This window comes from Sciurus vulgaris (genome assembly GCF_902686455.1).
Source record: "Sciurus vulgaris genome assembly, chromosome: 10".
In the NCBI taxonomy this organism is placed as follows: domain Eukaryota; kingdom Metazoa; phylum Chordata; class Mammalia; order Rodentia; family Sciuridae; genus Sciurus; species Sciurus vulgaris.
In genome coordinates, this window is record NC_136470.1 from 132246896 (window position 1) to 132318984 (window position 72089).

Below are 72089 nucleotides of genomic sequence, written 5' to 3' on the forward strand. Positions count from 1 at the left end.
AGCTCCAGTATCTAATAAGCCCTCAAAACTTTTGCCTTCTATCACTAATTTTGTCATAGGCCTATCTTTTAAACCCCATGTTAACATGACTATATTTTGGCCAGTAGAACCTAACCCTTTATTTCCCCTAATAATATTTTTTGATGGATATTGATAATAGCAACTGGGTAAGACCAACAATTGTGCTATGCGATCACCCTGAGCTATTATTGCTACACCTCTTGGTGAAGAAGCAAGAATTTTTATTTCTCCTGTAAAATCAGGGTCTATAACTCCAGGGACAATATTTAATCCTTTTAAAGCAGAAGAACTCTTCCCCAGAACTAGTCCCACTGTTCCTTTATGTAATGGGCCAACAACCGAAGTTGGTATTGGCTGTACTCCCATCTCTGGAGTTAATACTGCTCTGGCGGAGGCACAGAGGTCTGAACATCTACTTTCTCTTTCAGAAGCTTGACTTGATTGTTCTTTTTCTACAGTTTCTAATATCTTTTCCCCTTCTCTTAACTGTTTTTGAAATTTTGGTTTTTTGGAAGTCAGACAAAAACAAACTAATGTACACATCGCTATAACAACAACAAACAGAAACCAAACAAGAAAAGGTAACACAAACAGCAACTTACACATATTTGTTATGGGACGTCCTTTGCTGTCTCTCGGGACAGCCTTTCAATATATTCTCTCTCTAGGAGAATCTTCCGTTAATATTCCCTCTCTAGGGGAACCTTCTGTTAAAACCTTAAGGTAACCGTTTCCTCAAATAGGGAAACCTTCTCGTTAATTACGCTAGCGAAACTGTCTTTTATTTATCTGAGCGCTCACCCATTCCCAGTCCGATCCTCATCTGATCGTGGTCCGGGCCACCACTTAACGGAAAACCACCACTTCTTTGCCCGGCTGCTCCAAGTGGCTCCGCAGCCGCTTCTCGCTCTTACGGCCCAACCGGCAGGACGAAAGACACGTACGCTTCAGAGGTTCATGAAGCAGCTTCCTCTTTATTCAAATAAATACCCTCAATATATAAGCAGTCTCATGCATAAGCAATTGTAACCAGATATGTCCATACAATCCTGTTAAAGGTCAAGCGATCACTCGCTGGAGCATACATGTAAAGTATATCTGTCTATGTGCTAGGCGGCTGAACTGATTATCATGCAGCCAATGGTAAACGCTTTCTGCCCTTCTCCAGGCATAATCAGGATGCCGTTTGCTCTCTGCCAGTCGCCATCTTTAGATGCATGTGGCGTAACCCTGGGCCGCGAGTCTCACCCGCCACACACAGGTTTATTTGTGTTTATATACATATTCAAGTATGTGATACCACAGTTGTCATGGGGAGCCTTAATTAAGTTTTAATTCTTTTGTATTCAATTCTTGGTCTTGCTAATTTGCATAGCTGTATGCAACCTGGAGGGTTTAAGTATATGGTGAATGTTGAGTTAATTCAACCTATGTAAGTTTAAGTTGGCATGCTGAAATTGAGGAAGCAGCTGGGAGTTTGGCATGTATGAGGCCCTGTGTTTGGTTTGATGCCCAAAACCAAAGCCTGAGCTCTCAGCAATTTAGTGAAAACCTGTCTCTGAATAAAAAATGAAAATGTAAAAAAAAAAAAAGCTAATTCCATAAAAGCAATATACTTACAATAAATGGCACTAAGTAGACAATATATTTACAATAAATTGGGTAAAGATAAGTGTTTTCCTGAGTTCTAAAATATGTTCTAGCAAATTAATGGAACATAAGAAGAGAGTCGTGGGAACCTCTGGTTTATCACAGTTTGTCCTTAAGTGCAGGCTGCAGCCTGGGTTTTGCAGCAAACATCTGAGTAGAGGAAATCTTGAGGGACTGAGCCCCTGAACTGTACAATCTTGTGCTCTCTCCAGGTGGCATCAGAACAGAGTCACTTGACAGGACAGCCAGATGGAGTTGGGGAACAGTGCTTGCTGCCTGGGGAGGAAAGTCCACGCCTGTGTGACTAAGTGTTCTGGAAGTGCTAAGAGCAGTATTGCAGTGACAGTAGGGAAGACACTGCTTTTATTTCATACATTTTTTTTCTTCTCTCTTACAGAATAATATGCTTCAAATTTCTCTTGCAACCGCTTGGGACGGGACTGGTTTTCCATAGTCTCTCAGTGTCTTCCCACCATCAGCTTTAAGGTTTCTCTTCCTGGTGGGATGAGGGGGGCCAGTCTTCTGGTGCTAGCTCTATTCCTGATCTAGTTGTGGGGTCTGTTCTATTTGGCTTTGGTCAAGACACGGTCTTGGGAAAGGACTGTGTCTGCATCCTAGAGGTGTGGTCTTCTCAATGCCCCTCCTTCATCACCAGCTGCAGTTTGGGGCCAAATATGTATTCTGGTCTCCTCTCCAGAAATAACATGATTTTTAGTTGGTTTGGTTGTTATTTTGTCCTATCCTCTCCCATCTTCAGTATGAATATGTCCTCTCTATCTGTGACCATCAGGAACTCCATCATGGCAGGCCAGCCCACACTATTCTCCGCCATTTTTTTTTTTTCTATTCTGGTTGACTTATTCCACTGGTATCCTCTTACTATGTAAGTCACCAGTAAGCAAATGCTCAGGTCCTATCCATCCCTGTAGGAAACTGTCTCTTTTTACATTTTAGACTGCTTGGTTTCTCTGCAATATCAGCTCTCTAATGGATTCAAGAAAAGTTATGAACTTACAGTTTCTTCACTCTTTTTGTTGTAAGGATTCGTGTGACACCCTTTGAGCTCTCTTCATTTGGAAGCAGTTGGATTTTTAAAAGCATTATAGGTGACTTTGATGTGCATCCAAGTTGAAGACTACTGCCTTTTAGGAAAAATCTTCAATAGTAGCTTAATTCTTCCAGTCAGAATATGTGTGCCTTGATCTTTGCCGCTCATGCTGTACCACTCAAAATAGTACCTGGAAAATTCTTTTAAGCCCAAAGAGTGTTAATTAATGGCACTAATCAGTGTGTGTTTCCCAGGGTTCCTTCTCCATTTTACCTGGGTGAGCCAGGACTTTTTGTAAGTCTATTGACTTGATTCTATTCCATTGACTTCCTGGAGTTATTGCCAGATTGACAGATAGATTCATAGCTTAAAAAAAGAAAAAAAAAAAGAAAGAAAGAAAGAAAGAAAGAAAGAAAAAGAAAGAAAATAAAAAGAAATAAATATACATGCACATTTTTTTTAAAAAAGGAAAGATCAAAAAATGCTAACAACTCTGCAAAGAAATTTGCCTACACACTTTTCAAATCAGAGAATGACCAAACATGAAAAAGAATTCAGTGGAACATGAAAGAAAAATGGAGAAAGGAAAGAAGGAATGCCTAATTCCAGTAATCATCTTGGTATGTACATGATTGAGAAAGGAATATACCAGGTATGCACAGTTTTTCCAAGTCAAAATATTTGGGATAAAGTAAGAAATGATCAACAGGGTAAATTTACACATTTCTGTTGCATAAGCACCAAAACAAAAATTAAAAACTAGTCAGAATTATATTAATTGAGGAACAAAATCATGAACCTAAAAAAATAAATGTTGACGCATTCCTTACACTGTTGTGCAGGGTAACTCACGGAGAATTTCTGCTGTCCTCTCCCATCTTCAGCGTGAATGTGTTCTATTCAGCACATTATTTTGTAAGAGATAAGAAATAATGCTTTTGTTTCTTTTTTCCTTTAAAAGGAGAACTTTCATTTATTTTGTTAGGGAAGAATTTTTGAGGAATTTTTTAAATTTCCCTTACCTTTCTCCTTTCAGGATTCATATTACTGTATAATAGGTGCTATTTCCTAATATACTAATATTCTCCAGTTTCAGAAACTTCCCAGGTTCTCCAGTCTTTTAACAGGAGCTCAGAAGAGACAAATCTCTCACAATGTCTAACAGTTTTTTAGGAGCATCAAAAGGCACTTACAGAAGAATTACAGAATGAAGATCTTTAGGCCTAGTCTGATATTTTGGTCTGTTTTGCTTCTACCTGTACCTTTCTTCAGTATAGGTACACCAACACACACACACATACACACACACACACACACACATGCACACACACACACACACACCTACATCCATTTCTTTATAGATAATTGATTTATATCCCTGGGAATATTCCAAAGTGAAATAGGCCTTCCAATCTTAGATGGAGTGTACTTGCTGACTCTTTGAGATTATTGTATTTCACATTCCAGATGTATGCCCAATTATGCATTTTTGTGGCATATTTACAACAAAGTGAAAGTGGTGCATTCTAAAACACATTTTCTTTGGCTCCAGTCTCAACAAGTCTTATTTTCTCCTAGCCATCTAGTCACATGCTTGCTAGCCCATTATTTAAATTCAGTAATTACCCAAAATTTTAATCTAGGTCAGTTTAATATCAGGAGTCACTGATGTTGTAAACACAACTTAAAATAGCTTCCCAAATTAACAAAACAATATTTAAATTACATTTGTAAAAAAAAAAACAATAGCTTTGGAAGGTTCCTGTTTTAACTGATACCAACAATTGCCAGAGAACATGGGAATCAATGAACCAAAAAAAGAGCATTAGCAATTAGTGCTTTTACAATCTGTGAGCAATTTGGAAACAGGTTTCCAAACGTAGACAAGAACACTACAAACATTTAAGAAACTGCTGATGAACAAAATCCATAGTGTGTGGCTGCATTTGAGGATTTAATACTGTTTTCTCTTAACTTTAGGTCAGTCAGTCCATGGAGCAGAGAACTTTCATGTGAATAAGTGTTTTTTTTTTTTCATTTTTGTTGATCAAGATTTCAGTAGTTTGCATTAGGGGCAGTTTGTTAAGTAAGAATATATAAATATATTTACTCAATAGATGTTACACAAACACAAAAAGAGTTCCCTTTTCTTATGCCAGTCACCCAGTTGTGGCTGACACACAGGATCAGAGTATTTCCAAAGATCTCCTGGCCTTCACAGAAGTAGGGGTGAACCTTAGTCCAATCTAGCTTCAGGAGGTAGAGTCATGGGTTCAAATATTCTCAGAGAGCCACAGAGGAGAATAATTATCAAAATATTGGGCTTTGAAAAAAATACTAAGAATAGATGGAACGAAGTGACCAAATTATACTAGGTGGAGCTATGAAAATATCTCAAAGCATTCCACTCATAATATAATCATAATGCACTAAATAAAAATAAAGAAGTAAATAGGAGTAAAACCAGTCAAGTAAAGGAAGGGGAGAGAAGGAAAGGGAAAGGGGGAAGTTCTGGGCACTGAAATGGAGCACACTATGTTATGTGCATTTATGGATATGTCAAAATGAACCCCACTATAATGTATAAACAAAATTCACTAATGAAATATTTTTAAAGTTTATGAAAACATAAGAGAGTCGTGAAGCCCACCCATCGTGTTTCCAAACAACCCATCGGATAATTCTTGTCAACATGTGCAACAATAGCTTGAAACCCACTATCAAAGTTGACATATCAGATTTGTGGTTTGCTTTGTCCTAGAAAGCTAGATTACCAGCACACTTCTAGGATGTTTGCAATTAAAGATCACATGAATGTCAATAAAACTTTTATTGGACTGCCATGCATTTGTGGCAAACTTATGCAGAAATCTATACTATGGAAGACTTCATCTTATCCGTTAGGATGCTATCCATTAGAAGGTCTACTCACAACATCCAGACTTATTTGCACAGGATAACACAGTTCGGTGGATGTAGTTGCTGCATGAAAGAGTCATATTTGCTACTCAACAGGTTGGTAACCATTCAGAATGAGAACAGAAAAGTAAATGGTAACAGTCCATTTTAATTATTCTCTTTTTCCTACACCTTTGTAGCACATCTGTTCCTTTCAAAATAAATATGCTGCTCTTTGACTGGAAGTACTAAACTATAAATCTGAAAGCCAGAAAATTTTGTGGTTCAGATGAGAAAGTCTGGAAAAGCAACCTAAGTGAACACTGTGTATTTTCTTTGAATGCAATAATAGAAACTTCATGTTTACCCTCAGAGCTATTAGGCCAATACAAACTTTCGGCCTCTTTTTTTTTTTTTTTTTTTTTTCTTGAGGTTCTTGTCCTGAGCTGACCTCAGGTGACTAAAGGAATCTAAGGAAACTTTAATAGTAGAAGTTATATGTAATGTGAAGAGCTTGGAAATATCCTGGTACTATTTGAAATGTCACTTTGTGTTCAAGATTTCCAATAAAGAATCAGATGTAATCTAGAGAATCATCCAGCCATTGCAAAAACCTTCTGGAAAACAACCAACCATTATCTTAGAGCAATTCAAAAGTGTTTCAAACAAGCAGTAGTTGACATTTAAGTGCACTGGAAATGATACATTCCAGTTTTGTTTCTTCTCAAGAAGCCCGGAAAATTTTCTGAATTTTCAATATTTGGAATGCTTCAATGAATCAAGATTAAATTGGATGATTTCAGTTCACTAAGACTACAAACAAACAAAAATCGTTGAAAAAATCATACAATACTTTTGGAATTTCAAATATTTCCCTTGAAATATAATTAGCAACATTTAATTAACATCATGACACAATTTTTCAAATCAAATCACTCAGTATTATTTTACATATTCTAAATATTTGTCGCACTTGAAGTTGCTATACTAAAGTAACACTCTATAATACCATTGTTACATATGATCCATGTAGCATGTTTAGAAAAATCATAAAATGCTAAATTTTATTTTTTACTCCCACTGTCAAAATAGAAACATAGTTTAGACAAACTTCTAGAAAACTAAGTAAATTATCAACTCTTGAAGTTGCTGGTTTTCATAATGAAGAAAAAAATTAATATTTCAAATAAGTTAACCAGACTTGAGCATGCTAATAAATTGCAAAGGATTAGAGAGAGATAAAGGAGGGACCTATGTACACCAGAATGCATAACATACTGCATTTCTCATTCCTAAAGCTTCCTGCTTGTTGATGATGGAATTTGGAAAGAAATTATGCAAAAATTTATTTTAAAATTTAATGAATCTCACTAGTGGACCAAACTTCCTCTGGACTATCCTGTTGTAAGACCTGAGAAGGGGAATACTAGAAGCTGCAAGAATCCTAATCTAGACATGAATGAAGAAGAAACTGTAAAATAAATTGTGGATTCCTCCTAGAGAATGAAAGATTGATTTCTCTGAAAACACTATGAAAATACCATTCCCTAGAGCCAATATTTGGTGGCTTTAGCCACATACAAAGCCTTAGTTTCCTCTTTATGCTTTTCCAAAATGACTCCTATCCTGGGGCCAGTGAAAACTTATACGATCATAAAATTTATTTTACAGAAATGAAATCAGCAAAAATGATGACTAAAGCCTAAAAATTTTCTGTTCCACAAAAGCAATTAACAATTGGCAAAAACTAAGTTTGTCAGAAAGCTAGACATCATAGTGGTGCACACCTGTAATTCCAGTGAGTCAGGAGTTTGAGGCAAGAGGATCTCAAGTTTGAGGTCAGCTTCAGCAATTTGTCAAGACCCTACACAACTTAATGAGACCGTCTAAACATTAATAGTAAAAGGTATAAAATATGTGTCTCAGTAGTAAAGTGCTTCTGAGTTCAATCCTCTCCATACATGCACACCCCAATTAATAAATTTAAAAAAGAAAGAAATGTGAAAATTAACCAAAGGTTTGCAATAATCCATGGAGCATTCATTGAAGAAATATGACTGAATCTCCATAATTCAGAACAAGGTTTGTGGCATTTTAACTACCTCTAACCCCAGCCTGCTTTTCAGCTCCAAGATCTCCTTGAAAATGATCCCACAAGGCAGTGTAAACCAGCTGTCAGGCAGTCACAAGAAGAGGCAGAGTAGGGTGGGACCTCTTTCAAGTTCTCATTCACAGAAAGTTGTGGAACCCTGGAAGTTCCAATTTGCAAAGCTGTCTATATTTGACCTACCTCTGGTTCACAGAATAGCAAAAAGGCAAATACCATAAGATTCCAAATCTAACGGTCAAATTCATGCTACTGCAAATCAATCTGGTATAGTTCGAATAAGAGGTGTCACCCAAAATTTATGTGTGAGACAATGCAAGAAGGTTTGGAGGAGAAATGATTGGGTTATGAGAGCCTTAACCCAATCAGTGAATCAATCACCTGATGGGATTTACTGAGTGCTAACTGAAAGCAGTAGGGTGTGGCTGGAGGAGGTGGGGCACTGGGCATTGGGGGTGTGACTTTGGGGTATATATTTGTATCTGGCAAGTGGAGTCTTTGCTTCCTGATCACCATGCAAGTTGCTTCTTTCCACCACATTTTTCTGCCACCATGTTCAGCCTCACCTGAAGCTCCAAAGAATTGAACCAGCTGTCTATGGACAGAACCCTCTGAAACCATGAGCCCTCCGAGTGAACTTTTCCTCCTCTACCATTGTGCTGTTCAGTTCTTTTAGTTACTGCAGTGAAAAATCTACCCAAAACAATCCTTAACATTACTAACCTTTACTTAAGATCATTCTGATGGTAGTTTTTCCCTATATGTTCATTCATACCATGCAGAAATAGATAGAAAAAATATTCCAACTAGCTTTTGTGCAGAAATTGACAAGTGATCCTCAAGCAAATATGAAATTACATAGAACCCTATGAAACCGAAGAATCTTGATAAAGAAGAACCAAGTTAGAGAATGCATATTTCCTTATTTCAAAACTTACTACAAGCTTTAGTAACCAAGATGTTGTGATACTAACATAAAGATAGATATATAAAACAACAGGTTAGAAGTAAGGGTCTGTTAGCTCGGGGGCTTGGCTAGTGGCCAAATAAAATCAAACAGAAAGAAGCCAAAGCAAGCTTTATTGGAATTTGGCTCCCGGGCGAAATTCCCAGCCCCCTGGGGTAGAGGTCAGGGTAGGGAGCCAGAGAAAAATCACACGTGGCTCCAACTGCCTAGAGTCTTTATAGGCCGGAATGGGCGGGGGTTCTGTGAGTGACAGGTGGAGGTAAGGGTCAGTGGAGTTTTCCTGCCTGTTAGATTGGTCGCCATGTGGTGCCCTGCCCTTTGTCTCAGTTGTTCCACTCTCCGTCATATAGTCACCCAAATGCCAACCTAACAGGGTCCAGAAATAAAACCATACATTTAGTGGTGATTCGGTAACAGCACCAAAATAATTCAATACACAATGAACTGTCTTTTAATAAATACTGCTGGAACAGCTAGAAATGTATATTAGACTTCATCAAACCTAAAAACCTTAACAGATAAAAAGGCAGAGAGGAATAGAGGCACCCAGCATCTGCTCTCTCATGGGATGGAACAGAAGCAACAGCTGTGGAACTGTGTGAGGAGTGAGTAGATAGCAAGGGAAATCCACAAAGAGAAAGGGAACCTGGTGAAATTGAGTCTAGGCAGAAGCACAGCAAGAGAAGCAGGATACACACAGCAGCGTGCAGTTGGTGTCTTGACTGTAGAAAAGTGATTCTCCAAGGGGATGAAGGGGAAAAAGAGTCACAACGTAACACAGAAGATGCATCCTGCAGACTAACAGTTTAAATAAATAAGCAATCTGGAGTCTGCACAAAAAGCTATGTTGAGAGAAGAAATTCACTGCATCTCTGAGTTCTTTAACCAGCAGGCTTCTACTCTCTGAGACTGTAGTGCACTGGGGTTCATGGAATCTGGCAAAATCACATCTCAGGGTCCCCATAGACTTGCTGCTGCATGAACTGGGCAAGTGGCAGACACAAGAGAGTTTGGCTGGAGGCTGCGTCTATGACACAGGTTCACACAGTCTCATGGCGTGGGGAGGGTGAGATACACTGGCAGGGGCATGGGGAGGATGGCCCCCTGGGAAGCTGTTCAGCTAACCCGTCCTCTATGACTTAGAGGGATGCTGGTCACACATGGTTCCAAGCAGGGGCCAGATCTGAAGCTGCCAGGATCAGGATCAAGGGTAGAAAGTTGCTCCATTCCCACAACCCGCCTCCAGCAAAGAATTTGGCACGCAAATGCTTCCTAGACTCTTGGGAGCATCTGCAGATCTGTCCCAGCTTTGACATTTGTCAAACTCCTGGCACACAGACTGAAAACCTCCAGAGAGAATGACCCCCAGGCATGGGCTGCCTTCCACCAAAATCGGTTCTGGGGCAAATGCTTGGTACAGCAAGCCCTCTACCTTATGCCCTCTGGCAAGAGTTGAGAGGAATTTCAACAAGTTGCAGTGACCAACCACTGCCCGGCCCATACCTGGAAGATTCCAACATTAGAGAAGATTGGATCTGCCTGATCTCATCAGAGACCCTTCTTCCTCACTTACCTTTCCAAGCACCATGGGTAAGACAGATTTTACACACAAATTTTTCTACATCTATTCTTTTTTTTTTTTTAATTCAATCTTTTCTATTTTCCCATTTTTTTCTTTTCATTTCTATTTTATTCTATCAATGTGTGTGTGTGTGTGTGTGTGTGTGTGTTTCTTTTTTCTTTTTCTGATGTCTGGGATCAAGCCCATGGACTTGCACAAATTAGGTATATGCTTGGCCTCTGAGCTACAAGCTCAGATGAAAAAAATAAATAAATTGAGTTCTGGTCACAACCTAGTTCTGCTTAAGAAAAGGGGGAATATAAGCTCCTAGCTAATGACCCATCCACAGGCAGATTTAGACAGGGAGAGACTGATGTCTCATTCCTGAGCAGATAACCCCACAGGGAAAAGATACTGACACAGCATCTTTGCAGGTTCTCTGCACTGATCACAGTCACATGTGATCAGATCTCATAGGGTTGATAAGACCAAAGATAAGTCCCACTAAGTGTAAGTTGTGAATGCAGTCCCCACCCCTTCCCATGAAACTCCTAGATCTGTAGCAGTCTCCAAACAGAGGACAAAAGCTTTAGGCCCTTCAACATGACTAGAATAACCAGCCTCAGAATCTGTTTTCAAGTAACAGAGCTACAATGAACAGTACCTGTGGAAATCCTTAACATCTGATAGGGACTGTCGCTCTCATAGAGTAACCAAAGATCCCGCATACTCTACATGTGTACATCACATCTGCCTGAAGTACCAGTGTCTCCACTCATACAAGACTTGAGGAGATAGTGGATTTCTCTGACTCCAAAATGTGCGCTCCATGCCCCAATTCATGAATCACCACCAAAGATGCTACAGAGAGATAACACTGGAGTCCTGTTGATAATAACCTCAATATCACACAACAAACCAATACCCCAAAACATACTGACAGAAGAAAGTCCCCAAGAAGTCCATCACATAAAAGCAACATGGCTATACATACCAACAGTTACACAATTCTCAGCATAGAAACACAAAAAATAAGATAACATGAGGTAATATGCCACCTTCTGAAACTAATAACTACATAGTAGTCATATTCAGAGATATTGAAGTGAATAAAATGTTGGACAAAGAACTTAAAAAGAAATTTTTTTTAAGTTCAATAAAATGAAGGAGAACAGAAACAAACTGATTGAATTAAGGAAGACAATGCATGAGACCAGCCTGGACAAATTGGTGAGACCTTGTCAAAAGGGGTGGGGGGCTAGAGATGCTGCTCAGTGGTAAAAACACCCTTGGATTCAATACCAGTAAAGAAAGAAAGAAAGAAAGAGGAAGATAATGAAGGCAGGATATGAATGATCAGTTCAATAAAAAGTACCAAAGATAAACTTTGGAAATGAAGTGCTTAATAAGTCATAAAACTCAGTTGAAAATCTAAACAATATATTAGACCAAGGCAATGACAGAGTATCATAGCTTGGTGACAAGTCTGTGGAAATTCAGACAGGAATAAAGAAAAAAGTAAGAAAGAATGAAGAGAACATGCAAAATCTCTGGGACATCATTGAAAGATCAATATCCACATAATTGGTGTCCAAGAGGGAGAAAAGAAAAATGCAGAGGGCATAGAAAACCTACTTGGTGAAACAATGTTAGAAAAACTTCCAAATCTTGGTTCTTTGGAATCTCAAAGAGATATGACTGGAAAAGAACCTGTCCTTAACTTATTATAGTTATATTGACAAACGTGCAGAACAAAGAAAGAGTGTCAAAAGCTCTAAGACAAGTGCCAAGTTACCTTTAAAGTCAAACCCATTACACTAATAGAAGATCACTCAGCAGAAACTCTAAAGTCAAGGAAGCCAAGGAATGATAGATTTCAAGTCCTATAAGAAATGAACTGCCAACCAAGATTACTTAAAACCAGAAACGTCCCTCATAATCAAAGAAGAAATGAAGACCTTCCAAGATAAGCATAAACTTAAAGAATTTAATATCACCAGAATTTAAAAAAAAAAAAAAAAGATCAAGGGAAAACTACACCCAGAAGATAAAGATAGACACAATCAAGACAAGATGTGAAAGAATAAATCCCACTAGAAGACTGGACACACAAATGAGACACAGGAAAGAATCAAACATGACCAAGGCAGCAAGCCATCAAACTGTAAGATGAATAAAAGAAAAAACTAACAGAATAATCATAGCAATCAGAAAAATTGTCATTGAAATGGCAAGAACAATACAAAGTGACTCTACCTGTCCTGACTTTGACGTTCCACTTGAAAGACACAGACTGACTGAAAGGCTTAAAAATCAAGACCCAACAAACTGCTACATACAAGAAACTCACATAGCTGCAAAGACCTGCAAAGACTGGTGCGGAAAGGATGGAAAATATGTTCCAAATAAATGGAATCCAAGATCCAGTAGACAAAGTTATACTTTTATTTGACAAAATAGACTTCAAGACAAAATCAAAAGTGACAAAGAAAGTCACTGTATTTTGATCAAGGGAACAATATATCAAAATGACATAACAATTCTAAATATATTTGCACTGACTATCAGAGCACCATATTTTATAAAGCAAATATTCGTAGATATAAAAGGAGAGACAGGCTGCAATATGGTAAAAGTGGGTGTATTGAATATCCCATTCTCATCAAGAGCAAATCATCAAGACCCAATATCAACTAAGAAATTTCAGATTCAAATGATGTGACTGCTCAAATGGACTTAACTGACATCTACAGAACATTCCAAACAACACTGTAGAATTCACTTTCTTTTCATTAGTGCATGCAACTTCTCCCAAAATAGATCATATATTAGGCCACAAAGAAAGTCTTCACAAATTTAAAAAACTGAAATAAGTTTTGGTACCTCATCCGATCACTAAGGAATAAAACTAGAAATCAATAGCAAAAGAAACTGCAAAAATTGTCAAACACCAGGAGATTAAACAGCACACTGTAGAATGAACAGTGAGTCATTGAAGAAGTCAGAAGGAAAATAGAGAAAGGCCCATAATCAAATGAAAAGGGAAACACAATATACAAAACCCTGTAGGATACAGGAAAAGCAGTACTAAGAGAAACGTTTATAGTAATGAATGCTTACATTAAAAAAAAAATCCAAGTAAATTACCAAAGTCTTGGAAAATCAAGAACAAACCACAATAAAAATCAGTAGAAGGAAAGTAATAAGGATTGAAGCAGAAATAAATAAAATAAAGACTAAAAGAACAATACAAAGGATCAATGGAACTAATAGTTGAGTCTTTGAAAAGATAAACAAAATTGAGAAATGGATAGCCAAACTAATCAAAAGAAAGAGGAAAAAATAGCCTAATAAATAAGATTTAAGAAAATAAATAGGAAGCATTACAACAGATACCACTGAAATCTAAAGACCATTAGGAAATATTTTGAAAAATTATGCCAATACATTGAAAAATCTAGAAGAAATGGATAAATTTCTTGACAAATATGGCCTACCTAAATTGAACCAAGTAGACAAAAAATGGAATGGATCAATAACAAATAATGAAATTAAAGCAGTAATTAAAAGTTTTCTATTTAAAATAGCCTAGGGTCAGATGAATTTACTACTAAATTTTACTAGAATTTTTTTAAAATATTTTTTAGTTGTAGATGGACACAATATCTTTATTTTAATTATTTAGTTTTATGCGGTGCTGAAGATTGAACTCAGTGCCTTACACATGCTAGGGGGGGCACATTACCACTGAGTCACAACTCCAGCCCCTTAGTAGACTTTTGATAAAGAACTAACACCAACACTGCTTAAACTATTCCATAGAGTATAAAAAGAATAAAGCCTTCCAAATTCATTATACACAGGAAAAATTACTCTGCTACCAAAAGGTCATAAGAACAAAACAAAACAAAAATAAAACTATAGATCTATATCCCTGATGAACGTAGATGTAAATAGCACACTAAAAACATCATACACCTCGATCAAGTTTCTTTTATTTTATTGATGCAAGGGTGGTTTAAAATATGCAAATCAATAAGCATAATACAGCACATAAATAAAACAAAGGTGAGAGTCAATATTGATTGTCTCAATAAAAAAAAGTCAGAAAACACACCTTTCATGATAAGATTTTTGAATAAATTAGGTATAGAAGGATCATACCTCAACTTAAAATGCTGTATATGACAAACATATAGCCAGCATCATACTGAATGAGGGAAAACGAAAAGCATTTCCTCTAGGAACACAAAATAAGGCTACCCATTCTCATTACTCCTATTCAGTGTAGTGCTAGAAATTCTAGCCAGAGCAATCAGGCAAGAGAAAGAAAGAAATGGCATAAGTAGGAAAGGAGGCAGTCAAATTATTTCTACTTGTTGATGATATGATTCTATATATTAAAAATCTAAAGAATACATCAGAAGGCAATTCAGCAAAATAGCAGGATACAAAAATCAACATTTAAAAATCAAAGGTAGCTTTTCTATATACCAATAATGATCTCACTGAGAAAGAAACCAAGAAAGCAATCCCATTCATGATAGTTGCAGAAAAATAACACACCTGGGAATAAACCTAATTAAGGATATAAAAACCTCTACAATGAAAATTATAAAATATTGAAGATAGAAATTGAAGAAGATTCAATTGAATAGAAGTTGGGAAGACCTCCCACAATCATGAACTAGAAGAATTAATACTGTTAAAATGCAATACTGCCCAAAGACATTCTTATTCAATGAAATTCCCATCAAAATTCCAATGACATTTTTCACAGAGCTAGGGAAAAACTTTGTAGAAATTCATATGAAAGTACAAAAGACCCCAAAGAGTCAAAGCAATCCTGAGCAAAGGAACAATCACTATACCTGATTTCAAAATCTACTACAGAGCCATAGTAACAAAACCAGTATTGGCATAAAACAGACCTATAGACTGAAGCAACAGAATACAAGATCAAGAAATAAATCCATGCATCTTCAGTCAACTAATTCTTGACAAATGTGCTAAAAACATACATTAGAGAAAGGACAGCCTCTTCAACAAATGATGATTGAAAAACTGGGTTTTCACAAGTAGAAAACTGAAACTAGACCCATATCTCTCCCATCTCTGTATAAAAATCAACCCAAGATCAATTAAAGACCCTAATATAAGACCTAATACCTTGAAACTACTAGAGGAAAACCTAGAAGAAATGTTTCTAGATATTGGCAAGGCAATGATTGACTGAACAAAGCAGCAGAAGTTCAGGAAACCAAAGCAAGAAGTGACCAATGGGATTATATCAGATTAAAATGCTTCCTCACAGTAAATGAAACAATCCACAGAGAAACCAATAGAGTGGGAGAAAATTCTTGCCAGTCAATCATTTAACAGAGAATTAATATCCAGAATATATAAAGAACTCAATAATCAGAACATCAAAAATATTAATAATCTAGTCAACAAAGGGGCAAATGATATGAACTGATAGTTCTCAAGAGAAGGAAAAATGTCTGATAGATACATGAAAAAGTGCTCATGTCTTTAGCCATCAGGGAAATGCAAATCAAAATCCACATTGAGTTTCCAGCTTCCCCAAGTCAGAATGGCTATTATCAAGAAAGTGAAACTAATAAATGCTAGAGACATGGTGAGATAAAAGGAAACTTTATACACAATGGATGAGGATGTAAATTAGTGGAGTTATTAAGAAAAACAGTCTGGAAGTTCATCAAAAAGATAAAATAGAACTGCCGTAAAATGCAGCTATATGTTTATTCCTGGGTATACATCTGAAGGAAATGAAGTCGGCATACAGAAGAGGTAACTGTGTCCTAACATTTATTGTGGTACTGTTCAAACAGCCAAGAAATGGATCAGCCTAAGTGCAAGTTGACAGATGAATAAATAAAGAAAATATGGCATACATACACATTGGAGTATTATTCAGCCATGAGGAAGAATGAAATCCTGTCACTCGCTGGTAAATGGATGGAACAGGAAGACATCATGCTGAGCAAAATAAGCCGGGCACAGAAAGACAAGTATTGCATATTTTCTCTCCTAAGTGGAAACTGGAAAAATGAAGCAAAAACAAAAAGTGACCTGAAAGGAGAGGAGGGACTATGAGGAGCTGGGGAGGCAGTCCGGAGGAGGGGACAGAGTGTGCAAGGGCGAGACTGAGAGAGAGCAGAGGGTAGACAACAACAAAGCATAATACTTACATGAATGGAAAGGCCACAGGGAAAACCATTAATCTGTACAATTAATATACGTTATTGTATAATAATAAAAACTGAAAGTCTTTGAGCCTAAAAGAACACTATCAAGAAATGGAAAATATAATACACAGACTAGGACAAAATATCACAAATATGTATCTGATAAGCATCTAGAATTCAGGATGCACAAATGACTTTTGCCTTAATAGAAAAGAAAAATAATCCGATTTTATAATGAGCAAGGTATTTAAATAGATGCTGATACAAAGAAAAGAAATGAATGACTAATAAGTGTACAAAATACGTTCAACATCAGTAGTCATGAGGGAAAAATGCAAACCCAAACCATGCACACACAAAAATACTACTTCACACCCACTAGGATGACTCTTTTTCTTTAAAAAAAAAAAAAAGGAAAATAATAAATTTGGATGAGAATGTGAATAAATTGGCTTTTCGTTGTTGTGCAGACATACATCTGAGGAAAATAGCTGACAGAAGAATTTATTTTGGCTCAGTTTCAAAGGTTTCAGCCTAGGGTAGGCTGGCTCTACTGTTTTGCGCCTGAGGAGAAGCAGATCATCATGATGGAAGGGCATGGCTGCTCAGCACATAGCTGCTAGAAAGCAGAGAGAAAGAGAGACAGGGAGGAGAGGTGAAGTTAAAGGACCAGGGACAAGATACAGTCCTCAAGGGCACACTCCCAGTGACCTACTTCCTCCAGCCATGCCTCACCTGCATCCACCACCTCCCAGTAGTCCATTCAAATTTTAATCCATCAAGTGGATTAATCCACTAATGAGGTGAGAGTCCTCATGATCCCATCATTTGCTAAAAACCCCATCTCTGAACATTACTGCACTGGGGACCGAGTCTTCAAAATACAAGATTCTGGGGGACAATCCAGATCCAAACCATAATAGGGCACTTATATATTTAGGGGGAAATATCACACTCAACTGCTCTCCAAAACAGTTCGGTGTTTCTTAGAAGTAAAACAGTTACCATCTGATGTGAGCACTTAACCCCTTATGTATATACTCCAAAGAGTTGAAAACATAGGTCCATCCGAAAACAGGGCCATTCAAAAACATGTATACGCATGTTTGTAGCAGCTTTATTCATAATTAGCCAAGAAGTAGAAACAACCAAATGTCCATCCACTGACAGATGAATAAAGAAAATGCAATATATCCATACAGTGGAAATAAAATTCAGATATAGAAATAATGAAGTACTAATGCACAATACAACATGGATGAATCTTAAAAACATTATCCTACAGAAAAGAAGTCAGAATGAAAGCTCAAATTGCATGCTAGTCCATTTTGAAATGTCCAGAGTAGGCAAATCAGGAAAGTAGCAGAAAGTATAATAGCAGTTACTGGGTGAGCTTGGGGAAGCTTGGAGAGAGACTGATCACAGGCACAAGAGGTTTTGTGTGTGTGTGTGTGTGTGTGTGTGTGTGTGTGTGTGTAGGGGAGATTAAAATTGTCTATAATTTGGTTTAATTTATTGTGGTTGCACCATTGTATATAGTCTGAAAAAATTGATATATATTCTTAAAATGAATTAATTTTATACTATGCACTTTATATGCAAATAAAAATCAAAGCAATTAATAAAGTAAAATAATGTTTCTAAAGTGAGGAAGGAAAAGAAATCTGAATACCGGACACACACAAAGAATCTGGAAAAAGTTGCTGGACCTTGTCTTAGAAATAAGAATGAATCTTAACTGTTTCAGTGAACAGATTTTGTGAAGTGCCTTCTGTTTTAGCACTTTAAGTTTATCACATTTTGTTGACTTCTGACATTCCACTTTCCTAGAGTATAGGAAAGATCTGTTTATGTAGTTTGTTTTAAAAATGTGCCAATGCCTGTACATTAACAAGATTTCTAAAAATAAAGTTGTATAAAAAAAAAAAAGAAAGAAGAATGAAATCAAATAGATACATGTAATACTTAGGTTGAACAAGTTTACTGAAGTCATACAAACAACTCTATTTTCAAGAGATAATTTTAGCTTGCATAATCCATTTTCCTAAAATGAATTATGTGATCTACAAATTTTGATTTCCTTTGGCAGCCTGGATTCAAACACATGGACAACCAAGAAAGTTGCTCAGTTAAATACCAAAACATACCACAATACAAAGAACCCAATCAATAAATGGGTCAAGGAACTGGACAGGTACTTTACAGAAGAAGACACACAGGTAATCAATAAATATTTGAAAAAGTGTTCAACATCTCTAGTAATTAGAGAAATGCAAATTAAAACAACTTTAAGATTTCATCTTACTCCAATTAGAATGACTATTATCAAGAAAACAAACAATAACAGATGTTGGCGCGGATGTGGGGAAAAAGCCACACTTGTACCCTGTTGGTGGAGTTGCAAATTGGTGCAGACACTCTGGAAAGCAATGTGGAGAATCCTCAGAAAACTTGGAATGGATCCACATTTTGACGCAGTTATCCCAAAGGACTTAAAATTAGCATACTACAGTAATGCAGCCATATCAATGTTTATAGCAGCTCAATTCACAATAGCTAGATTGTGGAACCAACCTAAATGCCTTTCAACAGATGAATGGATAAAGAAACTGTAGTACATAAACACAATGGAATATTATTCAGCCACAAAGAAGAATAATATCATGGCATTTGCAGATAAATGGATGGAGTTGGAGAATATTGTGCTGAGTGAATTAAGCCAATCCCAAAACCAAAGGCCGAATGTTTTCCCCGATAAGTGAAGAACGATATATAATGGGGGTAGGGGCTGTGGAGAGTGAGAGAAGAATGGAGGAACTTTAGATTATGTAGAAGGAAATGAGAGGGAGGGGGGTATGAAAAATGGTGGAATGAGACAGACATCATTACCTATGTACATGTATGATTACACGAATGGTGTGAATCTACATTGTATACAACCATAGAAACAAAATAATGTACCCCATTCGTGTACAATGAATCAAAATGCAGTCTGTAAAAAATAAATAATAAATAAATAAATAAATAAATAAATAAATAAATAATTTTTTTAAAAAATGTCATAGTAATCAAAAGAATTGTGGTTTTGATAAATATATTAATTACAAAACTAATGAAACAATTATGGAGCTACCATCCTAGTCCACACCTTTTCCACAGGCTCCTGAAATACCCATGTATAGTGAATATTTGCATGAATGAATCTCATTCCTTGGGTTCCTTCAAACACAGTCCATGGAAGATTTTAGAATTTAAATATTAAGGCAAATAATATACTAGATGGAATGTTTCTTATAATACTCAGTATTGATAATAATATATGTTTTAGTCACAATAAATGCTCTTTAGACTTTTACAAGAAAATAAAGTCCTAGGGCAACTCATAATTCTGTCAAGTTTTCATATAAACATCAATCTCCATAGCCATTTTTTCATAAGTTTTCCAGTTTTTTAAATCTTAAGACAGGATCTCTCTAAGTTCCTCAGGGCATCATTAAATTGCTGAGGATAATCCCAATTTTCAATCCTACTGCCTCAGCCTCTCCAGACACTGGGATAGAGGCATGCACCACTGTGCCTGGTGCTGGGGTATTTTCAAAGGTGCTGATGAGTAGAGAACTATCTAGAAATCATATACCACCACAGTTTGCGAATGCTTATGTCTCAACAATAAAGGTGTTTTGTACAATCTTTTCTGTGTTTCTGTATTTGTTAAAATGAATACAAACATGTAACATCTAAGGTAAAAACAGGAAACTCTAAGTAGCTACATAGGAATCTCCAATTTCCAGGGTCAATTTCACAACGTCAAGAGCCTCACAAAGGTTTTATGGGTCATTTCCTAGACATGAAAGAAAATGATAGAAATTCCAATGTATTCACCATGTAAATTTTCAAAATAAGGAATAGGAGGAAGAAAAAAGGAAATTTCTCAACTTTTTAAATTATCTGTAAATCATTGCTCTAAGGTATTTGTATGGTTTTTTTTCAATACCAGCAGAAGGCAACCATTTTCTAATTTGATATTCTCAAGCAGAAAAACAAAATTTTATCTCCACCTTCGTAATTTATAACATTTCAACATAAAATAGAGGTAACCCAGACAGTCCTTGTTTTGCAAGGTATGCTGTGAACTGAAACTAATGCACTCTGGAGCTGGGTGCTTGCTTTTCCTAGTAAGCACATCAGTTACCGCAGAGCCCATGGGAATTGGAAGAGTGTTCAAATCAATCACATTTCAATTAACTGTGCAAAGCAAGGACTGAGTAGATTGGTTTATTTGATACATTCTGTGATGATTAAAATTAAAGGAACAAACTCATTGCTGTGAACTGAGTGAGCTATTCGGATATTGCTTTCCCATAATCTAAGGGTCCCCATTTCTGAGAACACTGCCACATTGGCCCAATGGGCCTTAAAAGTTTAGCATGTGTTGCTAAGATTCACTCTTTTTTTTTTTTTTTTTTTTTTTTTTTTTTTTTCAAAAGGAAATACCAGTCTCTTTATTATGGAAAACTATCAGTTCTGTGTGGGGACTAGGTCAGAGAAAAGGACAGTCCAGGCTTTCTCCTCCAGGTCCCAACACACAAAGGAAAGTCTCAAGTTTCTATTCCTCCTTCTCTGGATCCCTACAAAATAGGGGGATCATTTAATACTATTTTCAATGATGAAAACTCTGCAGTTAAAGGTTTCTCCTTGGAACCAGTAACAAGTTTAGGCTTGTATTTTTTTTAATGAATGCCACAGAACAAGCCAGAAGGGCCTAAGGAAAGTAAGGGTCTTTAAGGAAAAAATTCTTAGTGTTATATACCCTGGCATGTAGCAGGTTAATCTAGTCTAGGCTATGCAGGTCCACTAAGAGGAATAATGAAACCACAGACTGGTGATGTCTGAGTAATGAACAGCAGTTTACACAATGACCCAACCTTGGAGGGAGACTATTCCACCCCATCCGATGAGATCTCTCCCTTAAGGAAAGAGTTAGCCACAGCACAGCAGGGTACCTGACAATTCTGTGGATGCTTCTTTAAAATCAGAAGCAGCACCTGCCACTCTGGAACAAACAGGGAAAAACAAATAAAAGGCTGCAGCCTCCAGGTAGAGCTTGTGGTTACACTGGAGCAGGGCCTCAAACCGGTGCCTGGAATTGCAGGAGAGGGAGCAAAAACAAGGCAGTGATCTTGTTTTGACCTTCTTGCTTTCCCATCTGGCACTGTGGTAGGGGTTGGGGCCACAGACTGCTCCTCCGGGGTACTGTCTCCAGTCTTTGATATCTTCTTAGCCCGTTGGTATAGTTCATTCAAGTTAAATTACATTCTTCTCAGAGAAGGTCCAAGAGGACAGCTTGTCCTTTCTTGTCAATCTGTGGCCGCCACATTACCTCTTTGCCACCTTGGAACAGGATCAGGGTAGGGAGTTGCTTGGTGAGGGGTGATGTGCTCACTTTGTACCTGGTACTAACATCGGTATAGTGTCCAACATCCACCTTCCCAAAATTTAGGCCCTGTACAGATGTACTTGAGGGAGAGGTCAGCATAGATAGGAGCAAATGATTGGCAGTCATTAGACCAATTGGCAAAGAACTCCACAATCCAAGTGACCCTCTTGTCCCGCTCCAGATCCTCGTTATAGTTTTATCACTGAAGTACTTGATATACTCAGGGCCCATATACAGAGGGGGTTTGCAGGTCATTAGGAACACTATTCAGAGTGTGATGTAAAGCAGGCCCATGAGAATATCCAGGCGGAAGAAAAGAATCGTGTTGGCCACTTACTAAACATGAAAATGTTGCCTACATGTTGCTCCACGGTGATAGATCTGCGGTTCTTCATCAGCACAATGGCACTGAGAAACATCAGGATCTCCACTTCTCTCCAGTCAAAATCACACGGATTACCGTCTTCGCGTTGGGTGAGCAAACCGTGGCAAAGTGGGTGGTAGTTCCTCCTCACAAGTAGGAAAGCAGCAGAGAGCAGAGCAGAGCAGACAGAAGGCAGTAGGTCGAGCCAGCCATCGTGAAAGCCTCGCACCAATACCTAAGATTCACTCTTATGGAACTTTGTACCTATAACCTTGAATATGTGTATGATTTTAAACCTATGGGGTGTGCATGTGTATATTTTACTTTATTTTATCTCTGAGATTTAAATGGGATTCAGAGAAAACTTCTGTCAGAAAGTCAGCCATTAGCCATTTAGTACACTGCATATTCTATAATTGTATATAAATGTTAAATAATATTACAAGACAATTGAATTTTTAGTAATATACTTTTAATCAATTCATACATGGAGGCAGAGATAGCCAGCCAGCTTTCTGAGTCCTCATTATACCAAGACAGAGACATCAAAACAGTCAATAGCATCAATTAGAACTTACCAAATGTCTGAGATTTCTCTTTTTAAATCATGAACATTCTCCATAATGAATTATTAGTATGTCAGCATTCTTTCTCCTAACAGATTCATGCTATTTAGTTCAGCTCTCATGGGAAATTAAACCAACCAAAATTAACTATAAAAAATCTTTCTGCATCATTTAATAATGCAAATTTGAGGTAACAAGGGTAAATAATTGTGCATAAATATGATATGAAACAGAGGATCTCCTGTTGCTCCCAGTCAGTGATAATTCCACTAAGGGCTTCATTATTCTACCTTTAAATATTACCATTAGCTAGGGTTTTTAACTTTGTATAAAGAGTATATTTGTTACTATTCTTCCAACATTTTTTTCATGCAACATTATATATGTGATATTTATGCTGTTGTGAATGGTAGCAGATCTTCACTGCAGGGTAGATTTCCATTGTGTGAATGTACCACAATTTACTCTACCAGTGGTAGATCTTTGGGCTTTTTCCAGGCATTTTTTTTTTTTTTTTTTTTTTTTTTTTGCTATTAAGAATATGATAATTGGAACAATTACAGTGGGTGTATTGTGATTCGCATAATAGTTAACTTTGCATTTCCCTGATGAGTGATGCTGGTAAGCACATTTTCATGTTTAACATTTGAACATCTTTTGAATTATGTGCTTACTCAAATCTTTGTATTGTCAATCTCAAATCACTGTAGGAGTTGGAATACATACTAAGCAAGCACAAGGCCCTGGGACCCAGCACAAAAGTTTTTTGAAAAAGTTATTTTTATATACTGGGCAATGGTACTTTGCAAAATTTATGTTTTGAAAATGTTTCCTCCCAGTCTGACGATATGGTTCACTGATGAACATAATGGTGTCCTTTTAAAAACAATAGTCTTTTATCAGTCTTCTTAGGTTAGTACTCTTTGGAACAATGTTCAGTAGTTTTTTTCTATCCCAAGGTCCTGAGTATACTCATATATTTCATTCTTGGAACTATATTTACCTTTAAGATTTAGGACTAGAGTACATCTCAAATAGCAATTGTATATATAGTGATCAAGATTATTTTTATGTGAATATCAACTGATTTAGTACCATATGTTTGAAAAAATAATTCTTCTTTCAACTCTATATTGGCACTGCAATATTGTCTAATTGGTTTACTGCGAGAGAGTAACTGGGTATCTCAGAACTTATTTGCTGCTACTGGCTAAGCTTCCTACCCTTGCACCAAGGCAGCACTCTCTTCATCATTGTGATTTAAAATTAGCTCAATATTTGGTATTTTAAAATTAATTCCTTAGATGTTCTAGGTCCTTGACATTTTAGAATGAACTTGCCACAAGAAAAAATGCTGAGTGCTTGCTTGATTGAGAGACCATGAAATCTACATAAAGAAGGGCAGAACTGACATCTTTTTAAATTTTTTATTAAGATTTTATTTGTTCTAATTTGTTGTATATGACAGTAGAATGCATTTATACATTTGATAGAGCATACATAAATGGAGTATAAGCTCTCGTTTTTCTTATTATAAATATTGCAGGATCACATTGGTCATGCAGTCATGTATGTACATGAGGTGATAATGTCTGTTTCACTCTACTCTCGTTCCTACCCCATCCCCCTTCCCCTCCCTTCACTCCCCTCTACCTATTATAAAGTATCTCTATTTTTCCCTAACCCCCACCTTATTGTGAATTAGCATCCACATATCGGAGAAAATTTTCGGTCTTTGTTTTGTTGGGTTTGGCTTATTTCACTTAGCATGCTATTCTCTAACTACGTCCACTTACCAACAAATGTCATAATTGCATTCTTCTTTAAAGCTGAATAATAGTCCATCATATATTTATCATATATATGTGCTACACATACATATATGTACATATATATATATATATATATATATATCACATTTTCTTTATCCATTCATCTGTTGAAGGGCACCTAGGTTGGTTCCATAGTTTAGCTATGGTGAATTGAGCTGCTATAGATATTGATGTGACTGTGTCACTGTAGTATGTTGATTTTAACTCCTTTGGGTATAAACCAAGGAGTGGGATAACTGGGTCAAATGGTGGTTCCATTCCAAGTTTTCTTAGTAATCTCCATACTACTTTCCATAATGGTTGCACCATTTTGCAGTCCTACCAGCAATGTAGGAGTATACCTTTTTCCCCACATCCTTGCCAACATTTATTGTTGATCGTATTCTTGATAATTGCCATTCCTATTGGAGTGAGATGAATCTTAGAGTAGTTTTGATTTAGCATTTCTGTAATTGCAAGAGATGTTGAACTTTTTTTCCCTATATTCTGTTGATTAATTATATATCTTCTTCTATGTCTGTTCAGTTCCTTAGCCCATTTATTGATTGGGTTTTTTTTTTTTTGGTGTTTTTTGAGTTCTTTATATATCCTAGAGATTAATGCTTTATCTGAGGTGCATGGGTAAAGACATCATAATAAAAGTGAGTCTTCCATTCAATGAGTATAGTATTTTTTCTGTAAATTGAAAAATTATGTTTTAATTTCCTAATTGTTTAACAAAAATTCAATGTACTTTATATGTTTAACAGTGAATTTACTAAATTTGATTATTCTAATAATTTGCAGATTTTTGCACAAATGATTATTATTCCTGCAAAAAATGTCTTTTTTTTTTTTTTTTTTTTTTTTTTTTTTTTTTACTTTTCAGGCTGTTTCTTTCCCCACTTATCGCACTATTTAGGAATGTTAGCATGATATTGAATAGAAGCACAAATAGCGGACATCTTGTCTTGTTTCCAAGTTGAACAGTGTTCAGTATTTTATCCATATGTTGACATTAGGTGTAGGTTGTTATTGTCTTAGATACCATTTATCACATTAAGGAAGATCTATTACTTCTTAGCTGTTTTAATACTAAAATGGTATTGGATATTATCAAATGACTTTTCTGTATCTATGGATTTAAATCTTGTGATATTTCCCCTTTATTTGATAAGAATGGTGAAGTATATTGATTAATTTTCTAATATTTAGCCAATCTTGCATTCCTGGAATAAATCCCCTTGTCTTATCTAGTTTAGGAATGTTCCCTTTCATTTTCGTTGATAAAAGTATTTAGCCTTATTTTACTTTCCTTGTTATGATATGATTTGGGGACCAGTGTTATTCTGGTCTTATATAAGAATATGAGAATAATCCCCTTCTTTCTCTATTTTCTCAGAGATTACATGCAACATTGATATTATTCACATTATATTTTCCTTAAATATTTGGAGGGATTCACCTCTGAAGATACCTGGGTTTCCTGTTTTTGTGCGTGTCTGGCTAGTTTGTAAACCATGAATTCCAATTTCTTGAATTTTCTAAAATTGTGTTTTTCAAGATTTATGTATTTCCCTAGTTTGCAAATATCTTAGCAAAACGCCCCTTCATAATATGTTCGTTTGTGATTGAGATATAATTGTCTTGTTTCCAATTCCATCTTAAAGTGTAAGATTCAGTGGGATTTAGAGCATTCACAGGGCTGGGCAACCTTCACCACTATTCACTCTAGAACTTTTCTGCCATCCAAAGAGATCATGGTAGTTTACTCCCTTGTTCCCTCCCCACCCCCCAGGCTCTGGGAAACCACTAAGCTCCTCGCTGTCTCTATAAATTTGCCTTTCTGGACATTTCGTATAAACAGTCATACACGCCATGACTTTTTGAGTCTGGCTTCCTTCACTTACTGTAATGTTTTTAAGGTTCACTGTGTCCTACCACTACTTTGTTGCTTTTTTAGGGTCCACCAATATCCCATTGTAATGGTCCATCACATTTTGTTTATTCCTTAGTTGGTGGGCATTTGGGTTGTTTTCATTTTCTGAATGTTATGAATGCTGTTCCTGTGGAAACGTGTGTAAAACATTTTGTGTGAACACATCTCTTCAGTTTCTGTGATGAATATCTAAGAGAGTTTTCTGAGTCACAGGCCAACTCTGTAGTTAACATTTTTGGGAAGGGCCAAGCACAGCAGCTATCCCACCTTATGTTTCCACCAGAGGACTGAAGTCCTCATTTCTCCACTTCTGAACCGGAATTGCTTCCTTTTTCTTCTTAGCAGTCATCCTAATAATGTGGCTATGATTTTCACTTTGTTGACTACTAATCCTGAGTATCAAAGCACATCCCTGCTCTATTTTCATTTCTACAATCTGTGGTGACATTGCCTCTCTCGTAACTCAGCAGGGCAATTTGTATCTTCCCTATACTTTCAAATTATCAGTCTTGCCGGAGTGCTATCAGATTTTGTCAAACTTTAAGAGCACACTTTCAGCTTTGTCAATTTTCTCTGTTATATACTTGCTTTTTCTGTTATCTTCTGAAATCTCATTCTATTGACTTCAATTTACTGTTTTTGTAGTTTTATGAACTATAAGTTCAGGTCACTTTTTTCAATCTTTATTTGATTTATACCTATGCACTAAAGCAATAATTTCTCTCCAAAGCACTAATTTAGGTGAATCTTCCCCCGACCAAAAAAAAAAAAAAAAAAAAAAAAAACACTAATATATTTTCACTAGTATTCAGTCAAAAACATTTTCTAACGTACATTCTGAATTTTGTTGACTCATGAATTCTTTGGAAGCTCATTGCTTACCCAGGTGTTTGGAGATCATTCATTTTTCTGTCATAAATTTCCAACTTGTTTTCACTGTGGTCAGAAAATATGCTCTAAATGATTTACATCTTTAGAGATGTTTTGAGACTTGAAATTAATACCAACAATATAAAGACATCTACAAAATATCTTGACATCAATGGTCATGACTTTTCATTTCAAGGTATGGATCTAAAAAGGATCTAATTCTTGTTCTTTAGCTCCTTCATGTATATTTATGTTCTTAAGATTTTTTTGTAGTTTTAGATGGAGACAATGCCTTTATTTTATTTATTTATTTTTATGTCGTGCTGAGGATCCAACTCAGTGCCTCCCATGTGCTAGGCAAGCGCTGTACCACTGAGCTACAGCCCCTCATGTTTGTTTGTTTGTTTGTTTGTTTGTTTATTGGTGCTGGGGACTGGACCCAGGGCCTTTTTCCGGCTCGGCAAGCACTCTACCAACTGAGCTATATCGCCAGCCCCCTCATGTATATTTAAATAAAAATATAACAATAACAAAACCTGTGCATGAACTCTGTGTTTCTCTATGTATATAAACATCTTTATTAGTTATGATTAGTTTATGATTATTAAAGGGGGATTTATTAGATTAGCTTAGATTATCAAAAGCTGGAGAGTCCCAGAGTGGCCTTCTGAACACTGGAGAGCCAGAGGACCCAGGAGTTGAGTTGCTTAGTAGAAGAAGTTGGAACCTCTGAACAAGAAGTACCAACAATGCACCCCACTCTGAGACTGAAGATCTGGGAACTCTGCGGAGCATCACTGGTCATTGTCCACATTGGATGGGTAAAGGAGTTGCGGTTCAATGTCCTCTGGTGATGGCAGCAGTAATCAACGTACCCCTTCAGGGAGATTGGCGCTTGCATCTGCCTCTGCTGCCTCTTTCTTCTGTCTTGTGTTCCATCTGGATCCTCAGTCTATGGGACTCTGATGCCTATGTTCAGGGCAGGTCTCCCCTCAGCTTGCTGCCCCACATGCCAGTCATCTATGGAAACACGCCCATCAACACAACCCCAAATCTCTTAATTCTAGGCATCACTTAATCCAGTCAGTTTGACAATCCAGACTAACTATCACACCATCCTATAACAGATCCTATAAACCACACTGTTCACATCACTTGGGCAAATTTTAATTATTAAAAAGATGAACGAAGATTTTTCTCATTCAACAATGTAATCAAAATATCTGAATCTTAGAAATTATGTGAAAATTCTTTCTATATGACCTGACATTACTGCCAATTTTGTCCTTGAATTTCATGGAGTCAAGGTCAAGACAACACTTAATGGACATGGATTTGTATATATAGCTGTATACCTTATCCATTGGCTCACAACATGTGTCCTAAAGTCCTTAGAAGTCTTGCCCATCTTGTCAATGATTTTCCTATTTTTATTACCTTGTAACAAATGCTTTACTTTCTGTATTCCTTGTTATCAAATCTACATAAGAGATGGTGCAGAGCATATCAATACTGATTCAGAGAATACATAACAGTTTCAAATAGAAAAGGGCAGAGAAAGGTAAAAGTGAAAGAGAAGGCACCAGTCTCTGTCACTGGTTTTTACAAACTTGAAATCAATCAAAACTCTGAGATTCATCATTCAAATGACCAAAAAAAAAAAAAAAAAAAAAAAAAAAAAAAAATACCTTGCAAAGAAATTGAGTCTTCACAGTTTTCAAAGAATAACATAGATTCTTAATGCATTGTCTTTGACAGGCTAGTGAGTACAAAACACATAAAGTATTTCCTTCCACTTCTTTTACATGAGATTCTGATTTCATGGCTAATGTGTACTACAACAGGCCAAGCAGTATTGAGAGGCAGACTCCACTTTCAGGATAGGTAGCTAATGCAATAGAAAATGACACTAGTATCTCAAAGGCTTAAGATAATAAGGGTTGTTTCTATTTCTTAGCACAAGTTGGAGAGAGGCTTTTGCTTACAGAATTCATGTAGGTCCAAGCTCAGGGATGTGGTTCTAAATTTACACTGGCAGTAGAGATGAAATGTGGCGAATCATATAAAGGATATAAATTTTCTTTTCAGAAATGACATGCATCATTTGCACCATCATTTTATTGCTAAATAAAGTCATGTGACCACATCTAATATCAAAATAGAGAGATGGAGAGGTACAATCTCATTATGTGTCCAGATACAGGTGATGTGAAATGTTTGCGGCAGCCCTACCAGCCAGCCGAGCATCTCAAGCAGCCTGTACTGCAGTTTATCAAATCATACTACTACATAGCCACAGCATACCTAGAGTAAAAAGGCTAACAACACCAAACGTTGGAAAGTATTTGAAACCACCAGAGTTCTCATACGTGAGCTTGTGGGAGTGTAAAACAACACAACCACTTTGGAAAGATGTTTGGCAATTGTGATAAAGTTAAAGACACAGCTACATGTTTTCCCTCCAATTCTAATCCAAGAGAACTGAAATCATACATCCACAGAAACTCTTGAACAAGAATTATCCACAATCATTAAATTTATTCACAATAAATCAGATTTATTCACAAATAGCCAAAATCAGTCTACATGTCTTTTGACAGGAGGATGGATAAACTGTCATATGTTTATATAGTGGATGTTAGTCATTAAAAAGGACCAGACTATTATTACACCCCAAAACATGAATACTAAAACGTTGTGCTGAGTAAAAGAAGTCAAGAAACAAATAGTATTCAATACGTAACATTTAGATACAGAATGGGCAAAACTAACTTAAAATGATAGGCATATGGATTTAGCACCAAGGATTATGGAAATTGACCAGGAAGGAACACAAGGAACTTTTTTGACTGACAGGATATTCCTTGTCATAAGTAAATGTGCATATGTTTCTCAAAACTAACTGAGCCATTCCATTAATATTTGAGCATTTTCTCTATGTTAATAATATCTTGATATTTTAGAATTTAAAAAGGATTCAGAGGACACTTGTTTTATATAATTTTTATTTACAATTTAACAAACAAGTATTCATTAATCATTTCAGGATATTCAGGTTTACTTCAGACTTTAAGGTAATGAAGTTTTGGGGGACTGGTTTGTGGTTCAGTGGTAGAGCACTTGCCTAGTATATGTGAGGCACTGAGTTTGATTCTCAGCACCACATATAAATAAATGAATAAAATAATAAGAAGGTCAATCAACATCTAAAATTTTTTTAAACAAATAAAAAAGTTTTGGGACACAATAATACATTAGTGAACTTATTATCAAAAATATCAACATGACTTTGATGGACTTGGAAGACAGTAAAATGTTCATATACCCTATCTCAAAGTATAGAACTCAGTGCAGTTAGTTGTTTGCTCAAATTTTTTAAATAAGGAAAAACTGTATTAAAAAAGACACACTGAGTTACGTAGACTCTGACACCTGGTGGGCATTTCCACCCTTAACTTCAGCTGTGAAACAGCTTTTTAACTAGTTACCAGCATCACTTAGGAAAAAGTGATGGAGATTCAGAGGAAGGTAGATAGAGGTTCTTATCTGGATATGCCACCGGACTATCTAGCAAGATATTAAATTACTCTCTTTTTTTTTTTTTTTTTCTCATGCTGAGAAATATAGAAAGCACCAAAATAGCATCTGGCACAAAAAGACAAACTGAATGAGCATGCACTTGGTCTCGCCTCTGAGCACCCCTGATAGACACGCTGTCTCCTCCTCTCACGACTCCACCGGTTTTCTTATCCACTTGCTTTTCTTTGTCAGCTCCAGTATCTAATAAGCCCTCAAAACTTTTGCCTTCTATCACTAATTTTGTCATAGGCCTATCTTTTAAACCCCATGTTAACATGACTATATTTTGGCCAGTAGAACCTAACCCTTTATTTCCCCTAATAATATTTTTTGATGGATATTGATAATAGCAACTGGGTAAGACCAACAATTGTGCTATGCGATCACCCTGAGCTATTATTGCTACACCTCTTGGTGAAGAAGCAAGAATTTTTATTTCTCCTGTAAAATCAGGGTCTATAACTCCAGGGACAATATTTAATCCTTTTAAAGCAGAAGAACTCTTCCCCAGAACTAGTCCCACTGTTCCTTTATGTAATGGGCCAACAACCAAAGTTGGTATTGGCTGTACTCCCATCTCTGGAGTTAATACTGCTCTGGCGGAGGCACAGAGGTCTGAACATCTACTTTCTCTTTCAGAAGCTTGACTTGATTGTTCTTTTTCTACAGTTTCTAATATCTTTTCCCCTTCTCTTAACTGTTTTTGAAATTTTGGTTTTTTGGAAGTCAGACAAAACAAACTAATGTACACATCGCTATAACAACAACAAACAGAAACCAAACAAGAAAAGGTAACACAAACAGCAACTTACACATATTTGTTATGGGACGTCCTTTGCTGTCTCTCGGGACAGCCTTTCAATATATTCTCTCTCTAGGAGAATCTTCCGTTAATATTCCCTCTCTAGGGGAACCTTCTGTTAAAACCTTAAGGTAACCGTTTCCTCAAATAGGGAAACCTTCTCGTTAATTACGCTAGCGAAACTGTCTTTTATTTATCTGAGCGCTCACCCATTCCCAGTCCGATCCTCATCTGATCGTGGTCCGGGCCACCACTTAACGGAAAACCACCACTTCTTTGCCCGGCTGCTCCAAGTGGCTCCGCAGCCGCTTCTCGCTCTTACGGCCCAACCGGCAGGACGAAAGACACGTACGCTTCAGAGGTTCATGAAGCAGCTTCCTCTTTATTCAAATAAATACCCTCAATATATAAGCAGTCTCATGCATAAGCAATTGTAACCAGATATGTCCATACAATCCTGTTAAAGGTCAAGCGATCACTCGCTGGAGCATACATGTAAAGTATATCTGTCTATGTGCTAGGCGGCTGAACTGATTATCATGCAGCCAATGGTAAACGCTTTCTGCCCTTCTCCAGGCATAATCAGGATGCCGTTTGCTCTCTGCCAGTCGCCATCTTTAGATGCATGTGGCGTAACCCTGGGCCGCGAGTCTCACCCGCCACACACAGGTTTATTTGTGTTATATACATATTAGTATGTGATACCACAGTTGTCATGGGGAGCCTTAATTAAGTTTTAATTCTTTTGTATTCAATTCTTGGTCTTGCTAATTTGCATAGCTGTATGCAACCTGGAGGGTTTAAGTATATGGTGAATGTTGAGTTAATTCAACCTATGTAAGTTTAAGTTGGCATGCTGAAATTGAGGAAGCAGCTGGGAGTTTGGCATGTATGAGGCCCTGTGTTTGGTTTGATGCCCAAAACCAAAGCCTGAGCTCTCAGCAATTTAGTGAAAACCTGTCTCTGAATAAAAAATGAAAATGTAAAAAAAAAAAAAGCTAATTCCATAAAAGCAATATACTTACAATAAATGGCACTAAGTAGACAATATATTTACAATAAATTGGGTAAAGATAAGTGTTTTCCTGAGTTCTAAAATATGTTCTAGCAAATTAATGGAACATAAGAAGAGAGTCGTGGGAACCTCTGGTTTATCACAGTTTGTCCTTAAGTGCAGGCTGCAGCCTGGGTTTTGCAGCAAACATCTGAGTAGAGGAAATCTTGAGGGACTGAGCCCCTGAACTGTACAATCTTGTGCTCTCTCCAGGTGGCATCAGAACAGAGTCACTTGACAGGACAGCCAGATGGAGTTGGGGAACAGTGCTTGCTGCCTGGGGAGGAAAGTCCACGCCTGTGTGACTAAGTGTTCTGGAAGTGCTAAGAGCAGTATTGCAGTGACAGTAGGGAAGACACTGCTTTTATTTCATACATTTTTTTTCTCTCTTACAGAATAATATGCTTCAAATTTCTCTTGCAACCGCTTGGGACGGGACTGGTTTTCCATAGTCTCTCAGTGTCTTCCCACCATCAGCTTTAAGGTTTCTCTTCCTGGTGGGATGAGGGGGGCCAGTCTTCTGGTGCTAGCTCTATTCCTGATCTAGTTGTGGGGTCTGTTCTATTTGGCTTTGGTCAAGACACGGTCTTGGGAAAGGACTGTGTCTGCATCCTAGAGGTGTGGTCTTCTCAATGCCCCTCCTTCATCACCAGCTGCAGTTTGGGGCCAAATATGTATTCTGGTCTCCTCTCCAGAAATAACATGATTTTTAGTTGGTTTGGTTGTTATTTTGTCCTATCCTCTCCCATCTTCAGTATGAATATGTCCTCTCTATCTGTGACCATCAGGAACTCCACCATGGCAGGCCAGCCCACACTATTCTCCGCCATTTTTTTTTTTTCTATTCTGGTTGACTTATTCCACTGGTATCCTCTTACTATGTAAGTCACCAGTAAGCAAATGCTCAGGTCCTATCCATCCCTGTAGGAAACTGTCTCTTTTTACATTTTAGACTGCTTGGTTTCTCTGCAATATCAGCTCTCTAATGGATTCAAGAAAAGTTATGAACTTACAGTTTCTTCACTCTTTTTGTTGTAAGGATTCGTGTGACACCCTTTGAGCTCTCTTCATTTGGAAGCAGTTGGATTTTTAAAAGCATTATAGGTGACTTTGATGTGCATCCAAGTTGAAGACTACTGCCTTTTAGGAAAAATCTTCAATAGTAGCTTAATTCTTCCAGTCAGAATATGTGTGCCTTGATCTTTGCCGCTCATGCTGTACCACTCAAAATAGTACCTGGAAAATTCTTTTAAGCCCAAAGAGTGTTAATTAATGGCACTAATCAGTGTGTGTTTCCCAGGGTTCCTTCTCCATTTTACCTGGGTGAGCCAGGACTTTTTGTAAGTCTATTGACTTGATTCTATTCCATTGACTTCCTGGAGTTATTGCCAGATTGACAGATAGATTCATAGCTTAAAAAAAGAAAAAAAAAAAAAAGAAAGAAAGAAAGAAAGAAGAAAGAAAGAAAAAGAAAGAAATAAAAAGAAATAAATATACATGCACATTTTTTTTAAAAAAGGAAAGATCAAAAAATGCTAACAACTCTGCAAAGAAATTTGCCTACACACTTTTCAAATCAGAGAATGACCAAACATGAAAAAGAATTCAGTGGAACATGAAAGAAAAATGGAGAAAGGAAAGAAGGAATGCCTAATTCCAGTAATCATCTTGGTATGTACATGATTGAGAAAGGAATATACCAGGTATGCACAGTTTTTCCAAGTCAAAATATTTGGGATAAAGTAAGAAATGATCAACAGGGTAAATTTACACATTTCTGTTGCATAAGCACCAAAACAAAAATTAAAAACTAGTCAGAATTATATTCATTGAGGAACAAAATCATGAACCTAAAAAAATAAATGTTGACGCATTCCTTACACTGTTGTGCAGGGTAACTCACGGAGAATTTCTGCTGTCCTCTCCCATCTTCAGCGTGAATGTGTTCTATTCAGCACATTATTTTGTAAGAGATAAGAAATAATGCTTTTGTTTTTTTTCCTTTAAAAGGAGAACTTTCATTTATTTTGTTAGGGAAGAATTTTTGAGGAATTTTTTAAATTTCCCTTACCTTTCTCCTTTCAGGATTCATATTACTGTATAATAGGTGCTATTTCCTAATATACTAATATTCTCCAGTTTCAGAAACTTCCCAGGTTCTCCAGTCTTTTAACAGGAGCTCAGAAGAGACAAATCTCTCACAATGTCTAACAGTTTTTTAGGAGCATCAAAAGGCACTTACAGAAGAATTACAGAATGAAGATCTTTAGGCCTAGTCTGATATTTTGGTCTGTTTTGCTTCTACCTGTACCTTTCTTCAGTATAGGTACACCAACACACACACATACACACACACACACACATGCACACACACACACACACCTACATCCATTTCTTTATAGATAATTGATTTATATCCCTGGGAATATTCCAAAGTGAAATAGGCCTTCCAATCTTAGATGGAGTGTACTTGCTGACTCTTTGAGATTATTGTATTTCACATTCCAGATGTATGCCCAATTATGCATTTTTGTGGCATATTTACAACAAAGTGAAAGTGGTGCATTCTAAAACACATTTTCTTTGGCTCCAGTCTCAACAAGTCTTATTTTCTCCTAGCCATCTAGTCACATGCTTGCTAGCCCATTATTTAAATTCAGTAATTACCCAAAATTTTAATCTAGGTCAGTTTAATATCAGGAGTCACTGATGTTGTAAACACAACTTAAAATAGCTTCCCAAATTAACAAAACAATATTTAAATTACATTTGTAAAAAAAAAACAATAGCTTTGGAAGGTTCCTGTTTTAACTGATACCAACAATTGCCAGAGAACATGGGAATCAATGAACCAAAAAAAGAGCATTAGCAATTAGTGCTTTTACAATCTGTGAGCAATTTGGAAACAGGTTTCCAAACGTAGACAAGAACACTACAAACATTTAAGAAACTGCTGATGAACAAAATCCATAGTGTGTGGCTGCATTTGAGGATTTAATACTGTTTTCTCTTAACTTTAGGTCAGTCAGTCCATGGAGCAGAGAACTTTCATGTGAATAAGTGTTTTTTTTTTTCATTTTTGTTGATCAAGATTTCAGTAGTTTGCATTAGGGGCAGTTTGTTAAGTAAGAATATAAAATATATTTACTCAATAGATGTTACACAACACAAAAAGAGTTCCCTTTTCTTATGCCATCACCCAGTGTGGCTGACACACAGGATCAGAGTATTTCCAAAGATCTCCTGGCCTTCACAGAAGTAGGGGTGAACCTTAGTCCAATCTAGCTTCAGGAGGTAGAGTCATGGGTTCAAATATTCTCAGAGAGCCACAGAGGAGAATAATTATCAAAATATTGGGCTTTGAAAAAAATACTAAGAATAGATGGAACGAAGTGACCAAAATTATACTAGGTGAGCTATGAAAATATCTCAAAGCATTCCACTCATAATATAATCATAATGCACTAAATAAAAATAAAGAAGTAAATAGGAGTAAAACCAGTCAAGTAAAGGAAGGGGAGAGAGGAAAGGGAAAGGGGGAAGTTCTGGGCACTGAAATGGAGCACACTATGTTATGCATTTATGGATATGTCAAAATGAACCCCACTATAATGTATAAACAAAATTCACTAATGAAATATTTTTAAAGTTTATGAAAACATAAGAGAGTCGTGAAGCCCACCCATCGTGTTTCCAAACAACCCATCGGATAATTCTTGTCAACATGTGCAACAATAGCTTGAAACCCACTATCAAAGTTGACATATCAGATTTGTGGTTTGCTTTGTCCTAGAAAGCTAGATTACCAGCACACTTCTAGGATGTTTGCAATTAAAGATCACATGAATGTCAATAAAACTTTTATTGGACTGCCATGCATTTGTGGCAAACTTATGCAGAAATCTATACTATGGAAGACTTCATCTTATCCGTTAGGATGCTATCCATTAGAAGGTCTACTCACAACATCCAGACTTATTTGCACAGGATAACACAGTTCGGTGGATGTAGTTGCTGCATGAAAGAGTCATATTTGCTACTCAACAGGTTGGTAACCATTCAGAATGAGAACAGAAAAGTAAATGGTAACAGTCCATTTTAATTATTCTCTTTTTCCTACACCTTTGTAGCACATCTGTTCCTTTCAAAATAAATATGCTGCTCTTTGACTGGAAGTACTAAACTATAAATCTGAAGCCAGAAAATTTTGTGGTTCAGATGAGAAAGTCTGGAAAAGCAACCTAAGTGAACACTGTGTATTTTCTTTGAATGCAATAATAGAAACTTCATGTTTACCCTCAGAGCTATTAGGCCAATACAAACTTTCGGCCTCTTTTTTTTTTTTTTTTTTTTTTCTTGAGGTTCTTGTCCTGAGCTGACCTCAGGTGACTAAAGGAATCTAAGGAAACTTTAATAGTAGAAGTTATATGTAATGTGAAGAGCTTGGAAATATCCTGGTACTATTTGAAATGTCACTTTGTGTTCAAGATTTCCAATAAAGAATCAGATGTAATCTAGAGAATCATCCAGCCATTGCAAAAACCTTCTGGAAAACAACCAACCATTATCTTAGAGCAATTCAAAAGTGTTTCAAACAAGCAGTAGTTGACATTTAAGTGCACTGGAAATGATACATTCCAGTTTTGTTTCTTCTCAAGAAGCCCGGAAAATTTTCTGAATTTTCAATATTTGGAATGCTTCAATGAATCAAGATTAAATTGGATGATTTCAGTTCACTAAGACTACAAACAAACAAAAATCGTTGAAAAAATCATACAATACTTTTGGAATTTCAAATATTTCCCTTGAAATATAATTAGCAACATTTAATTAACATCATGACACAATTTTCAAATCAAATCACTCAGTATTATTTTACATATTCTAAATATTTGTCGCACTTGAAGTTGCTATACTAAAGTAACACTCTATAATACCATTGTTACATATGATCCATGTAGCATGTTTAGAAAAATCATAAAATGCTAAATTTTATTTTTTACTCCCACTGTCAAAATAGAAACATAGTTTAGACAAACTTCTAGAAAACTAAGTAAATTATCAACTCTTGAAGTTGCTGGTTTTCATAATGAAGAAAAAATTAATATTTCAAATAAGTTAACCAGACTTGAGCATGCTAATAAATTGCAAAGGATTAGAGAGAGATAAAGGAGGGACCTATGTACACCAGAATGCATAACATACTGCATTTCTCATTCCTAAAGCTTCCTGCTTGTTGATGATGGAATTTGGAAAGAAATTATGCAAAAATTTATTTTAAAATTTAATGAATCTCACTAGTGGACCAAACTTCCTCTGGACTATCCTGTTGTAAGACCTGAGAAGGGGAATACTAGAAGCTGCAAGAATCCTAATCTAGACATGAATGAAGAAGAAACTGTAAAATAAATTGTGGATTCCTCCTAGAGAATGAAATTGATTTCTCTGAAACACTATGAAAATACCATTCCCTAGAGCCAATATTTGGTGGCTTTAGCCACATACAAAGCCTTAGTTTCCTCTTTATGCTTTTCCAAAATGACTCCTATCCTGGGGCCAGTGAAAACTTATACGATCATAAAATTTATTTTACAGAAATGAAATCAGCAAAAATGATGACTAAAGCCTAAAAATTTTCTGTTCCACAAAAGCAATTAACAATTGGCAAAAACTAAGTTTGTCAGAAAGCTAGACATCATAGTGGTGCACACCTGTAATTCCAGTGAGTCAGGAGTTTGAGGCAAGAGGATCTCAAGTTTGAGGTCAGCTTCAGCAATTTGTCAAGACCCTACACAACTTAATGAGACCGTCTAAACATTAATAGTAAAAGTATAAAATATGTGTCTCAGTAGTAAAGTGCTTCTGAGTTCAATCCTCTCCATACATGCACACCCCAATTAATAAATTTAAAAAAGAAAGAAATGTGAAAATTAACCAAAGGTTTGCAATAATCCATGGAGCATTCATTGAAGAAATATGACTGAATCTCCATAATTCAGAACAAGGTTTGTGGCATTTTAACTACTCTAACCCCAGCCTGCTTTTCAGCTCCAAGATCTCCTTGAAAATGATCCCACAAGGCAGTGTAAACCAGCTGTCAGGCAGTCACAAGAAGAGGCAGAGTAGGGTGGGACCTCTTTCAAGTTCTCATTCACAGAAAGTTGTGGAACCCTGGAAGTTCCAATTTGCAAAGCTGTCTATATTTGACCTACCTCTGGTTCACAGAATAGCAAAAAGGCAAATACCATAAGATTCCAAATCTAACGGTCAAATTCATGCTACTGCAAATCAATCTGGTATAGTTCGAATAAGAGGTGTCACCCAAAATTTATGTGTGAGACAATGCAAGAAGGTTTGGAGGAGAAATGATTTTATGAGAGCCTTAACCCAATCAGTGAATCAATCACCTGATGGGATTTACTGAGTGCTAACTGAAAGCAGTAGGGTGTGGCTGGAGGAGGTGGGGCACTGGGCATTGGGGGTGTGACTTTGGGGTATATATTTGTATCTGGCAAGTGGAGTCTTTGCTTCCTGATCACCATGCAAGTTGCTTCTTTCCACCACATTTTTCTGCCACCATGTTCAGCCTCACCTGAAGCTCCAAAGAATTGAACCAGCTGTCTATGAGACAGAACCCTCTGAAACCATGAGCCTCCGAGTGAACTTTTCCTCCTCTACCATTGTGCTGTTCAGTTCTTTAGTTACTGCAGTGAAAAATCTACCCAAAACAATCCTTAACATTACTAACCTTTACTTAAGATCATTCTGATGGTAGTTTTTCCCTATATGTTCATTCATACCATGCAGAAATAGATAGAAAAATATTCCAACTAGCTTTTGTGCAGAAATTGACAAGTGATCCTCAAGCAAATATGAAATTACATAGAACCCTATATGAAACCGAAGAATCTTGATAAAGAAGAACCAAGTTAGAGAATGCATATTTCCTTATTTCAAAATTACTACAAGCTTTAGTAACCAAGATGTTGTGATACTAACATAAAGATAGATATATAAAACAACAGGTTAGAAGTAAGGGTCTGTTAGCTCGGGGGCTTGGCTAGGCCAAATAAAATCAAACAGAAAGAAGCCAAAGCAAGCTTTATTGGAATTTGGCTCCCGGGCGAAATTCCCAGCCCCTGGGGTAGAGGTCAGGGTAGGGAGCCAGAGAAAAATCACACGTGGCTCCAACTGCCTAGAGTCTTTATAGGCCGGAATGGGCGGGGGTTCTGTGAGTGACAGGTGAGGTAAGGGTCAGTGGAGTTTTCCTGCCTGTTAGATTGGTCGCCATGTGTGTGCCCTGCCCTTTGTCTCAGTTGTTCCACTCTCCGTCATATAGTCACCCAAATGCCAACCTAACAGGGTCCAGAAATAAAACATACATTTAGTGGTGATTCGGTAACAGCACCAAAATAATTCAATACCAATGAACTGTCTTTTAATAAATACTGCTGGAACAGCTAGAAATGTATATTAGACTTCATCAAACCTAAAAACCTTAACAGATAAAAAGGCAGAGAGGAATAGAGGCACCCAGCATCTGCTCTCTCATGGGATGGAACAGAAGCAACAGCTGTGGAACTGTGTGAGGAGTGAGTAGATAGCAAGGGAAATCCACAAAGAGAAAGGGAACCTGGTGAAATTGAGTCTAGGCAGAAGCACAGCAAGAGAAGCAGGATACACACAGCAGCGTGCAGTTGGTGTCTTGACTGTAGAAAATGATTCTCCAAGGGATGAAGGGGAAAAGAGTCACAACGTAACACAGAAGATGCATCCTGCAGACTAACAGTTTAAATAAATAAGCAATCTGGAGTCTGCACAAAAAGCTATGTTGAGAGAAGAAATTCACTGCATCTCTGAGTTCTTTAACCAGCAGGCTTCTACTCTCTGAGACTGTAGTGCACTGGGGTTCATGGAATCTGGCAAAATCACATCTCAGGGTCCCCATAGACTTGCTGCTGCATGAACTGGGCAAGTGGCAGACACAAGAGAGTTTGGCTGGAGGCTGCGTCTATGACACAGGTTCACACAGTCTCATGGCGTGGGGAGGGTGAGATACACTGGCAGGGGCATGGGGAGGATGGCCCCCTGGGAAGCTGTTCAGCTAACCCGTCCTCTATGACTTAGAGGGATGCTGGTCACACATGGTTCCAAGCAGGGGCCAGATCTGAAGCTGCCAGGATCAGGATCAAGGGTAGAAAGTTGCTCCATTCCCACAACCCGCCTCCAGCAAAGAATTTGGCACGCAAATGCTTCCTAGACTCTTGGGAGCATCTGCAGATCTGTCCCAGCTTTGACATTTGTCAAACTCCTGGCACACAGACTGAAACCTCCAGAGAGAATGACCCCCAGGCATGGGCTGCCTTCCACCAAAATCGGTTCTGGGGCAAATGCTTGGTACAGCAAGCCCTCTACCTTATGCCCTCTGGCAAGAGTTGAGAGGAATTTCAACAAGTTGCAGTGACCAACCACTGCCCGCCCATACCTGGAAGATTCCAACATTAGAGAAGATTGGATCTGCCTGATCTCATCAGAGACCCTTCTTCCTCACTTACCTTTCCAAGCACCATGGGTAAGACAGATTTTACACACAAATTTTTCTACATCTATTCTTTTTTTTTTTTAATTCAATCTTTTCTATTTTCCCATTTTTTTCTTTTCATTTCTATTTTATTCTATCAATGTGTGTGTGTGTGTGTGGTGTTTTTTTTCTTTTTTCTTTTTCTGATGTCTGGGATCAAGCCCATGGACTTGCACAAATTAGGTATATGCTTGGCCTCTGAGCTACAAGCTCAGATGAAAAAAATAAATAAATTGAGTTCTGGTCACAACCTAGTTCTGCTTAAGAAAAGGGGGAATATAAGCTCCTAGCTAATGACCCATCCACAGGCAGATTTAGACAGGGAGAGACTGATGTCTCATTCCTGAGCAGATAACCCCACAGGGAAAAGATACTGACACAGCATCTTTGCAGGTTCTCTGCACTGATCACAGTCACATGTGATCAGATCTCATAGGGTTGATAAGACCAAAGATAAGTCCCACTAAGTGTAAGTTGTGAATGCAGTCCCCACCCCTTCCCATGAAACTCCTAGATCTGTAGCAGTCTCCAAACAGAGGACAAAAGCTTTAGGCCCTTCAACATGACTAGAATAACCAGCCTCAGAATCTGTTTTCAAGTAACAGAGCTACAATGAACAGTACCTGTGGAAATCCTTAACATCTGATAGGGACTGTCGCTCTCATAGAGTAACCAAAGATCCCGCATACTCTACATGTGTACATCACATCTGCCTGAAGTACCAGTGTCTCCACTCATACAAGACTTGAGGAGATAGTGGATTTCTCTGACTCCAAAATGTGCGCTCCATGCCCCAATTCATGAATCACCACCAAAGATGCTACAGAGAGATAACACTGGAGTCCTGTTGATAATAACCTCAATATCACACAACAAACCAATACCCCAAAACATACTGACAGAAGAAAGTCCCCAAGAAGTCCATCACATAAAAGCAACATGGCTATACATACCAACAGTTACACAATTCTCAGCATAGAAACACAAAAATAAGATAACATGAGGTAATATGCCACCTTCTGAAACTAATAACTACATAGTAGTCATATTCAGAGATATTGAAGTGAATAAAATGTTGGACAAAGAACTTAAAAAGAAATTTTTTTTAAGTTCAATAAAATGAAGGAGAACAGAAACAAACTGATTGAATTAAGGAAGACAATGCATGAGACCAGCCTGGACAAATTGGTGAGACCTTGTCAAAAGGGGTGGGGGGCTAGAGATGCTGCTCAGTGGTAAAAACCCCTTGGATTCAATACCAGTAAAGAAAGAAAGAAAGAAAGAGGAAGATAATGAAGGCAGGATATGAATGATCAGTTCAATAAAAACCAAAGATAAACTTTGGAAATGAAGTGCTTAATAAGTCATAAAACTCAGTTGAAAATCTAAACAATATATTAGACCAAGGCAATGACAGAGTATCATAGCTTGGTGACAAGTCTGTGGAAATTCAGACAGGAATAAAGAAAAAAGTAAGAAAGAATGAAGAGAACATGCAAAATCTCTGGGACATCATTGAAAGATCAATATCCACATAATTGGTGTCCAAGAGGGAGAAAAGAAAAATGCAGAGGGCATAGAAAACCTACTTGGTGAAACAATGTTAGAAAAACTTCCAAATCTTGGTTCTTTGGAATCTCAAAGAGATATGACTGGAAAAGAACCTGTCCTTAACTTATTATAGTTATATTGACAAACGTGCAGAACAAAGAAAGAGTGTCAAAAGCTCTAAGACAAGTGCCAAGTTACCTTTAAAGTCAAACCCATTACACTAATAGAAGATCACTCAGCAGAAACTCTAAAGTCAAGGCCAAGGAATGATATTTCAAGTCCTATAAGAAATGAACTGCCAACCAAGATTACTTAAAACCAGAAACGTCCCTCATAATCAAAAAGAAATGAAGACCTTCCAAGATAAGCATAAACTTAAAGAATTTAATATCACCAGAATTTAAAAAAAAAAAAAAAAAGATCAAGGGAAAACTACACCCAGAAGATAAAGATAGACACAATCAAGACAAGATGTGAAAGAATAAATCCCACTAGAAGACTGGACACACAAATGAGACACAGGAAAGAATCAAACATGACCAAGGCAGCAAGCCATCAAACTGTAAGATGAATAAAAGAAAAAACTAACAGAATAATCATAGCAATCAGAAAAATTGTCATTGAAATGGCAAGAACAATACAAAGTGACTCTACCTGTCCTGACTTTGACGTTCCACTTGAAAGACACAGACTGACTGAAAGGCTTAAAAATCAAGACCCAACAAACTGCTACATACAAGAAACTCACATAGCTGCAAAGACCTGCAAAGACTGGTGCGGAAAGGATGGAAAATATGTTCCAAATAAATGGAATCCAAGATCCAGTAGACAAAGTTATACTTTTATTTGACAAAATAGACTTCAAGACAAAATCAAAAGTGACAAAGAAAGTCACTGTATTTTGATCAAGGGAACAATATATCAAAATGACATAACAATTCTAAATATATTTGCACTGACTATCAGAGCACCATATTTTATAAAGCAAATATTCGTAGATATAAAAGGAGAGACAGGCTGCAATATGGTAAAAGTGGGTGTATTGAATATCCCATTCTCATCAAGAGCAAATCATCAAGACCCAATATCAACTAAGAAATTTCAGATTCAAATGATGTGACTGCTCAAATGGACTTAACTGACATCTACAGAACATTCCAAACAACACTGTAGAATTCACTTTCTTTTCATTAGTGCATGCAACTTCTCCCAAAATAGATCATATATTAGGCCACAAAGAAAGTCTTCACAAATTTAAAAAACTGAAATAAGTTTGGTACCTCATCCGATCACTAAGGAATAAAACTAGAAATCAATAGCAAAAGAAACTGCAAAAATTGTCAAACACCAGGAGATTAAACAGCACACTGTAGAATGAACAGTGAGTTCATTGAAGAAGTCGAAGGAAAATAGAGAAAGGCCCATAATCAAATGAAAAGGAAACACAATATACAAAACCCTGTAGGATACAGGAAAGCAGTACTAAGAGAAACGTTTATAGTAATGAATGCTTACATTAAAAAAAAATCCAGTAAATTACCAAAGTCTTGAAAATCAAGAACAAACCACAATAAAAATCAGTAGAAGGAAAGTAATAAGGATTGAAGCAGAAATACATAAAATAAAGACTAAAAGAACATACAAAGGATCAATGGAACTAATAGTTGAGTCTTTGAAAAGATAAACAAAATTGAGAATGGATAGCCAAACTAATCAAAAGAAAGAGGAAAAAATAGCCTAATAATAAGATTTAAGAAAATAAATAGGAAGCATTACACAGATACCACTGAAATCTAAAAGACCATTAGGAATATTTTGAAAAATTATGCCAATACATTGAAAAATCTAGAAGAAATGGATAAATTTCTTGACAAATATGGCCTACCTAATTGAACCAAGTAGACAAAAAATGGAATGGATCAATAACAATAATGAAATTAAAGCAGTAATTAAAAGTTTTCTATTTAAATAGCCTAGGGTCAGATGAATTTACTACTAAATTTTACTAGAATTTTTTTAAATATTTTTAGTTGTAGATGGACACAATATCTTTATTTTAATTATTTAGTTTTATGCGGTGCTGAAGATTGAACTCAGTGCCTTACACATGCTAGGGGGGGCACATTACCACTGAGTCACAACTCCAGCCCCTTAGTAGACTTTTGATAAAGAACTAACACCAACACTGCTTAAACTATTCCATAGAGTATAAAAAGAATAAAGCCTTCCAAATTCATTATACACAGGAAAAATTACTCTGCTACCAAAAGGTCATAAGAACAAAACAAAACAAAAATAAAACTATAGATCTATATCCCTGATGAACGTAGATGTAAATAGCACACTAAAAACATCATACACCTCGATCAAGTTTCTTTTATTTTATTGATGCAAGGGTGGTTTAAAATATGCAAATCAATAAGCATAATACAGCAACATAAATAAAACAAGGTGAGAGTCAATATTGATTGTCTCAATAAAAAAAGTCAGAAAAACACACCTTTCATGATAAGATTTTTGAATAAATTAGGTATAGAAGGATCATACCTCAACTTAAAATGCGTATATGACAAACTATAGCCAGCATCATACTGAATGAGGAAAACGAAAAGCATTTCCTCTAGGAACACAAAATAAGGCTACCCATTCTCATTACTCCTATTCAGTGTAGTGCTAGAAATTCTAGCCAGAGCAATCAGGCAAGAGAAAGAAAGAAATGGCATAAGTAGGAAAGGAGGCAGTCAAATTATTTCTACTTGTTGATGATATGATTCTATATATTAAAAATCTAAAGAATACATCAGAAGGCAATTCAGCAAAATAGCAGGATACAAAATCAACATTTAAAAATCAAAGGTAGCTTTTCTATATACCAATAATGATCTCACTGAGAAAGAAACCAAGAAAGCAATCCCATTCATGATAGTTGCAGAAAAATACACACACTGGATAAACCTAATTAAGGATATAAAAAACCTCTACAATGAAAATTATAAAATATTGAAGATAGAAATTGAAGAGATTCAATTGAATAGAAGTTGGGAAGACCTCCCACAATCATGAACTAGAAGAATTAATACTGTTAAAATGCAATACTGCCCAAAGACATTCTTATTCAATGAAATTCCCATCAAATTCCAATGACATTTTCACAGAGCTAGGGAAAAACTTTGTAGAATTCATATGAAGTACAAAAGACCCCAAAGAGTCAAAGCAATCCTGAGCAAAGGAACAATCACTATACCTGATTTTCAAAATCTACTACAGAGCCATAGTAACAAAACCAGTATTGGCATAAAACAGACCTATAGACTGAAGCAACAGAATACAAGATCAAGAAATAAATCCATGCATCTTCAGTCAACTAATTCTTGACAAATGTGCTAAAAACATACATTAGAGAAAGGACAGCCTCTTCAACAAATGATGATTGAAAAACTGGGGTTTTCACAAGTAGAAACTGAAACTAGACCATATCTCTCCCATCTCTGTATAAAAATCAACCCAAGATCAATTAAAGACCCTAATAAGACCTAATACCTTGAAACTACTAGAGGAAAACCTAGAAGAAATGTTTCTAGATATTGGCAAGGCAATGATTGACTGAACAAAGCAGCAGAAGTTCAGGAACCAAAGCAAGAAGTGACCAATGGATTATATCAGATTAAAATGCTTCCTCACAGTAAATGAAACAATCCACAGAGAAACCAATAGAGTGGGAGAAAATTCTTGCCAGTCAATCATTTAACAGAGAATTAATATCCAGAATATATAAAAGAACTCAATAATCAGAACATCAAAAATATTAATAATCTAGTCAACAAAGGGGCAAATGATATGAACTGATAGTTCTCAAGAGAAGAAAAATGTCTGATAGATACATGAAAAAGTGCTCATGTCTTTAGCCATCAGGGAAATGCAAATCAAAATCCACATTGAGTTCCAGCTTCCCCAGTCAGAATGGCTATTATCAAGAAAGTGAAACTAATAAATGCTAGAGACATGGTGAGATAAAAGGAAACTTTATACACAATGGATGAGGATGTAAATTAGTGGAGTTATTAAGAAAAACAGTCTGGAAGTTCATCAAAAAGATAAAATAGAACTGCCCGTAAAATGCAAGCTATATGTTTATTCCTGGGTATACATCTGAAGGAAATGAAGTCGGCATACAGAAGAGGTAACTGTGTCCTAACATTTATTGTGGTACTGTTCAAACAGCCAAGAAATGGATCAGCCTAAGTGCAATTTGACAGATGAATAATAAAGAAAATATGGCATACATACACATTGGAGTAGTATTCAGCCATGAGGAAGAATGAAATCCTGTCACTCGCTGGTAATGGATGGAACAGGAAGACATCATGCTGAGCAAAATAAGCCGGGCACAGAAAGACAAGTATTGCATATTTTCTCTCCTAAGTGGAACTGGAAAAATGAAGCAAAAACAAAAAGTGGACCTGAAAGGAGAGGAGGGACTATGAGGAGCTGGGGAGGCAGTCCGGAGGAGGGGACAGAGTGTGCAAGGGCGAGACTGAGAGAGAGCAGAGGTAGACAACAACAAAGCATAATACTTACATGAATGGAAGGCCACAGGGAAAACCATTAATCTGTACAATTAATATACGTTATTGTATATAATAAAAACTGAAAGTCTTTGAGCCTAAAAGAACACTATCAAGAAATGGGAAAATATATACACAGACTAGGACAAATATCACAAATATGTAATCTGATAAGCATCTAGAATTCAGATGCACAAATGACTTTTGCCTTAATAGAAAAGAAAAATAATCCGATTTATAATGAGGCAAGGTATTTAAATAGATGCTGATACAAAGAAAAGAAATGAATGACTAATAAGTGTACAAAATACGTTCAACATCAGTAGTCATGAGGGAAAAATGCAAACCCAAACCATGCCACACACAAAAATACTACTTCACACCCACTAGGATGACTCTTTTTCTTTAAAAAAAAAAAAAAAGGAAAATAATAAATTTGGATGAGAATGTGAATAAATTGGCTTTTCGTTGTTGTGCAGACATACATCTGAGGAAAATAGCTGACAGAAAGAATTTATTTTGGCTCAGTTTCAAAGGTTTCAGCCTAGGGTAGGCTGGCTCTACTGTTTTGCGCCTGAGGAGAAGCAGATCATCATGATGGAAGGGCATGGCTGCTCAGCACATAGCTGCTAGAAAGCAGAGAGAAAGAGAGACAGGGAGGAGAGGTGAAGTTAAAGGACCAGGGACAAGATACAGTCCTCAAGGGCACACTCCCAGTGACCTACTTCCTCCAGCCATGCCTCACCTGCATCCACCACCTCCCAGTAGTCCATTCAAATTTTAATCCATCAAGTGGATTAATCCACTAATGAGGTGAGAGTCCTCATGATCCCATCATTTGCTAAAAACCCCATCTCTGAACATTACTGCACTGGGGACCGAGTCTTCAAATACAAGATTCTGGGGGACAATCCAGATCCAAACCATAATAGGGCACTTATATATTTAGGGGGAAATATCACACTCAACTGCTCTCCAAAACAGTTCGGTGTTTCTTAGAAGTAAAACAGTTACCATCTGAGTGAGCACTTAACCCCTTATGTATATACTCCAAAGAGTTGAAAACATAGGTCCATCCGAAAACAGGGCCATTCAAAACATGTATACGCATGTTTGTAGCAGCTTTATTCATAATTAGCCAAGAAGTAGAAACAACCAAATGTCCATCCACTGACAGATGAATAAAGAAAATGCAATATATCCATACAGTGGAAATAAAATTCAGATATAGAAATAATGAAGTACTAATGCACAATACAACATGGATGAATCTTAAAAACATTATCCTACAGAAAAGAAGTCAGAATGAAAGCTCAAATTGCATGCTAGTCCATTTTTGAAATGTCCAGAGTAGGCAAATCAGGAAAGTAGCAGAAAGTATAATAGCAGTTACTGGGTGAGCTTGGGGAAGCTTGGAGAGAGACTGATCACAGGCACAAGAGGTTTTGTGTGTGTGTGTGTGTGTGTGTGTGTGTGTGTGTGTGTAGGGGAGATTAAAATTGTCTATAATTTGGTTTAATTTATTGTGGTTGCACCATTGTATATAGTCTGAAAAAATTGATATATATTCTTAAAATGAATTAATTTTATACTATGCACTTTATATGCAAATAAAAATCAAAGCAATTAATAAAGTAAAATAATGTTTCTAAAGTGAGGAAGGAAAAGAAATCTGAATACCGGACACACACAAAGAATCTGGAAAAAGTTGCTGGACCTTGTCTTAGAAATAAGAATGAATCTTAACTGTTTCAGTGAACAGATTTTGTGAAGTGCCTTCTGTTTTAGCACTTTAAGTTTATCACATTTTGTTGACTTCTGACATTCCACTTTCCTAGAGTATAGGAAAGATCTGTTTATGTAGTTTGTTTTAAAAATGTGCCAATGCCTGTACATTAACAAGATTTCTAAAAATAAAGTTGTATAAAAAAAAAAGAAAGAAGAATGAAATCAAATAGATACATGTAATACTTAGGTTGAACAAGTTTACTGAAGTCATACAAACAACTCTATTTTCAAGAGATAATTTAGCTTGCATAATCCATTTTCCTAAAATGAATTATGTGATCTACAAATTTTGATTTCCTTTGGCAGCCTGGATTCAAACACATGGACAACCAAGAAAGTTGCTCAGTTAAATACCAAAACATACCACAATACAAAGAACCCATCAATAAATGGGTCAAGGAACTGGACAGGTACTTTACAGAAGAAGACACACAGGTAATCAATAAATATTTGAAAAAGTGTTCAACATCTCTAGTAATTAGAGAAATGCAAATTAAAACACTTTAAGATTTCATCTTACTCCAATTAGAATGACTATTATCAAGAAAACAAACAATAACAGATGTTGGCGCGGATGTGGGGAAAAAGCCACACTTGTACCCTGTTGGTGGAGTTGCAAATTGGTGCAGACACTCTGGAAAGCAATGTGGAGAATCCTCAGAAAACTTGGAATGGATCCACATTTTGACGCAGTTATCCCAAAGGACTTAAAATTAGCATACTACAGTAATGCAGCCATATCAATGTTTATAGCAGCTCAATTCACAATAGCTAGATTGTGGAACCAACCTAAATGCCTTTCAACAGATGAATGGATAAAGAAACTGTAGTACATAAACACAATGGAATATTATTCAGCCACAAAGAAGAATAATATCATGGCATTTGCAGATAAATGGATGGAGTTGGAGAATATTGTGCTGAGTGAATTAAGCCAATCCCAAAAACCAAAGGCCGAATGTTTTCCCCGATAAGTGAAGAACGATATATAATGGGGGTAGGGGCTGTGGAGAGTGAGAGAAGAATGGAGGAACTTTAGATTATGTAGAAGGAAATGAGAGGGAGGGGGGTATGAAAAATGGTGGAATGAGACAGACATCATTACCTATGTACATGTATGATTACACGAATGGTGTGAATCTACATTGTATACAACCATAGAAACAAAATAATGTACCCCATTCGTGTACAATGAATCAAAATGCAGTCTGTAAAAAATAAATAAATAAATAAATAAATAAATAAATAAATAAATAAATAATTTTTTTAAAAAATGTCATAGTAATCAAAAGAATTGTGGTTTTGATAAATATATTAATTACAAAACTAATGAAACAATTATGGAGCTACCATCCTAGTCCACACCTTTTCCACAGGCTCCTGAAATACCCATGTATAGTGAATATTTGCATGAATGAATCTCATTCCTTGGGTTCCTTCAAACACAGTCCATGGAAGATTTTAGAATTTAAATATTAAGGCAAATAATATACTAGATGGAATGTTTCTTATAATACTCAGTATTGATAATAATATATGTTTTAGTCACAAATAAATGCTCTTTTAGACTTTTACAAGAAAATAAAGTCCTAGGGCAACTCATAATTCTGTCAAGTTTTCATATAAACATCAATCTCCATAGCCATTTTTTCATAAGTTTTCCAGTTTTTTAAATCTTAAGACAGGATCTCTCTAAGTTCCTCAGGGCATCATTAAATTGCTGAGGATAATCCCAAATTTTCAATCCTACTGCCTCAGCCTCTCCAGACACTGGGATAGAGGCATGCACCACTGTGCCTGGTGCTGGGGTATTTTCAAAGGTGCTGATGAGTAGAGAACTATCTAGAAATCATATACCACCACAGTTTGCGAATGCTTATGTCTCAACAATAAAGGTGTTTTGTACAATCTTTTCTGTGTTTCTGTATTTGTTAAAATGAATACAAACATGTAAACATCTAAGGTAAAAACAGGAAACTCTAAGTAGCTACATAGGAATCTCCAATTTCCAGGGTCAATTTCACAACGTCAAGAGCCTCACAAAGGTTTTTATGGGTCATTTCCTAGACATGAAAGAAAATGATAGAAATTCCAATGTATTCACCATGTAAATTTTCAAAATAAGGAATAGGAGGAAGAAAAAAGGAAATTTCTCAACTTTTTAAATTATCTGTAAATCATTGCTCTAAGGTATTTGTATGGTTTTTTTTCAATACCAGCAGAAGGCAACCATTTTCTAATTTGATATTCTCAAGCAGAAAAACAAAATTTTATCTCCACCTTCGTAATTTATAACATTTCAAACTAAAATAGAGGTAACCACAGACAGTCCTTGTTTTGCAAGGTATGCTGTGAACTGAAACTAATGCACTCTGGAGCTGGGTGCTTGCTTTTCCTAGTAAGCACATCAGTTACCGCAGAGCCCATGGGAATTGGAAGAGTGTTCAAATCAATCACATTTCAATTAACTGTGCAAAGCAAGGACTGAGTAGATTGGTTTATTTGATACATTCTGTGATGATTAAAATTAAAGGAACAAACTCATTGCTGTGAACTGAGTGAGCTATTCGGATATTGCTTTCCCATAATCTAAGGGTCCCCATTTCTGAGAACACTGCCACATTGGCCCAATGGGCCTTAAAAGTTTAGCATGTGTTGCTAAGATTCACTCTTTTTTTTTTTTTTTTTTTTTTTTTTTTTTCAAAAGGAAATACCAGTCTCTTTATTATGGAAAACTATCAGTTCTGTGTGGGGACTAGGTCAGAGAAAAGGACAGTCCAGGCTTTCTCCTCCAGGTCCCAACACACAAAGGAAAGTCTCAAGTTTCTATTCCTCCTTCTCTGGATCCCTACAAAATAGGGGGATCATTTAATACTATTTTCAATGATGAAAACTCTGCAGTTAAAGGTTTCTCCTTGGAACCAGTAACAAGTTTAGGCTTGTATTTTTTTTTAATGAATGCCACAGAACAAGCCAGAAGGGCCTAAGGAAAGTAAGGGTCTTTAAGGAAAAATTCTTAGTGTTATATACCCTGGCATGTAGCAGGTTTAATCTAGTCTAGGCTATGCAGGTCCACTAAGAGGAATAATGAAACCACAGACTGGTGATGTCTGAGTAATGAACAGCAGTTTACACAATGACCCAACCTTGGAGGGAGACTATTTCCACCCCATCCTATGAGATCTCTCCCTTAAGGAAAGAGTTAGCCACAGCACAGCAGGGTACCTGACAATTCTGTGGATGCTTCTTTAAAATCAGAAGCAGCACCCTGCCCACTCTGGAACAAACAGGGAAAACAAATAAAAGGCTGCAGCCTCCAGGTAGAGCTTGTGGTTACACTGGAGCAGGGCCTCAACCGGTGCCTGGAATTGGCAGGAGAGGGAGCAAAAACAAGGCAGTGATCTTGTTTGACCTTCTTGCTTTCCCCATCTGGCACTGTGGTAGGGGTTGGGGCCACAGACTGCTCCTCCGGGGTACTGTCTCCAGTCTTTGATATCTTCTTAGCCCGTTGGTATAGTTCATTCAAGTTAAATTACATTCTTCTCAGAGAAGGTCCAAGAGACAGCTTGTCCTTTCTTGTCAATCTGTGGCCGCCACATTACCTCTTTGCCACCTTGGAACAGGATCAGGGTAGGGAGTTGCTTGGTGAGGGGTGATGTGCTCACTTTGTACCTGGTACTAACATCGGTATAGTGTCCAACATCCACCTTCCCAAAATTTAGCCCTGTACAGATGTACTTGAGGGAGAGGTCAGCATAGATAGGAGCAAATGATTGGCAGTCATTAGACCAATTGGCAAAGAACTCCACAATCCAAGTGACCCTCTTGTCCCGCTCCAGATCCTCGTTTATAGTTTTATCACTGAAGTACTTGATATACTCAGGGCCCATATACAGAGGGGGTTTGCAGGTCATTAGGAACACTATTCAGAGTGTGATGTAAAGCAGGCCCATGAGAATATCCAGGCGGAAGAAAAGAATCGTGTTGGCCACTTACTAAACATGAAAATGTTGCCTACATGTTGCTCCACGGTGATAGATCTGCGGTTCTTCATCAGCACAATGGCACTGAGAAACATCAGGATCTCCACTTCTCTCCAGTCAAAATCACACGGATTACCGTCTTCGCGTTGGGTGAGCAAACCGTGGCAAAGTGGTGGTAGTTTCCTCACAAGTAGGAAAGCAGCAGAGAGCAGAGCAGAGCAGACAGAAGGCAGTAGGTCGAGCCAGCCATCGTGAAAGCCTCGCACCAATACCTAAGATTCACTCTTATGGAACTTTGTACCTATAACCTTGAATATGTGTATGATTTTAAAACCTATGGGGTGTGCATGTGTATATTTTACTTTATTTTATCTCTGAGATTTAAATGGTATTCAGAGAAAACTTCTGTCAGAAAGTCAGCCATTAGCCATTTAGTACACTGCATATTCTATAATTGTATATAAATGTTAAATAATATTACAAGACAATTGAATTTTTAGTAATATACTTTTAATCAATTCATACATGGAGGCAGAGATAGCCAGCCAGCTTTCTGAGTCCTCATTATACCAAGACAGAGACATCAAAACATGTCAATAGCATCAATTAGAACTTACCAAATGTCTGAGATTTCTCTTTTTAAATCATGAACATTCTCCATAATGAATTATTAGTATGTCAGCATTCTTTCTCCTAACAGATTCATGCTATTTAGTTCAGCTCTCATGGGAAATTAAACCAACCAAAATTAACTATAAAAAATCTTTCTGCATCATTTAATAATGCAAATTTGAGGTAACAAGGGTAAATAATTGTGCATAAATATGATATGAAACAGAGGATCTCCTTGTGCTCCCAGTCAGTTGATAATTCCACTAAGGGCTTCCATTATTCTACCTTTAAATATTACCATTAGCTAGGTTTTTAACTTTGTATAAAGAGTATATTTGTTACTATTCTTCCAACATTTTTTTCATGCAACATTATATATGTGATATTTATGCTGTTGTGAATGGTAGCAGATCTTCACTGCAGGGTAGATTTCCATTGTGTGAATGTACCACAATTTACTCTACCAGTGGTAGATCTTTGGGCTTTTTCCAGGCATTTTTTTTTTTTTTTTTTTTTTTTTTGCTATTAAGAATATGATAATTGGAACAATTACAGTGGGTGTATTGTGATTCTGCATAATAGTTAACTTTGCATTTCCCTGATGAGTGATGCTGGTAAGCACATTTTCATGTTTAACATTTGAACATCTTTTTGAATTATGTGCTTACTCAAATCTTTGTATTGTCAATCTCAAATCACTGTAGGAGTTTGGAATACATACTAAGCAAGCACAAGGCCCTGGGACCCAGCACAAAAAGTTTTTTGAAAAAGTTATTTTTATATACTGGGCAATGGTACTTTGCAAAATTTATGTTTTGAAAATGTTTCCTCCCAGTCTGACGATATGGTTCACTGATGAACATAATGGTGTCTTTTAAAAACAATAGTCTTTTATCAGTCTTCTTAGGTTAGTACTCTTTGGAACAATGTTCAGTAGTTTTTTTCTATCCCAAGGTCCTGAGTATACTCATATATTTCATTCTTGGAACTATATTTACCTTTAAGATTTAGGACTAGAGTACATCTCAAAATAGCAATTGTATATATAGTGATCAAGATTTATTTTTATGTGAATATCAACTGATTTAGTACCATATGTTGAAAAAATAATTCTTCTTTCAACTCTATATTGGCACTGCAATATTGTCTAATTGGTTTACTGCGAGAGAGTAACTGGGTATCTCAGAACTTATTTGCTGCTACTGGCTAAGCTTCCTACCCTTGCACCAAGGCAGCACTCTCTTCATCATTGTGATTTAAAATTAGCTCAATATTTGGTATTTTAAAATTAATTCCTTAGATGTTCTAGGTCCTTGACATTTTAGAATGAACTTGCCACAAGAAAAAATGCTGAGTGCTTGCTTGATTGAGAGACCATGAAATCTACATAAAGAAGGGCAGAACTGACATCTTTTTAAATTTTTTATTAAGATTTTATTTGTTCTAATTTGTTGTATATGACAGTAGAATGCATTTATACATTTTGATAGAGCATACATAAATGGAGTATAAGCTCTCGTTTTTCTTATTATAAATATTGCAGGATCACATTGGTCATGCAGTCATGTATGTACATGAGGTGATAATGTCTGTTTCACTCTACTCTCGTTCCTACCCCATCCCCCTTCCCCTCCCTTCACTCCCCTCTACCTATTATAAAGTATCTCTATTTTTCCCTAACCCCCACCTTATTGTGAATTAGCATCCACATATCGGAGAAAATTTTCGGTCTTTGTTTTGTTGGGTTTGGCTTATTTCACTTAGCATGCTATTCTCTAACTACGTCCACTTACCAACAAATGTCATAATTGCATTCTTCTTTAAAGCTGAATAATAGTCCATCATATATTTATCATATATATGTGCTACACATACATATATGTACATATATATATATATATATATATATATCACATTTTCTTTATCCATTCATCTGTTGAAGGGCACCTAGGTTGGTTCCATAGTTTAGCTATGGTGAATTGAGCTGCTATAGATATTGATGTGACTGTGTCACTGTAGTATGTTGATTTTAACTCCTTTGGGTATAAACCAAGGAGTGGGATAACTGGGTCAAATGGTGGTTCCATTCCAAGTTTTCTTAGTAATCTCCATACTACTTTCCATAATGGTTGCACCATTTTGCAGTCCTACCAGCAATGTAGGAGTATACCTTTTTCCCCACATCCTTGCCAACATTTATTGTTGATCGTATTCTTGATAATTGCCATTCCTATTGGAGTGAGATGAATCTTAGAGTAGTTTTGATTTGCATTTCTGTAATTGCAAGAGATGTTGAACTTTTTTTCCCTATATCTGTTGATTAATTATATATCTTCTTCTATGTCTGTTCAGTTCCTTAGCCCATTTATTGATTGGGTTTTTTTTTTTTTTGGTGTTTTTTGAGTTCTTTATATATCCTAGAGATTAATGCTTTATCTGAGGTGCATGGGGTAAAGACATCATAATAAAAGTGAGTCTTCCATTCAATGAGTATAGTATTTTTTCTGTAAATTGAAAAATTATGTTTTAATTTCCTAATTGTTTAACAAAAATTCAATGTACTTTATATGTTTAACAGTGAATTTACTAAATTTGATTATTCTAATAATTTGCAGATTTTTGCACAAATGATTATTATTCCTGCAAAAAATGTCTTTTTTTTTTTTTTTTTTTTTTTTTTTTTACTTTTCAGGCTGTTTCTTCCCCACTTATCGCACTATTTAGGAATGTTAGCATGATATTGAATAGAAGCACAAATAGCGGACATCTTGTCTTGTTTCCAAGTTGAACAGTGTTCAGTATTTTATCCATATGTTGACATTAGGTGTAGGTTGTTATTGTCTTAGATACCATTTATCACATTAAGGAAGATCTATTACTTCTTAGCTGTTTTAATACTAAAATGGTATTGGATATTATCAAATGACTTTTCTGTATCTATGGATTTAAATCTTGTGATATTTCCCCTTTATTTGATAAGAATGGTGAAGTATATTGATTAATTTTCTAATATTTAGCCAATCTTGCATTCCTGGAATAAATCCCCTTGTCTTATCTAGTTTAGGAATGTTCCCTTTCATTTTCGTTGATAAAAGTATTTAGCCTTATTTTACTTTCCTTGTTATGATATGATTTGGGGACCAGTGTTATTCTGGTCTTATATAAGAATATGAGAATAATCCCCTTCTTTCTCTATTTTCTCAGAGATTACATGCAACATTGATATTATTCACATTATATTTTCCTTAAATATTTGGAGGGATTCACCTCTGAAGATACCTGGGTTTCCTGTTTTTGTGCGTGTCTGGCTAGTTTGTAAACCATGAATTCAATTTCTTTGAATTTTCTAAAATTGTGTTTTTCAAGATTTATGTATTTCCCTAGTTTGCAAATATCTTAGCAAAACGCCCTTCATAATATGTTCGTTTGTGATTGAGATATAATTGTCTTGTTTCCAATTCCATCTTAAAGTGTAAGATTCAGTGGGATTTAGAGCATTCACAGGGCTGGGCAACCTTCACCACTATTCACTCTAGAACTTTTCTGCCATCCAAAGAGATCATGGTAGTTACTCCTTGTTCCCTCCCCACCCCCCAGGCTCTGGAAACCACTAAGCTCCTCGCTGTCTCTATAAATTTGCCTTTCTGGACATTTCGTATAAACAGTCATACACGCCATGACTTTTTGAGTCTGGCTTCCTTCACTTACTGTAATGTTTTTAAGGTTCACTGTGTCCTACCACTACTTTGTTGCTTTTTTAGGGTCCACCAATATCCCATTGTAATGGTCCATCACATTTTGTTTATTCCTTAGTTGGTGGGCATTTGGGTTGTTTTCATTTTCTGAATGTTATGAATGCTGTTCCTGTGGAAACGTGTGTAAAACATTTTGTGTGAACACATCTCTTCAGTTTCTGTGATGAATATCTAAGAGAGTTTTCTGAGTCACAGGCCAACTCTGTAGTTAACATTTTTGGGAAGGGCCAAGCACAGCAGCTATCCCACCTTATGTTTCCACCAGAGGACTGAAGTCCTCATTTCTCCACTTCTGAACCGGAATTGTTTCCTTTTTCTTCTTAGCAGTCATCCTAATAATGTGGCTATGATTTTCACTTTGTTGACTACTAATCCTGAGTATCAAAGCACATCCCTGCTCTATTTTCATTTCTACAATCTGTGGTGACATTGCCTCTCTCGTAACTCAGCAGGGCAATTTGTATCTTCCCTATACTTTCAAATTATCAGTCTTGCCGGAGTGCTATCAGATTTTGTCAAACTTTAAGAGCACACTTTCAGCTTTGTCAATTTTCTCTGTTATATACTTGCTTTTTCTGTTATCTTCTGAAATCTCATTCTATTGACTTCAATTTACTGTTTTTGTAGTTTTATGAACTATAAGTTCAGGTCACTTTTTTCAATCTTTATTTGAATTCTACCGTATGCACTAAAGCAATAATTTCTCTCCAAAGCACTAATTTAGGTGAATCTTCCCCCGACCAAAAAAAAAAAAAACAAAAAAAAAAAAAAACACTAATATATTTTCACTAGTATTCAGTCAAAAACATTTTCTAACGTACATTCTGAATTTTTTTGTTGACTCATGAATTCTTTGGAAGCTCATTGCTTACCCAGGTGTTTGGAGATCATTCATTTTTCTGTCATAAATTTCCAACTTGTTTTCACTGTGGTCAGAAAATATGCTCTAAATGATTTACATCTTTAGAGATGTTTTGAGACTTGAAATTAATACCAACAATATAAAGACATCTACAAAATATCTTGACATCAATGGTCATGACTTTTCATTTCAAGGTATGGATCTAAAAAGGATCTAATTCTTGTTCTTTAGCTCCTTCATGTATATTTATGTTCTTAAGATTTTTTTGTAGTTTTAGATGGAGACAATGCCTTTATTTTATTTATTTATTTTTATGTCGTGCTGAGGATCCAACTCAGTGCCTCCCATGTGCTAGGCAAGCGCTGTACCACTGAGCTACAGCCCCTCATGTTTGTTTGTTTGTTTGTTTGTTTGTTTATTGGTGCTGGGGACTGGACCCAGGGCCTTTTTCCGGCTCGGCAAGCACTCTACCAACTGAGCTATATCACCAGCCCCCTCATGTATATTTAAATAAAAATATAACAATAACAAAACCTATGCATGAACTCTGTGTTTCTCTATGTATATAAACATCTTTATTAGTTATGATTAGTTTATGATTATTAAAGGGGGATTTATTAGATTAGCTTAGATTATCAAAAGCTGGAGAGTCCCAGAGTGGCCTTCTGAACACTGGAGAGCCAGAGGACCCAGGAGTTGAGTTGCTTAGTAGAAGAAGTTGGAACCTCTGAACAAGAAGTACCAACAATGCACCCCACTCTGAGACTGAAGATCTGGGAACTCTGCGGAGCATCACTGGTCATTGTCCACATTGGATGGGTAAAGGAGTTGCGGTTCAATGTCCTCTGGTGATGGCAGCAGTAATCAACGTACCCCTTCAGGGAGACTGGCGCTTGCATCTGCCTCTGCTGCCTCTTTCTTCTGTCTTGTGTTCCATCTGGATCCTCAGTCTATGGGACTCTGATGCCTATGTTCAGGGCAGGTCTCCCCTCAGCTTGCTGCCCCACATGCCAGTCATCTATGGAAACACGCCCATCAACACAACCCCAAATCTCTTAATTCTAGGCATCGCTTAATCCAGTCAGTTTGACAATCCAGACTAACTATCACACCATCCTATAACAGATCCTATAAACCACACTGTTCACATCACTTGGGCAAATTTTAATTATTAAAAAGATGAACGAAGATTTTTCTCATTCAACAATGTAATCAAAATATCTGAATCTTAGAAATTATGTGGAAATTCTTTCTATATGATCTGACATTACTGCCAATTTTGTCCTTGAATTTCATGGAGTCAAGGTCAAGACAACACTTAATGGACATGGATTTGTATATATAGCTGTATACCTTATCCATTGGCTCACAACATGTGTCCTAAAGTCCTTAGAAGTCTTGCCCATCTTGTCAATAATTTTCCTATTTTTATTACCTTGTAACAAATGCTTTACTTTCTGTATTCCTTGTTATCAAATCTACATAAGAGATGGTGCAGAGCATATCAATACTGATTCAGAGAATACATAACAGTTTCAAATAGAAAAGGGCAGAGAAAGGTAAAAGTGAAAGAGAAGGCACCAGTCTCTGTCACTGGTTTTTACAAACTTGAAATCAATCAAAACTCTGAGATTCATCATTCAAATGACCAAAAAAAAAAAAAAAAATACCTTGCAAAGAAATTGAGTCTTCACAGTTTTCAAAGAATAACATAGATTCTTAATGCATTGTCTTTGACAAGGCTAGTGAGTACAAAACATAAAGTATTTCCTTCCACTTCTTTTACATGAGATTCTGATTTCATGGCTAATGTGTACTACAACAGGCCAAGCAGTATTGAGAGGCAGACTCCACTTTCAGGATAGGTAGCTAATGCAATAGAAAATGACACTAGTATCTCAAAGGCTTAAGATAATAAGGGTTGTTTCTATTTCTTAGCACAAGTTGGAGAGAGGCTTTTGCTTACAGAATTCATGTAGGTCCAAGCTCAGGGATGTGTGTTTCTAAATTTACACTGGCAGTAGAGATGAAATGTGGCGAATCATATAAAGGATATAAATTTTCTTTTCAGAAATGACATGCATCATTTCCACCATCATTTTATTGCTAAATAAAGTCATGTGACCACATCTAATATCAAAATAGAGAGATGGAGAGGTACAATCTCATTATGTGTCCAGATACAGGTGATGTGAAATGTTTGCGGCAGCCCTACCAGCCAGCCGAGCATCTCAAGCAGCCTGTACTGCAGTTTATCAAATCATACTACTACATAGCCACAGCATACCTAGAGTAAAAAGGCTAACAACACCAAACGTTGGAAAGTATTTGAAACCACCAGAGTTCTCACACGTGAGCTCTTGGGAGTGTAAAACAACACAACCACTTTGGAAAGATGTTTGGCAATTGTGATAAAGTTAAAGACACAGCTACATGTTTTCCCTCCAATTCTAATCCAAGAGAACTGAAATCATACATCCACAGAAACTCTTGAACAAGAATTATCCACAAACATTAAATTTATTCACAAAAATCAGATTTATTCACAAATGGCCAAAATCAGTCTACATGTCTTTTGACAGGAGGATGGATAAACTGTCATATGTTTATATAGTGGATGTTAGTCATTAAAAAGGACCAGACTATTATTATACCCCAAAACATGAATACTAAAACGTTGTGCTGAGTAAAAGAAGTCAAGAAACAAATAGTATTCAATACGTAACATTTAGATACAGAATGGGCAAAACTAACTTAAAATGATAGGCATATGGATTTAGCACCAAGGATTGTGGAAATTGACCAGGAAGGAACACAAGGAACTTTTTTGACTGACAGGATATTCCTTGTCATAAGTAAATGTGCATATGTTTCTCAAAACTAACTGAGCCATTCCATTAATATTTGAGCATTTTCTCTATGTTAATAATATCTTGATATTTTAGAATTTAAAAAGGATTCAGAGGACACTTTGTTTATATAATTTTTATTTACAATTTAACAAACAAGTATTCATTAATCATTTCAGGATATTCAGGTTTACTTCAGACTTTAAGGTAATGAAGTTTTGGGGGACTGGTTTGTGGTTCAGTGGTAGAGCACTTGCCTAGTATATGTGAGGCACTGGGTTTGATTCTCAGCACCACATATAAATAAATGAATAAAATAATAAAAAAGGTCAATCAACATCTAAAAATTTTTTTAAACAAATAAAAAAGTTTTGGGACACAATAATACATTAGTGAACTTATTATCAAAAATATCAACATGACTTTGATGGACTTGGAAGACAGTAAAATGTTCATATACCCTATCTCAAAGTATAGAACTCAGTGCAGTTAGTTGTTTGCTCAAATTTTTTAAATAAGGAAAAACTGTATTAAAAAAGACACACTGAGTTACGTAGACTCTGACACCTGGTGGGCATTTCCACCCTTAACTTCAGCTGTGAAACAGCTTTTTAACTAGTTACCAGCATCACTTAGGAAAAAGTGATGGAGATTCAGAGGAAGGTAGATAGAGGTTCTTATCTGGATATGCCACCGAACTATCTAGCAAGATATTAAATTACTCTCCTTTTTTTTTTTTTTTTTTTCTCATGCTGAGAAATATAGAAAGCACCAAAATAGCATCTGGCACAAAAAGACAAACTGAATGAGCATGCACTTGGTCTCGCCTCTGAGCACCCCTGATAGACACGCTGTCTCCTCCTCTCACGACTCCACCGGTTCTTCTTATCCACTTTGCTTTTCATATTCTCCTCTTATTTCTGTTTTCTCTGCTCTCCTCCTTCTTATTCTTCTTCTGGCTTTTTAAAAATATGTGACAAGTGGTGGGGAAATGAGAGAAAGGCTTATTATAGGTATTTATAGAATCTCTTTTCTGATTGCCTTCAAATCGGTTACCTAATATCTTAGTTTTTAAATAGCAATAAATTTGGAAATCATGGGAAATACATTTCTAGGACAAAGATGAATTCTATATAATTTTAAGCATAGAAATTTAAGCCTAGGAGGTTTATATTCAGATGGAGTTTGAACCTTTTCTGGAAATACAAGAAAATTCCGGACATTAACCCTTTGGGGGAAAGAACAAGTAAAGAATCTCTGGGCAGCTGAGAATGGGAAAATCAGTCTCCTCCACCATTAAATCCAACTCGACATGTGCATTTGCTCATTTGTCCTTAGCAAACAGACGTCCAGTCCTTGAGCCCAAGTCCATGACAACTTCTGCATTTAAGTTGTTTGACATGAAGAAAATTTTAACTGGGATCTTAGTTGTTTGCATTTTTAAATGCAGCTCCAATTGTATTATATTTTTCTTCTTTTTACTGACATTGCCTCTTGATGAGAATCACATTAAACATTTTGGGGAGGAAATTCACAGAAGAGATGCTATGTTTTCATTGTCCTCTTAAGTCACACGTAATTATCCCATTACTGGCATTAGCTCTGACCATCCATGAAGGGGGCTCTGGCTGGGTTTTCTTCCTGCTGTTCTTTTGTTTAATTTGTAGGGAAATACTTTGAGACTTGGACACACATTGTTTCTCATTAAGTACTCACCCATAGTTTTAGCATCCACTGATATTTCTTGGCTAAATTCATCATTATTCTGATTATTTTCTAATTGTGATTATAACCCATTATTATCAATCTTGTTCAAAATCACCCAAAGTGGGTCAGTGGGAATCTCTCCACGGTGGAATCCGGGTCCTTTGAGCCTACCCTCTCATTCTTTGAGACTGTCTTTCTTTCTGACACAAAATACTGTTCCAGGTGGTTTTCCCTCCTCTGGCTCTGTAAGAGGCCCAGCTCCTTTGATGAAGCTTGTGTACGAGAAGTCAACATCTAGACAATAGCATGCTCATTATTACTGGGGTATTGCTATTCTCAGACAGAGCGAGGGAACGTGTGTTGTGCATACAGGCTTATTTCGGACTACTTTCCAATGTTGGAAACTGTCAGTTTCCACTGAAAGATCCATCACCCCAAGTTTATCCAGTGCTCTCCTTTTCTACTTTAACTCCTGCCTCTGACAGTCATTGCCACTGTCCTTCCTCCCTAGTCTCTGCTTCCATCTGAGCTGCTGTCCACTGAAGCTCTTCTGGCCCCCCCGATTCCAAAACCAGGCGCCAGCTGAGGCCACCACACCTAAAGACTCCTTCTCCCATGGCTTCTCCACCCGGCTGCGACGGGAGCATGTCCTCATTCAAAAGTCAAAACCACCAAGTGATTCCCAAAGACATATTCATCCACGTCCTACAAGACAGAGGCAGGTGGGAAGAGTGGATTGAATATGTTAGGATTTTGTTCAAAGAAATACCTGCGTCAGAGAAAACAGGGAAGAAGCCAGACAACCCTTGGGGAACTGTGGGGGTGCTGCGTCCATCCCTGCCATGCTCAATCATGGGGTGCAGACAGCCTGCGGCAAGGAATCTGGGAGCATTCAGAGCTGCCCAGCTGCCAACACCTCTCGGCAATTACGCTCCCTGGGTCTGGAGAAGAGTGACGGCATTCTCATGCTGCCCAAACTAATTTCATGTTTCCTTGATGACAGTTGTTACAATATTATAACTCAGAATAAAGTCAGCATTCCATTAAAATAAGCCTTCTTACATAAATGATACTTTAGAAGCACACCCAATTCGACACACACCATTTGCCAAACCATAGGCCCTTTTTTTTTTTTTTTTTTTAATCACAACTCAAAGATGAAGACAATGCCACATCATGTTAACCCTTTCACAAGAAGATTTCTGGAAATGTGCAATTGAGGAACTTTCTAGAAAAGAGTTGTTATTGAATTACAGGATATTGCTTATCCAAGTCCTGAGCCACCCGTCAGGTGTTATGAACCAATTCTAAACATGGAGGCTGAGCAGGACTTTCTAAAAGAATTTTTTTAGTGAACTTTATTCCTTATCTGTGGCTCATATATTTCAGAATCTGGATCATTCATTTAGAAAGTCGGGAATTATTACATTCCCACATTCATGAATAAGCAAATATGAACAACGGGCAGATTGTTTACATTTTGAAAAATGTAAGAAAGAGGGAGGGCATCCTGGAAATGGAAAGCTATTCTACACTGTGGAATTTTATTTGGCACTTTCAGACATAATCCCAGACCTCAGAATTACTATTCAGCATTTCCTACGCTCCTGAATTTTACCTTTGAATGTAATTCTCACAACTTTAACATCAATTTGGATGAAAGCCACCTGTTTAAGCTTCACTAACTCCACTCAAATTTGGCATATACAGGGAATGTAGCAAGTAGTGGTAAGTATTGACATAAAACTAAATGCAGCAGACAAATATATGAAAAAGTAACATACCTGTAATAGCTTTATAATAAAAGTTTTGAAATCTCATCTTGACAAATATCTCTGAAATTTAGTTTATATTTCCAGTGGGAGAAATACACAGGGGGAAAGAATTTGAGAAGGTAAAACCTAAGGCCAAATCATTATTCATATGATAAGGGAGAAAACTATTTATAAAGATACTCACAGTTTATAATAGTTAACACTTTGCCCATTTATTGATTGATTGATTGATTTTGCGGTGCTAGGGGTTGAACCCAGGGCCTGTGCTTGCAAGGCAAGCACTCTACCAACTGAGCTATCTCCCCAGCCCACATTGCCCATTTTTGATGAGTGCCTACCATGAGTCAGACACACTATTAAGAGACATTAGCCTTTAGTCACATGTATTTTTTGAGCCATTAAATGTGGCTAGTTCCAGCTGAAGCTGTACCACAAGTATAAAATGCCACTTAGATGTCAGAGACTTGAAAAAATAAGAATGCAAAATATGCGAAATAGTTCATTAACAATTTTACACTGATTACACGTGAAATGAAAATATTTAGAATATTTTGGGTAAAATAAAATGAATATGGATATGACTTAACAATCTTTTTTGTGCTTTCCTAATGTGGGCACTAGATAATTTAGAATTACAAAAATATCAATTCCATCCTATTTCTATTGGGAATGTGTGATTAGTTCTATCACAATACATATTCATGATTTTTGCAGAACAAATCCATCTTTCCATCCTTCGTGGAGCCCAGTAGGATGGCGCGCCCTCCCTCCCTTTGAAGTTAAGTGTGGCCGAGAGGCTTCCTTGAACCAAGGGTTTTTGAGAAGTGTCACTTCCCAGAAGAGGCTTTGAGAGCCAGTAGGCAATTACCTCCCCTGGCTGCCGTTACTGCAGGAGCATGTCGCAAAGATGTCCCTGTCTTCCCAGCTACCTTGTGACTAAGATCAGAATGCTCCACCTGCATTGTGGGCACAGAGGTTGAGGCAGATAAAGGCTTTTACTAAATACTCCAAAAACGTGCAATAGAAAATAGCCTGCCCCAAAGAAGTGAAAAATAATTACTTAAAAATCACTTGTGTGCAGATCTTGGATTCTAGTCCTATTCTCCAATCCCTCCTTGAAGACAGGACTCATTCTATGAGTGAAGGAAGATGAGCCTGCAGCTTTTGTTGAACTGGAAAGTAAGAAACTGTGCAAAAGAAAAAAACCAAAGCCAACTCGAAGTGCTCCAGATGGCCAGAATTGAAACAATTGAAATAATATCATACTTCATTGTATTTCAAAGTATAAAATAAAAATGCCCAAATCCATGCTGACATAAATTAATTGTTGAATAAATAAATGAATGAGAGAGGCAAATTGAGTTTTCCCTATAGAGGAATTCTAAATAATTGACGTTAGCAGAGGTGAAGCTCAACTCCTCACCCCCAAGTGTGAGCCACGCATAATATTTGTGTTCAGGTAATACAGAATGGAGACACGCATGTGGGAAACTTCACATGGAGAAGTCTGAAGAACACGAGGATTTCCAGGTGGCCTGTTCATGCGTCGATTACAAGTCATATTGATGGCATGTGCCCTGGACAGATGTTGGGAACGGTACTTCATCTTTGTGGTCTTCCTTATCAATAATTATTAGTTAATAATCCTAATAATAACCCACCTAATCTGAGGGGAAAAAAAAACATGAGGGTCATTCTGTAAGATACCACACTAAGACCTCTCCAAACTGTCAAGGTCATGTAAAAGCAAGGCAAGGCTGAGAAACCATTGCAGCCCAAAGCAAGCAAAGGAAACACAACTGCCCTCTTAAACAGGAATAAAAAGAGAACTTTAAAGCCTAGTAAGGTCTAAATAAATATTTGAGCTCAGTAAATAATGTTATATCATGTATCGTATACTCAAGAGTTGTGCCCCCGTAGCATGTGCCATAGTAACACGAGATGCTAACAGCGGGGGGGGGGGGGGGGGGGGGGGGGGATGTGTGTGGTAAGAGAACTTACAATACTGTCTTTAAGATCTTTCAGTAAATCTGAAACTTCTAAGCTAAAAATTGTATTTAAATATCAAATGTTTGTAGCCATTCTGAAAATGTCCTGATTCCTTAACTGTAAGACAGCTAAGCAGGATTCAGGTCTTTCACCTCCTGCATGACCTCCTAGGAACTTTTCCTGACCTCAGAAGCAACTGCATGGGTTAGAAGTTTCCTTCTTGAAGAGAGAACAGGAGCCTTCACTCAGGAAGATTTGGGGCATTTGTATTGGTATTTGTTGTTTCAATTAGCCTTGAAAAAAATCACTGAAATCCATAGTTTTTAGGAATTAGGCTAAAATTAGTAAAACAAGAACATACGAAACGACGTTTATTGCCCCCATTCCTTCAGTGGAGTTAATTCCTTCAGCTTTGTTCTGAATCTGATCAAATTTGGATGAAAATTTTGCTGATTTTTACCTATAAAATGAGTTTCAATCCATGTCCCTGCAAATAAACTGGATGATAGAAATGACTTCCCTCAAAGGCAGTGTTAACTCATTGGTATAAACATATATACAGAGTGCAGGCCCTGAAAGGATGTTATTTTACATTATGGGGTTAGGATTTTATACATACATTTGCATCCCTGGTTATTCTCATAAAACTAAATTCAAATTCAAATCGAATAACCTTACGATGAAGACCCCACCATCTTCTCTTTCTTTTTCCCTTTGCCTTCTTCCACCATCCCTCTCTCTTCTTTCTCAAATTTTACAGTTTTTTTTCTTCCCCATATTTCTCCATGTTCTGGAGAGAAGCATGAATCAGAGGTTTCCAAGTACCTCAGGGTGCTGGTTGCTGGGTGGGAAGAGGTGGAAGTACAAGCACACCCCCACAGCAAGGTGTGAATGGACAGCCTGGCAGCAGCATGACCTTTACTGTGCATCTACCAGAGTCACATGTGACCCGCAGTCATTGCTCATGTATTCCGCCGGAACCCTTTATCCATGAGCTAAGAATGAAGGAGGAGATGGAAAAATTACTGTGCAAATTATTTTCTTCAATCTGCTCTTACTCCACTTTGCCTTTAATGATTCGTCTCAGAATATTTTGCTTTCTTTCCATTTTCTCTTTCTGTAAAGCAGAACCACTACTTAGTGTTGGATTCTACATAAATACACATGCACACACCAGAGTTGTACCCATGTTTCCTTCTCTGTGAAGGGTTACCTTCTTATACACAACTGCTTATTTCTCCTTGTGTGAAATACCTCTAAAACTAACTGTCATTTTAGGGACTGGGGTGTTACTTAGTGATAGAGAACTTCCCCAGCATGGTTAAGACCTTGGTTTCAATCCCAGCACTGCAAAAAATTAATGCTGTTTATGCAGCATTCTAGATTCTACAAGATGAATTATTATACACTCTATTTAAAGGTGAGCATTCAGTGTTTGACTAAAATTTATAGTAAATATGTAAATATAACTTTCTTCTACATAAAAGTTGTTCAATTAAAATAACTTTAGTCAAAGAGAACTCTACATATTCATCAACAATGTCAGTTTGGAAAATAAAATGAGGTTCAAATTATCATATTATCTTAAAGTTCAGAGTCAGAGAACATTCTTAAAGCAAACAGCTAGAAAGAAAAACAAACCTGCTGAAAACTGTCTAAAATTCACTTTCTCTGGTAAGGTTGAAGTGAATCATCCATACAGAAGTTCAGACCCAAACTATTCTTTCTCCTTGTAAATAAACAGAATAAGTCCTTAAAGTAATTACTCAGATCTAAACCATGTAGTAAATATTGTATTATATCAGTGGTTTCTGCACTTTAATTTGTGAATGTCTGCCTCTTAACTCTGCATAATTTTTTTTCAGTTACCAATGCTTTATTTTCCCACGTCTACCATATCTACATATCCAGGCTATTGGATTAGGAACCATGGAAGATAAAAAAGAAATGTAAGATGCAATTTCTACCCTTTGGGAGATGACAACATTTTAACATAATATTATGATGTAAAAAGAAGAAAAATTCTACTGTCATAAATGTTAAGAAGCTCAGGTAGATCAATAGTAAATCCTATGATCTCCATATCACACCCTTTTCCAGCCCCACCCACCCACATTGAATAGAAACATCACACTGAGCAGAAATAATGGAAAACTATTCAATTTTTTTTTTCCCCATTTATACAGTGACAACACAGGTGTGACCTCCGTCACCTCCCCTGGTCCTCTTTCACTCCACATCCAACCTTGAGTGGTGATGAAGGTCAAGGCCCCTGGAGGGTGGCTGGCTTTATCTCTTGGGAAGCTTTGTGACTTTAGATGAGCAATTTACTCATTCTGAAGATCCAGTTTCCTCATCTAGTAAATTATGCTAATGATAGACTTTACAGTATTATTGTAAAGTTTAGGTTAAATTAATAACAATACTTAGATAATGGTGTTTGGCATATATAAGCATCTATAAAAACAGTGGCTATTGCTTCTGATCTAGGGTTTAACAGCATCCCTGGACTTGGGAACCACACTTGGACAAATGCCCTTTGCTTCTGCAGCCAGATTGTGTTAGGGCAGCAGCAGTCCATGGCTTATCACTATGTTCTGGGACAGAGAAGTTCAGCAAAAGGAGAATGCTTTCCCAGTCTAGGAGAGTCAGATAAATCTTCAAGGCAATGCAAACCTTGTTACTTTCCCACACAAACTCATAATTATATTGAATTCTACATACATGACGCTTGCTTCCAAATTTTGAAGTAGACTCGCTTTAGATACAAACTGAAATAACACTTGGAAGCACTGGCCAATGATGCCTTTCATGAAAGTAATTCTAATATCTGACCAAGTTTCATCCTTGAAATTTGACTGAAATGTGGTTCAGTCTTGTCCTTTATAACTCACGTTAAATATCACATTGAGTTAGGATTTTGCTCTATGAGCTTATGATCGTGTTTAGCTACAAACAGCCTCAAGTTCTGACCCAAGGGGAGGTGTCACAGAAGATGGGAAATTTGAATGATAAGAATTCTTATTTCTTAGTAAAGTCAGCAAGCAGCAGGTCATGCATAAAAATATGTTCTATTTGTAAATAATTTCAGTTCTTCCAACATCTGAAATAAAGCCACACAGAAGAGAATGCAGCCTTCTCTAGAAGGACAGGCATGGTTTGACTTTGACTGATAAGGAAAATTCACATCAGTTTACAAATTAGCAACCAGTATGAAAAACATGAAGCCAGTCAGTATGTGACATGGGATATTACTAAATAAGTGTCATCTTGTAGTATGTTTAAATTAGTTAATTTGTTTCAATTCATTAATTTTTAAATGAATCGGTTCTATATTCTTTGGCGAAAAAACTGGAGTGATTTTCCTACAGCTCAACATTGCCCTCCCATGGACTAAAAGCCATAGTATGGAGTTTCTAGTATTTAAAAAAAAAGAAACAGGAAAATTATACTCCTGTTGCACAGGCTTTTAATGATGCAAAATAACTCTCAGAATTCTGAATAGCAGCACACCACTGTACCTAGCATTCCTACCAGGACTCTCTCATAGCTAAACTTCCTCCATGGATCAGTCTTCCCTGAACATTCCCAACTCTAGACCACCCTGTGGTCTTGTGCATGGGCAATTACCACTTAAAAATGAGCAACATCATGATAAATCAGTAGTTACTTATTGAGTCTGGTCAATTCTTAAATGGGCATTCCAAGATAGTTTTGCTTTCTGAGTATTGGATGTTATCTAAGTAAAAAATTTTAAAATACTTGGTAGATATCTGGTAGGTGTGGTAAGCTAGGAAATATTGCACTAATTAAGAGAAGAAAAAAAAATTGTCCATTTTCTATCTAGAGTGCTAGATAGAAATGAGTCAGATTTTCCTGGGAATCCATGTGAACTTGTTGCAGACTTATATTAGTGGAAACCAGGCCACAGTGCAGATTAGAAATAACTTATGAGTCTTGGGATGGTATTGATCAATCCAAATCAAGCAAAAAGAAAATGGAAGGGGGTTGAGAAATTGATTTGTTTAAACAAAAGACCATTTAAGAATTTCATTGTCCTTTTTTGACATGACACTATTAAGAAAATGTTTGTAGATGATGTTGAAAAATATTAAGTGATCCAATAGCACCTTCATACATAAAGGACATTAAAAGAATATTCCTTGATCATTATAAAATAAACTACTGATCAATTTGAGGTAAGTTGTTTTAACCGTAAGGAAAATTCCATAGAACCACGCCAGACACAGGAAATCACATAAGGGAGTTTATTAAGCAAACAGTGTCTCCCTGCAGGCTAAGAGAGAAAATGAGAGGAAAAGAAAGGGAAAGAGAAAGGGCGTGTGCTAGAGAGAGTGGAAAGCAAGGAGGAGAGAGAAAGTGAGTAGGACAGACAGAAGGATGGAAAAGATGGTGAGGAAGCTACAGTAAAACAGTTGAATTCCGTAGGGCTAACAGGGGACCAATATCTGAGAAGGATACTTGCAAGCTGACTGATGAACCAATAGCTAGCTAGGATGTTCACAGATTGACAAGTGGTTGGGAGGCGGGGACAATGACTGCACCTGATGGGTTGGGGGAGCAGCTTTAAACATTACATTAACCTGTCTTAAACTGGGTTTCCTCATCTGTGAAATGGCATTTTTATTCTTATTTTGCCAGTTTTAGGGGGCTCATGAGAAAGAACACAGGCATATCCTTGAGCACACTTCTTGGTATGTTTCTTTGAGATATGAAAAGATGACTCAATGTATCTGAGCTGTAGCAAGGGGGAGACACCATCAGCTCCTTCAGAAATCAGCTTCTGCTCCAGGGGAAGAATGAGGTGGAAACAGTGGGAAGATCATCCTTAATGTCACTTTCACCTTTGTTTGATACACCCAAATAGACTTCTTTTCCTAATGCATAAACCCTAGGCATTGTTAAAGAGCAAGAAACACTATAATTTATCTCAGAAGGGAAAAGCATTCAGAAACAAAGAACATCCAGCCAATTAGAGGGTGAGAATTCTTGACACAGTCACGGAATCAGAATCTCCTAAAAGACTCATGACCCTAAACATAAATCCTGCCTCCAGAAACAAACTTTGTGCCAAATTGGTGCAGACTCCTTCCATAAGGTGTATTCAAAAAATGTTAATAAAAAAATTCTCACCTTTCATAACACTTTTGATAACTCTGATTTCAATT

At 36.7% G+C, this 72089-nt stretch overlaps 2 pseudogenes across 2 annotated transcripts; both read right to left on the reverse strand.

Annotated features, from left to right (window-relative positions):
• Window positions 1-21398: 21398 nt before the first annotated feature.
• Window positions 21399-42151, reverse strand: LOC306637691 (thioredoxin-related transmembrane protein 2-like; annotated as a pseudogene). The gene is made up of 2 exons: window positions 42088-42151; window positions 21399-22497 (listed from the first exon to the last, which is right to left on the reverse strand). The product of its transcript is annotated as a thioredoxin-related transmembrane protein 2-like (transcript).
• A 9923-nt stretch (window positions 42152-52074) lies between these two features.
• Window positions 52075-53582, reverse strand: LOC306670839 (thioredoxin-related transmembrane protein 2-like; annotated as a pseudogene). The gene has a single exon. The product of its transcript is annotated as a thioredoxin-related transmembrane protein 2-like (transcript).
• Between the last annotated feature and the right edge of the window lie 18507 nt (window positions 53583-72089).